Source organism: Schistocerca nitens, chromosome 7, assembly GCF_023898315.1.
Source record: "Schistocerca nitens isolate TAMUIC-IGC-003100 chromosome 7, iqSchNite1.1, whole genome shotgun sequence".
Taxonomy (NCBI): domain Eukaryota; kingdom Metazoa; phylum Arthropoda; class Insecta; order Orthoptera; family Acrididae; genus Schistocerca; species Schistocerca nitens.
The window spans coordinates 200,732,900-200,804,988 of record NC_064620.1 but is presented as its reverse complement, the minus strand read 5'-3'; positions in this window follow the sequence as shown (position 1 = coordinate 200,804,988).

Here is a 72,089-nt window from a genome sequence, read left to right as displayed (position 1 = left end):
GTATCACTTCTCCACACGAAATCTTCCTCTCTTTCCTTCACCTCTCGACACCAAGTGTTTCCACTCACTACCCCTCCCAAAAATCCCACCTTACTCCCAAGAGCCACTTCACGAGTGACCGACAGCCTCACCGCTCGCGACAATAAGAAACACTAGCCCGCTAACCAAATAGCATGGTTTACTAAAATCTGTAAAATAGACCACCATTTGCCTAATAACCGCAATCTGCATAATAATAAAGTTACAAATCAGACATATGAGTTACATTAAAGTACATTTTCTCCCGCCAGCGCGCAGACTAAATACGATATTGTACGTATAAAAGCATAGACATAATTAATTAAACATGATCTTGCTCATACGCGCTTATAACAAAGAATACACGTGTACGCATCGCTGTGCTACTTTATAATGTTTACGATTACTGAATCGCCCGCCGCGTGTCAGATACGGTCAGTGATACGATTTTTGACCGCGAGAAGCCTATCAGCTGCAGAAATTCATCGTCAGTTAACAGAAGTTTATGGCTTGAATGCAATGAGTGAAGGTAAAGTGCGTCAGTGGGTTAGAGAGTTTAAAAATGGCCGTCAAAACGTCCATGACGAAGAACGCTCAGGCCGGCCCTCTGCGATCACTGATGATTTGGTGGCTGCAGTCGAAACAAAGATTCGTGAGGACAGAAGATTCACAATTTCCACTCTTTCTTTGGAATTTCCACAAGTTTCAAGATCGGTTTTGTACAAAATTGTGTCCGAAAACCTAAACTTTAAGAAATTGTGTTCTCGGTGGGTACCCAGACTCCTCACAGAGGACCACAAAGGGAAGAGATTTGCCACTTCATTGGACTTTTTGATTCGTTACGAGGAAGAAGGGGATGACATGTTGACTCAAATTGTCACTGGAGATGAAACATGGGTAGCCCATATCACTCCCGAAAGCAAGCGACAATCGATGGAATGGCGACACACAACCTCACCCGTCAAGGTCAAAGCCAAACAGACGCTGTCAAAGCGCAAGATTATGGCAACTGTGTTCTGGGACCGGCGCGGTGTTTTGCTAGTGGACTTTATGCCACGAGGAACGACAATCAACTCAGATGCCTACTGTGCAACTCTAAAGAAGCTCCGCAGAGCAATTCAAAACAAAAGGCGCGGCATGCTGACAAAAGGAGTTTTGCTCCTGCACGATAACGCTAGGCCTCACACCTCTCAAAAGACTCGGGATTTGATTGATTCTTTTGGCTGGGAAGTTTTGGACCATGCACCATACAGCCCCAACCTTGCTCCTAGCGATTTTCACCTTTTCCGGTACCTGAAACACCATCTTGGGGGGCAGCGCTTCAATGACGTCGATGAAGTGAAAGCGGGCGTGAACTCTTGGCTGTCGGAGCAGGCGGCCGAATTCTTTGAAGAGGGAATTAAAAACTTAGTTGTACGGTATGACAAGTGCTTAAATAAACAAGGCAACTATGTAGAAAAATAGGTAAAAGTGTGTAGAATCAGAAAATAAAAGTTTTTTACAAAAGTATTTGTACCTTTTTTAAAAAATAAAAACGGCCCTTACTTAAAAAACAACCCTCGTATTTGAATTATCTGTTTCTATTTTCAGACGACCGGTTTCGGTCTCGTAAGAGATCATCTTCGGATCTTGGAATGTAAGGTTTGAACGTTATTTCTTAGAAGATCGCAACCGGTCATCTGCAAATAAAAACAACGACTGTGTGTACCGCAATAATTTGTAATATTGTAGCCGGCCGCTGTGGACGAGCAGTTCTAGGCGCTTAATCCGGAACCGCGCTGCTGCTACGGTCGTAGGTTCGAATCCTGCCACGGGCATCCATGTGTGTGATGTCCTTAGGTTAGTTAGGTTTAAGCAGAGCACTTTCCCGCGAAATGCAAAGGTCACGAGTTCGAGTCTCGGTCCGGCACACAGTTTTAATCTGCCAGGAAGTTTCATATCAGCGCACACTCCGCTGTAGAGTGAAAATTTCATTCTAGAGACATCCCCCAGGCTGTGGCTAAGCCATGTCTCCGCAATATCCTTTCTTTCTGGAGTGCTAGTTCTGCAAGGTTCGCAGGAAAGTTTCTGTAAAGTTTGGAAGGTAGGAGACGAGGTACTGGCAGAAGTAAAGCTGTGAGGACGGGGCGTGAGTCGTGCTTGGGTAGCTCAGTTGGTAGAGTACTTGCCCGCGAAAGGCAAAGGTCCCGAATTCGAGTCTCGGTCCGGCACACAGTTTTAATCTGCCAGGAAGTTTCATAGGTTTAAGTAGTTCTAATTCTAGGGGACTGATGACGTCAGATGTTATGTCCCATAGTGCTTTGAGCCATTTGAACCATTTTTTGTAATATTGTAAAGATCACTGTTTTTCCTACAACAATGTTCCAAAAAATATGAAATATTGGTTCGGACCTGCTCAACTGGTGCGTCTTTACATGCTATATCTACTTGTCGAATTAAATTTTGCTGATCATTTACCGTTTTTAAATCACAAAAAGTTTAATACTGGCCAACATAACTTTCAGTTAGCTTTCAGGAACAGTAAATGTAATATAGTCAGATATTCCCAGGCCTGAGAATTGCCACAGTGTTTAAAAAAAATGGTTAAAATGGCTCCGAGCACTATGGGACTTAAACTACTGAGGTCATCAGTCCCCGACAACTTAGAACTACGCAGACCTAACTAACTTAAGGACGTCACACACATCCATGCCCGAGGCAGTAGTCGAACCTGCGACCGTAGCGGTCGCGCGGTTCCAGACTGTAGCGCCTAGAGCCGCTCGGTCACCCCGGCCGGCCCACAGTATTTTCATTTGCTGTCTATTTGTGGAGTATAATATGGTCTGACACTTTTACAAAATCAAATTTATGTAAAACTCAATAATTCAATAAATAACATATGTATCAACGTGTGACTATCAGGGATGGCAGCTAGGGTCTTGAGCATCATCCGGTACTTCGTTTATAAAGATCGCACGAAGCGTTCGGCATTTATGAATGTGCACTGGCTATTGTAAGGGTTCACTAATAGCCGACATAATCGTCTTGAGAGATTCAGGAACTGTATATATGTTTAAGATAGTTCTCATTTATTGTTCTGTCTCAGTCGCATATTTTTAATTATATCACACGTTTCGATCATTCTGGATCATCTTCGGATCTAAGCAGTCGCGTCGGCAACCCGTTTTGTCTACTCAGAACCAAATATCAGAACTGACGCAACTGCTTGGATCTGAAGATGATCCAGAGTTATCAGAGCATGTAATCTAACTAAAAATGTGGAACTGAGACAGAACAATAAATGATAATTGTCTTAATTTTGTAAGTTCATTTGTTAAATGTGTTCAACTAACTTCTCCAGTACATTGTTCATAAAGACTGCATGACATTTTCAGCAGATATTAATGTGCAGTGACTATTGTAAGTATATTTGTTGAGTGCGTCCAAATATGCTTTCCAGTACTTATAAAGATCATGTGCAGTGTTCAGAAGTTAATATGCAGCGACTGTTATATTTCTTAACTGTCTGCAACTAACTTCCACAGTCCTTATGATATCTGTAATATGAAAGTCTTAATGAATGAGTCTCAAAGCTACAAGCACGCTGGTATTTTTGGATTGGCCTTACTATGAAACATGGAGTTATTGCAGAATTATGAAGTATTTCAATATGTTCATCTCTCGTAGCAAAAGCCGCCATTGTACCAGACAAGCACAAAAGCCAACGCTGGAGGCACACCGCTTTCTACCTACTAATGGGGAAAAAGTATACAATTGTCCGCTGCCGGTCGGTCTTTTGTCGACGCACGTGGGCCATCCGGAAAGTTGCCAGACTGCGCTCTCATGATACATTTTAAAGCCTCTCTCTGGCCGACGTCTCGAGCGTATGCGTTGTGTTACAATGTTCAGATTAGATATTACTGCAGGACAATGCAGTTTAACGAGAACTCTTGAAATCTCTTGAATCTCGTATTTTTCGGCTAGGAGATCCTCTACTGAATTATCTAAGAGAAGCAGCAACGTTTCCATTTCAAAACCTGAATTCAAATACCACATCGCCATTTATAGCCTTTGTAAATACGTACGGCTTGCTTAAACGATACAGTCGAATTGGTCAACAATTCACACTCACAGACCAAAAATTCAGTTACGTAACCTTAAATGTAATTTCGTAAATTGATATTCAAAACAAAAAGTGACAGTCGATAAATAAACCTGTGGCAACTGCAGTACCAACACATCAAATAAAACCATATCTCTGTAACCAACTGTATCTACGTAATCTATTCCTCCCGAAGCACCGTTTATACTCCGAAGTGTAACAGACATTTTAACAAATTATTCTACTCGCTTGATGAATTATTAATTTTAATTCAGTTATGTCGTTTCAAATTTCAATAATGAAACCCCCTTCATTCGGCGTCTTTAACAGACTCTTTATTTTGCCAGTACTGTATTTTCACCTGACCGCAAGGCTTCTCTTTTCGGTTCTCAGTCACCTGATGCGGCCTGCAGCGACTTACTTTTCTCTGCCGATCTCAACTCCTCAGAGTAACACTAAAACCCGACGTCTTCAATAATTTGTTGGAATTTTTCCCGTTTCTGCCTACCCTCTACAGCCCCCTCTGGTACTTTGGAAGTTGTTCGGTGATACCTTAACACATGTCCTATTATCGTGTCCCTTCTTCTTGATAGTATTCTCCACACATTTTATCCTTGCTTCTTATCAGTCAAATGGTTCACATGGCTCTGAGCACTATGGGACTTAACTTCTGAGGTCATCAGTCCCCTAGAACTTAGAACTTCTTAAACCTAACTAACCTACGGACATCACATACATCCATGCCCGAGGCAGGCTTCGAACCGGCGACCGTAGCGGTCGCGCGGTTCCAGACTGTAGCGCCTAGAACCGATCGGCCATCTTATCAGTCAGTCAGACTAGATAAGATATATTTTGTTGCAATTGATCCAGAGTGAGGAAGTCCTCCAGGATTTAGAACATGACAGAAAAACTAGAATACATCAGAAAGACAAGAATTTTCAGAACCCTTTGATAGCACCACATCTTGAACTCTTCGATCCTCTTCTTCTCAGCTTCCATAATTCCCTTCCATGCAGTTCTGTGTTCCAGACGTACAGTTTCAAAATTTTGTTTCTCAAAAGGAGACCAGTGGTTGATACTAGTAGATTTCTTTTGGCCAATAATGTCCTCTTTATCTGTACTAGTCGGCTATTTATTTCCTCCATGCTTCATCCGCTGCATGTTACTTGGCTTCAAAGGCAACAAAATTCCTTCACCTGGTGTACTTCCTTGTGTTCAGTTTTGATGTTAATTTTAAATGTAATCCCATTTTTGCTATTTCTCACTACTTCAGTCTTTCTTCCGTTTACTCCCAGTCCATATTCTGTGCGCACTGGTCTGTTCATTTCGTTCAGTATGTCCTGTAATTCTTTCTCTCTTCCACTGAGTGTAGAAATGTCATCAGCGAATTTTGTTGTTGATACTCTTTCACCCTGAATTTTTATTCCACCCTTGCAACCTTTATTCTCGTTTTTGCATCTTGGATGCATAGATTCAACAGTAGAGGAGAAAGATTACACCGTTGTTTTATGCCCGTTTTTAATCCGAGCACTCTATTCTTGGTCTTCCGTCCTTATTGCTCCTTCTTAGTTCTTATACAAATTGTATTTTACTCGTCTTTCTCCGGAACTTACTTTTCTTTATTTATTTATCTAACCTGATCTGATTAGGGCCATCAGACCCTCTCTCACAACTGACCAACATTTCACATACACACACACACACACACACAGACACACACACACACACACACATACACACACACACACACACACACACACACACACACACACACACACACACACAGTACCTTATTTTACGTCATAATTACCTAGAAATAACAACTATAATATGAGAAATAGTATTAAAATGAACTGACTGTCTGTAGAGACAATTCGAGTAAATAATACTGACTATGAACTAATAAAATTAATAATGACTGTACCTCTATTACTGCTGTTGCTGCTGTCACTAATAACGGTAATATAACAATAATAATAGTAATAATAATGACAATAATAAGAAATGATACTTGTATATATAAAAAGAGTTTATAGGTGAAAAAAAACCAGATATTTTCTGATACAGCGAGTTTTGGTGACAGGAAATTTAAGCAGACAGCACCAGCTAAGAATACTGGGAAATGAGGAAGATCTGTTTGGAAGGAAGGATGTACAGGGGAACGAGTGCATTCGGGAACAGTGGTAGTCATTATTATTGCTTCAGAAGATACGTCGTTAACTGTCTTAGAAGCTGGAGATGTTACTCAGTTCTCTAATATAACGCAGGAGGTTATTTCAGAGCTGGGTTCCTGTTACTGAGAAGCACATCAAACAAATGTCACATACAATTACAAACTATGTAGGAAAGTTAATCAAATGGCAATAGAGAGTTTTTTAAACGTCATCAAGGAACAAGAGTGGCAGGATGTTTATAGTGACGATAACATAGATGACAAATATAATGCTTTCCTTAACACGTTTATTATGCTGTTTGAGAGTTGCTGTCCATTAGAACTCAATCAAAGGCAGCCTGGGTGGCTGACTAGTGGGATAAAGATATCATCCTGAACAATGCGGGAACTGTATCAAAATTTTAGAAGTAGTCACAATCCAGCCCATGACAAACAATATTATAAGGTGCTTAAAACGTTACTAGGAAGGCAAAGAGTAGTGGGTGCGCAAACCATATAGTAAGTTGTAAAGGAAGTGTTTGGTAAGTAGCACAAGGTCGACGATATAAAGTCAGTTCGTAGTAAAAATATTCCTGTTACTGATAAATCAGATATATGTACAGTATTTAACAATCATTTTATGAGCATTGCTGGTGAATTAAATAAAGATTTAGTTTCTACAAGGAATCATATAACTCTCTTGGCAAATGCCTTTGCGAGTTTGATGTCTGATATACTCTTCTGCAATACAGACAAGGGGAGACTGAGTCAATAATTAAATCACTGAAGACTAAGGATTCTCATGGATATGATGGAGTGCCTATTAGAATACTGTGCTGCACATATTAGCCCTGTACTTAGCCATATTTGTAATTTATCCTGTAGGAATGGCCGGTTTCCTGAACGATTAAAGTACTCAGCAGTAAAGTCGCTTTATAAAAAGGGAAAAAGGGATAATGCAGATAATTTTAGACCTATTTCCATGCCATCAGTTTTCCATGAGTTATTGAAAAGGCTGTGTATGTAAGGATAATTGATCATTTTATATTACTTAATTTGCTGTCAAATGTACAGTTCGGCTTTAGAAGTCGTACAACAACTGAAATTGCTATAGTCTCTTTTCTCTGGATGGGTTAAACAAAAGTTTTCGAATGATAGGCATATTTTTTGATTTAACTAAGGCGTTTGATTCTGTTGATCACAAAATATTGCTGGAAAAGTTGGACTATTACGGAATATGGGAAATAGCTCACAATTGATTCATCTCTCACTTTAACAACACACAGCAAAAGGTCATTATACACAGTGTTGAGAATGGCTGTGTTGTGGGGTCTGAGTGGGGTGTGGTCAAATGGGGGGTGACCCAGGGATCAGTGTTGGGGCCACTCCTGTTCCTGATTTTTATAAGTGATATATTACAGGTAACTCTAAAATATTTGTGTTTACTGATGACAATAGCTTGGTGGTAAAGGATTTTGTGTGCAACATTGGCTCGGTTTCGAATAGTGCAGTTCATGACCTAAGTTTATGGCTTGTAGAAAACAAACTAATGCTAAATCACGGTAACTCACAGTTTTTACTTTTTCTAACACAGTTAAATAAAACCGACGTTTTAGTTTCACAGAATGGACATGTGATTAGTGAAACTGAACAGTTGAAATTTCTAGGTCTTCAGATAGATAGTAAACTGTCCTGGAAAGCCCACGTCCAGGATCTTCTTCAAAGACTTAATGCTGTCACTTTTACTATTCGAACGGTGTCTAAAGTAAGTGATCGTTCGACACGAAAATTAGTCTCCTTTCCTTATTTTCGTTCGTTTATGTCGTACGGTATTATATTTTTGGGTAACTTTTTCCATTGTCTTGTGACAGCCAGAGCGAGAGCACCAGCAGCAGCGAGTACTGTTTGTATAAAGCGTTTATTTTGCATTTTGTTTACGACCTTCCACTAAGGAAGGGATTCTATTAGTGTTTATCTGCTCTGCATAGTAACTAACAGTTCTTGATAAAACTTTACGTAGTTTTCGTGTTAGATTTCTTAGTGTTTTCTTGATCGTTTAGAACAGAAAGCGCCCTAAAACCGTCTTTTGTTTGTTTCGCGGCCGTTAGCCACTAGTCACTTGAATCAGCAGTTGTCTTGTGACAGCCAGAGCGAGAGCACCAGCAGCAGCGAGTACTGTTTGTATAAAGCGTTTATTTTGCATTTTGTTTACGACCTTCCACTAAGGAAGGGATTCTATTTGTGTTTATCTGCTCTGCATAGAAACTAACAGTTCTTGATCGTTAGGAGAGAAATTTATTTTGTACTTATTTGCTGCGCTTAGCTTTTAAATAGTTTTTCTGGGAAAACCTAGCGTAGTTTTCGCGTCTCGTATTTCAGTGAGTGTTTCTTGATTATCAGAGTAGCTCATCAGAAGATTATCTTGGGAATTTGTCACCGTATAGAGTAGGGTAAACATAGTCATGTGTAGGGACTGTGGTTGTTGTGAGCGGACGCAAGGAGAATTGGCCACTCTTCGGGGGCAGGTGGAGGCTTTGTCTGTTAGGCTCATCGAGCTCGAGGCGCAGGCGTCGGCTCGTAGTGGCGTTGGGGCAACTGTGGTGAGACCTATGCCTACTTCGGTGGCCTTGGAATCACATGGAACCCCTGATGTCGCTGCGTCTTCCGGCAGTGAGCATCTTACCGGTCAGCCATCACTCCAGGGTGAATGGCGGACAGTGGTGGGCTCGCGCGTGCCTGGCCGAAAGGCGAAGGTGGGATCTGGCCGCGTGGCAGCTGCCTTACCCCTTTCCAACAGGTACGGGGTGCTTCCTAGTGGTGATGACATCGTTTCCGAGCCACCACAGGATGCCTCGCCTGTTGGGCCAGTGGCCGATTCTCCGGCAAGGTCCCGACAGTCACAGAGGGCGGGCCTATTAGTTATAGGGAGCTCCAACGTTAGGCGGGTTATGGAGCCCCTCAGGAAAATAGCGGGTAGGTCGGGGAAGAATGCCAGTGTGCACTCGGTGTGCTTGCCGGGGGGTCTCGTCCGTAATGTGGAGGAGGCCCTTCCGGCAGCTATTGAACGCACTGGGTGTGACCGGCTGCAGATAGTAGCACATGTCGGAACGAATGACGCCTGCCGCTTGGGTTCTGAGGCCATCCTTGGTTCCTTCCGGCGGCTGGCTGATTTGGTGAAGACAACCAGCATCGCACGCGGAGTGCAAGCTGAGCTTAATATCTGCAGCATAGTGCCCAGAGCCGATCGCGGTCCTCTGGTTTGGAGCCGTGTGGAGGGTCTAAACCAGAGGCTCAGACGACTCTGCGACTATAATGGTTGCAAATTCATCGACCTCCGTTATTGGGTGGAGAACTGTAGGGCCCCCCTAGACAGGTCAGGCGTGCACTACACACCGGAAGCAGCTACTAGGGTAGCAGAGTACGTGTGGCGTGCACACGGGGGTTTTTTAGGTTAGAGGGATCCCCCCTTGGGCGAAACGATAAAATACCTGACGGCTTACCAGAGAGAACATCATCATCGTTGATAAAGAACGTCCGTCCTCAGAGACCAAAAACAGGAAAAGTTAACGTAATATTGGTAAACTGCAGGAGTATCCAGGGCAAGGTTCCTGAATTAGTATCGCTTATTGAAGGAAATAGTGCGCATATAGTATTAGGAACGGAAAGTTGGTTAAAACCGGAAGTGAACAGTAACGAAATCCTAGACACAGAATGGAATATATACCGCAAGGATAGGATAAACGCCAATGGTGGAGGAGTATTTATAGCAGTAAAGAATTCAATAATATCCAGTGAAGTTATTAGCGAATGCGAATGTGAAATAATCTGGGTTAAGTTAAGTATCAAAGGTGGGTCAGATATGATAGTCGGATGCTTCTATAGACCACCTGCATCAGCAACCGTAGTAGTTGAGCGCCTCAGAGAGAACCTGCAGAACGTCGTGAAGAAGTTTCGTGATCATACTATTGTAATAGGGGGAGACTTCAATCTATCAGGTATAGAATGGGATAGTCACACAATCAGAACTGGAGCCAGGGACAGAGACTCTTGTGACATTATCCTGACTGCCTTGTCCGAGAATTACTTCGAGCAGATAGTTAGAGAACCAACTCGTGAAGCTAACGTTTTAGACCTTATAGCAACAAATAGACCGGAACTTTTCGACTCCGTGAATGTAGAAGAGGGTATCAGTGATCATAAGTCAGTGGTTGCATCAATGACTACAAGTGTAATAAGAAATGCCAAGAAAGAAAGGAAAAATATATTTGCTTAACAAGAGTGATAGGGCACAAATCGCAGAATATCTGAGTGACCACCATCAAACGTTCATTTCTGAGGAAGAGGATGTGGAACAAAAATGGAAAAAATTCAGAAACATCGTCCAGTACGCCTTAGATAAGTTCGTACCGACTAAGGTCCAAAGCGAGGGGAAAGATCCACCGTGGTATAACAATCATGTACGAAAGGTACTACGGAAACAAAGAAAGCTTCATCATAGGTTTAAGAGTAGTCGAATCATAGCTGATAAGGAAAAGCTGAACGAAGCGAAAAAGAGCGTAAAGAGAGCAATGAGAGAAGCAATCAACGAATTCGAACATAAAACATTGGCAAACAATCTAAACAAGAACCCTAAAAAGTTTTGGTCATATGTAAAATCGGTAAGCGGATCTAAATCCCCTATTCAGTCACTCGTTGACTACGATGGCACCGAAACAGAGGACGACCGAAGAAAGGCAGAAATACTGAATTCAGTGTTCCGAAACTGTTTCACTGCGGAAAATCGTAACACGGTCCCTGACTTCAGCCGTCGCACGGACGCCAAAATGGAAAATATTGAAATAAACGATATCGGAATTGAAAAACAACTGCTATCACTTAGTAGCGGAAAAGCATCCGGACCAGACGAGATACCCGTAAGATTCTACAGTGATTATGCTAAAGAACTTGCCCCCTTTCTATCAGCAATTTATCGTAGATCTCTGGAAGAACGTAAAGTACCTAGCGACTGGAAGAAAGCGCAGGTCGTTCCCATTTTCAAGAAGGGTCATAAATCAGATGCGAATAATTATAGGCCTATTTCGCTTACGTCAATCTGTTGTAGAATAATGGAACATGTTTTATGTTCTCGTATTATGACGTTCTTAGATAATACAAATCTCCTTCATCATAACCAACATGGATTCCGCAAACAGAGATCATGTGAAACTCAGCTCGCCCTATTTGTCCAAGAAATTCACAGTGCCGTAGACACTGGCGAGCAGATTGATGCCGTATTCCTGGACTTCAGGAAGGCATTTGATACGGTTCCGCACTTACGTTTAGTGAAAAAAATACGAGCTTACGGAATATCGGACCAGGTTTGTGATTGGATTCAGGATTTCCTAGAAGAAAGAACACAACATGTCATTCTTAACGGTTCAAAATCTGCAGATGTAGAGGTAATTTCGGGAGTACCGCAAGGAAGCGTGATAGGACCTTTATTGTTTACAATATACATAAATGACTTAGTTGACAACATCGGTAGCTCCGTGAGGCTATTTGCAGATGACACGGTTGACTACAAGAAAGTAGCAACATCAGAAGACTCGTACGTACTCCAGGAAGACCTGCAGAGGATTAATGAATGGTGCGACAGCTGGCAGCTTTCCCTAAACGTAGATAAATGTAATATAATGCGCATACATAGGGGCAGAAATCCATTCCAGTACGATTATGCCATAGGTGGTAAATCATTGGAAGCGGTAACGACCGTAAAATACTTAGGAGTTACTATCCGGAGCGATCTGAAGTGGAATGATCACATAAAACAAATAGTGGGAAAAGCAGGCGCCAGGTTGAGATTCATAGGAAGAATTCTAAGAAAATGTGACTCATCGACGAAAGAAGTAGCTTACAAAACGCTTGTTCGTCCGATTCTTGAGTATTGCTCATCAGTATGGGACCCTTACCAGGTTGGATTAATAGAAGAGATAGACATGATCCAGCGAAAAGCAGCGCGATTCGTCATGGGGACATTTAGTCAGCGCGAGAGCGTTACGGAGATGCTGAACAAGCTCCAGTGGCGGACACTTCAAGAAAGGCGTTACGCAATACGGAGAGGTTTATTATCGAAATTACGAGAGAGCACATTCCGGGAAGAGATGGGCAACATATTACTACCGCCCACATATATCTCGCGTAATGATCACAACGAAAAGATCCGAGAAATTAGAGCAAATACGGAGACTTACAAGCAGTCGTTCTTCCCACGCACAATTCGTGAATGGAACAGGGAAGGGGGGATCAGATAGTGGTACAATAAGTACCCTCCGCCACACACCGTAAGGTGGCTCGCGGAGTATAGATGTAGATGTAGATGTAGATAAAAGGATATTTTTGTCTCAGAAACGGGTGGTTCGGGCAATAAGTGGTGTAAGTTCGTGAACCACTAGTCTGGGTATTTAAACATTTGCCTCTATATATCAGCTTATTCCCAAGAATAAACAGCTTTCACTCAGCTAATACTCGGCAGAAACCCAACCTGCATTTGGGTCGGACAGTGTGCAGAAAGATGTGCATCCATTTTCAATAAGCTACCACAAGAATTAAAAATAGTAGCAGTAATCGAAGCTCTTTCAAGTCGAAACTGAAGAGTTCCCTCATGGGTTATTCCTTCTATTCTGTTAAGGAGTTCCTTAAAAAGTTAAGCTGATTCTTATGTTACATTGTTGATTGCGTTTACTTAAATTTATGGCTTGACTTTTTTTGGGTTCATAAATATTTTATTTTTTTCTGTTATTACTTTTATGCTGTAATTTCATGTACTGACACGTTCCGTGACCTTGGAGATTTGCTCCACAATTTGGTCCTACAGGGCTTGAGGATAAAACTAGCTGAACGACGGAGTGGGAAAGAAACGTTTTTGCTGTGATGGGAACGGGTGTTTCTGCTGTGTTGTTCAGACAAGAGCGTTAAGGTCAAGGAGAGATATGAGGGAGAGTGTATGTTGATAAGACTGTAGAGAAGACCAGGGGTATGGGGATCTCTGCGCTTGTATGTACGTAGCCAGGATAGTTGTATATATGATGGTGAAATATGATCAAAAAGTTGAACGTCACAGATATAACCAACAATGAATGCAGTGATTTCCATTGTCTTCTGCAGCCTCATGCCGTTGATCATTTCTGATTCTTCCACCTTTCAGGGGCAGTTTCCCACTCTAAGTGCGAGAAAATGCTCTGAGCCGTCCTCTTTGGTAAGGCCATTGGCAAAAAGAGGGTGAATATTTGTATGGTAAGTCTTCGACCACCATTACGTACGATTTTTATTCAATACCAAACAGTGGCTAGGTTCTAACATGGGTCTCACGACGTTTCAATTAATAAACTGAGACGCTAGCCATAGACTGGTGGTTCTAAGACTTACGAGTCTACATGTACTGGTCTTTTACATCACACCAGCATTTTGCTGTGGCGTAGTCACTTTGTTGATAGGCTCATGCTGGGAACGTAACGTATTAACAATGAATTATTTACGTTATTTATCTTGAAAAACTACTATACGTTCACCATTAATAATACCAAATGCACAATAGTGTGGCACTTGCAGGTAGTGTGGAGTGTATCAGTTGAGTGTTATAGTTGTAGAAATGCAATCAAAGCCAAGCACAGTAGTTTTTTTTTTCTTTTTTTCTATTGAGAAAAACTGAACTGCTTTGGGCCACGCATAAATTGATTGTACTTATCTTTCACTAAATTGCAGGGTGATCATAAAGTAATGGATGCATTCACGTAATACGTAAGTATGTTTGCTGCCAGTCTAAGTATACATTTTCATTGCACTTCAGTATGGTCTCTGTCCATCTCATAGTATTGTGCCCATCATTGAAGAGCAGGCCCTGAATACAGTCAAAGGCATATTATGCGAAATACTGGTAGCATACACCGCTTCCTGGATTCGTGCTCTCGTGCTAGAGTCTTGCTGACCTTCTGCCAACTATCTGTTAGCTAGTCTTCGTTTAGATACTCCCTTAACATGAGAGCAAAATTAATGGGTGCTCCATCCTGTTGGGACACAACAAGGTCAACAACGCAATCTTGCAGAAGTTGTGGGTTCAGGACTGTTTCAGCGTATCAACGTAAATGTTCTCTGTAATTGTCCCTTCTGTGAAAACGAAGGGTCCATAAAACTGTACTCTTTGTGAATCCAAGCCACACATTCATTTTTGGCGTCTCTCTTTTCTATTCAGTAGTAGCATGAGGTTGCTCGTGACCCAACATGCAGCAGTTATAAATATGAAGATGGTTTCGGTTCTTTCAGTCATGTTCGAAAGAACAGATAGCATTGGTGACCTTGAAGCTCTCGAAGAATGAAATTACAATGAAATCCAGACCATTAGCTGCTTAAAGGCGTTGATAAATATCAACGGGGACCAGTTGAAACCGTGTGCCCCGACCGGGACTCGAACCCGGGATCTTCTGCTTACATGGCAGACGCTCTATCTGACTGAGTCATCAAGGACATATAGGATAGTGCGACTGCAGGGACGTATCTCTGGCACGCTCCCCGTGAGACCCACAGTTCTAACTGACTGTCCACACACTAGATTTGTGTCCTCTGTGGTTCAGTCGGATAGAGCGTCTGCCATGTAAGCAGGAGATCCCGGGTTCGAGTCCCGGTCGGGGCACACAGTTTCAACTGTCCCCGTTGATACTTATCAACGCCTGCAAGCAGTTAATGGACTGGATTTCATTGTAATTTCATTGCATCTCTTAAGGTTGTTACCTCTTCGTCAGACGTGAAATTTAGCCTCTTTAGTAAACAAAACGTGTTCCATGAGATGTTCGTTGTGTGCAGCTTCCATTAAATCGTAACATGCAGCTTTGGCGAGCTGTGTAATGTATGTGGTCTAATTTGTCAAGCACCTGAATGTTGTATGCTTTTTTCTTTAGCATGAAGTGTAAAACATTCAAAATGGTTGATTTTGGCACTTCTTTATTCGTTGCTTAAATGACGAGTTGATGCATTAAAACTTCTTTCGGTTGCTTCTCTGGTTCTCTGTACAGTCTCTTGTGCCTCAAGAGATCTCTCAGAGCGAAATTCATCGACAACATTCGCAGCGCTTTGGAAAAGTTGACAAAAAACCGAATGTTTGCTGGTTTTGTGAAATTTCCTACTGAACTCCTGTCGCTCCTTGAGATAAGGTAAACGGTGGAATCGCGCACGGACAACAGCCATACGTTCTTCTATCGTAAGCATTCTTCTTGATTACCTTGAAGAAAGAAAAAAAGAAAAGAGAAAACACTTTGCCCTCATTATCACGGCAATGTATTACATTTATCTATTATGTGAATGCATCCATTATTTCTTGGAAATGGATCGAGGCTTTACGACCACTCTGATGTAGAAATTTATTATGGAACGATTAGCATCTGCCCATCTCTCTCTTTGACTTTGTTAGCATTCATTCCGCACTATGGGTCCCATCGTTTTACTGTATCTTCACCATTCAGCACTGTTGTTGACTTATTCAGACTTTAAATCAATGTTGTAGATGTCGGACTTGGTGTTGCTGGTACCCCGCTTTGTTAGTTATCGATGTAGTAGTATGCCACCTGGGTCAAAGTAGTGAGCTGTTTCTTTCGCGAAAAAGGTGATCGTCCTTGTCATTACGCGTCTGTACCGGCGGAGACAAGCTCCCTCACTTTTTACACAATTGGAACGACACCAAACCTTTGTCGAACTCCCTCATGTATTATGTGGTGATACCGAGTCTGTAAGAAAGGGCATCATACCATTTTCATCTCCTTTGTATCAAGCCTACGCTCATAGTTTATCGCCATTGGACGGAATTCTGCACCATAAATGGCTGCTGGGATGCCATGGCCTTGTAAATTTTTTCCTTCAGCTATTATGTCATCTTCTTAGCGCAGAGGTCCTGTGCTTATTTGAGGCGACCTGCATATACCCTCGTTCACGTGTCAGAAGTGGCACCGGAATTTCAACTGACAGTGGATCTTACGTATTTAAAATACATGGTCTTATGCAAGTCTTGATCATTAACTCCGATAGTGCAATTGGTGTGGAGGCCTCGTTCTAAGTATTTAATCTTCTAGGTACTGAGGCACAGCCTTTTGTCATTCTGTCCATTTAGGTTGACACCTAATGTTGGACTTTTATGTAAGACTGGGATTACATCATCCACGTAAAGTTGATGTCAGGGGTGTAGTGCCCATATGTCAGTGTTTGGTGTATTCATGTACTTTTGGAATACGCACAAGCAACTCTGCACAGCATGGATGCGACAATTCCTTCCTTCTCGAAAGACCAGATACCATTGCTGGCCGTGCAGCTTCTCTGGAATTAATGATAAATAATTGAAACCGTCAGCTGCCGACAGGTGTTGTTATTATACCTCGATGAGGACAGCTGAAAATGTGTGCCCCGACCGGCATTCCTTGACAGGTTTGCAGAGTTATGTGGCACAGGTTACTCAGTTACCGTTAATCACGTGCCGGTGCTTTGTGGGTGCGGAGATGGCTCAGATCAGTCGAATTTGGTGCCCAAGATATCAAGGTGAGTTCGTTCTCAAGTTCGTCAAACCACTATAGTGCGATTCTGACTTTGTGATGTAGGCAGTTATCCTGTTGGAAGATGCCAACGCCGTCGAGGAAGATGGCACGGAGAGATGCATTTGGTTCATAGTAATGTCCAGATAGTCCACAATTGTCATGATGCCTTAGATTTCTACAACAGCTGGCATAGAAGTCCAGGTGAATGCAACCCATAGCATTAAACGGCCCTCACAGGGCTATGTCCGTGGCACAGTGCACGTTTCAAGCAGCTCTGTGCTGGGATGATCAAACTAATCGGACACGGCCATCGATCTGGTATAACAGAAAACGTGTTCATCCGTCCAGGTGACGTATTTCCATTGATCCTCAGTACAATGTCGATGATTCCATCCCCATTGAAATTGCAGTTGACGATGGCATGGTAATACCGCTGCGGAACCCCACGTTTCACTATGTGCGTTGCACGGTGTGCTCTGGAACGCGTTTGCAATAACACTGCTGTCTGTCGTCAGATCTGCAACAGATCGGCGTCTGTCCTGCTTGACATGGCGAGCAATCCTTGGATATCCATGTTCTGTGATGAGGCTTTCGTGGTTTCACCGTCCTTCAGTCACTTGTAGATACTCACAACCATAGCACGCCAGAACTAGACTACATTTCGTTCCTAGGCTCCAGATAATACGGTCTGCCCTTTGAGGTAGTCGCTTGTGTCACATGTGCGCAACATTACCAAGCCAATTCCATGGCGGTGGTCATAATGTATTGGTTAATCAGTATACTCGTTTCCAGCCATTCGGTCCGGTTCTCTAATAGTTAAGGGTCGTCTACTATTTTTATAATTTTGGTTCTAAAAATTTAGAACACGCTGTAGATGCTAAAAAATATGTATAATATTAGGCAAACGAAAGTTGAAGAATTTTCTATACTTCGTTTGCTATTGACGGACTGCTAAGTTAATGATCGGCCATAGGACTGTAAAAAAGACGATCTACGCAGTTCCCTCGTTTGAGTTATGGAAACCAAAAGTCTTATTAGTTGAAATTAGATGATTCGCATGTCAGGAACCTCTTACTTAAAATTCTCGAAAACAAGGACTATAGAATTCTACATCGTACAGACAGTTTGGTATGTAGAGGCGCTGCACTGCTTGAGATGGACTAAGCATAGGTGAAGAACCCACCGACTTCTTGCAAAAGGGACCATTCCTACGTTTCTTAGAGGCATTTTTGGGAACCACGGGGATTCTAAACTAAGTTAATGAGACGCGCCTTAATTACCGAGCTACATCGTTGTTACCATTGTTTTATTGCTGAAAAACTGATGGCTAAGGTAAATAAATGGTTTCGCTACAATATTCACCTTCACTTCCCACCTTATCATTTCAACAGCGGCTATGCCCAGAAGTTAAGCAATCGAAAACTACCTAGATACACTTCGTGCATGAATTAAAAATTCTTCCTTGTGAATTTGCGAATAATTAGGAATTGCAACAGTATGTTTATGTAGAAAAGGTGAAAACTCTTCCACGCAGTGGTGAAAGTCTGTGCCTGATAGATAACAATGCGCTTAAATTTAGTTATAGCCTGCTTGTAACCATTGACGGTATTTCACCTTGCAACTGAAAATGCAGAAGGCTCTGGGTTCTAAAAGCTTCCAGAAGTTTAGTACCTTCAGTTGGCGAAGTTTTTTCTCATTACCGTCAGTGTCAAAAGCTACTATAAACGTGAATACGGAGAGTACGCTCCTGTACCTGAGCATTACCAGCCTAATAACAAAATAATAACTGATTTTTCCGTTGTTGGTTGCTTGAACGTGACAATAACAAAAAGGCAACGCTTCTGTAATGTCCTACAACTATTATTTGTTTACACATGAGCCGATTTGCAGCTTCTTAGGCCATTTTAAGGTGAGAACCAAATAACGCAGCCACAGATAAAATGACATACTGCAAGCCGTCGCTTGCTTTAGTCATAAATATATGTCTGAGTGGTTCTAAACGCTATTATTTTTTATATAAAGAAAAGTATTATCATCTCAATAATCTTCAAATCGTGAACTACACATTTTATATTTTATAGATGAATTAGTGAATTTACTCATGGCACTTTTGTTGCCTACGCCTGCGGTCACATTTAAAACTCAAATGAGTAATCAAATGAATTGATTTATTAAATTTGAACCTTAAATTACTGATGTACCCATGTAACACCACAACTCTGCTCACAATAAGCAAGTTGACGTCGTCGTAAACGAAACTGTTGGTATTGCCACAGGATGCCTCAAACCAACTCCCGAAGACAAAATTTATCCCATCATAGGCATAGCACCACCCACTATCCGCAGACAAGTAGCCCCTGAGATCGAAAGATCAAAACAAAAGAATGACCCTCGACACCCGATGCATATGCACCGAAAACAACGTGTCCGGCTGAAATCCCGCAGGAGTTTCATTGAAACTACTGAAGAGCTCGTCACCAAGCCCGTCGCCAGGCGGCTATCTCTTTGGGAAGAAATGGTGCCACACCCACAATGGAACTACCTGAGGAGGGATCTGCAGGATTTCAACTACCTTTTACAACTTGGAGGTCATTAAACCGGCTGTGCACTGGAGTAACTGGGTGCAAATCAAACCTATTTAAATGGGGCTACAGTGATAGCGATAGGTGTGAATGCGGAGCAATACAAGACTTGGACCACCTATTGATTTGCCCAGATATGTCTATAACATGCACTAAAGTCGATATTTTGAAAGTCAATGACAAAGCAACCTACGTTGCTAATTACTGGGAAGGGAAGATATAATTGGTGCATCCGGATACGGAAGAAGAAGAACCACAATAAAATTAAAACAGTAAGTAGTTGAGCGAGTGCGAATGAGAACAGTGACGTATTAAAGTTTACAAAGTAGTGACAATTTTTATTCATTCTTTCGTAACTACAACTAGCTGATAAATCTTACAAAAAATGGCAAACACAGATAGGAAAAAAGGATGGTGTTTAATTGGTAAAGCATACATTGGGGTGGTAGCTACACAAATTCCCCTCTGAATTAATCCCTTTTACTATGCAATTTGACTTTGTTTCCATGAACCGACGGTGAGGCCCACTCCATTCAAATGGAATCAACTACGGCTAAGTATACCACAAACTATGGTTCACCTGAGAACAGGGAGCTGTGAATATCATTTAACAGCCTACTCCGGTGCAACAGTATTTTACCCTTCCACTTTGTTTCTGGCGGCCAGAAGCGGTGTACTGCGGCAGCTGTAATGTTCTGACGTGTCCAGTAAAATTTGCAAACTACGCAGTATGGCGTTCTGATTACCATAACGTGGAAAACTTCCCTATTAGAGCCCTGAAATCGCGGCAGATGTCAGTGTGAGGTGCACCCGTTCGTTGGTCTGGCCAACCAATTTGACTTACAGGCACGACGGTGCATGTTGGAACTGTCAAATGTCAGACAGCCGACGCAGGACGAATAAGTGCACCATCATGACACACGATATGTCCGAAATCATATGCAGCTCCAGTGTCAGTACAGTTGGATACTGCCACTGACTCTTAGTCCACCATAAGATAGAGACCACAAGTCCCACTCAGTAGGGAAAGAACTGTAGTTCTCCACCAGACGAGGAGCAGAAGACGAACAAGGCAAAGAAACACAACTACTGTCTACCAAGCCTCGCTACAGGAGGCGAATTAGCAAAAACAAAACTGCCCCCACGTTGTACAAAACAATCAAACTATCTTCTGCTCATTGAAGTCCTTGGCCTGGTAGCCAATCCAGACACAATACCAGGGTTCCCACGCGGGGGGAGGGGGTGGGAGGGGGGAAAGCCTCCACTTTGCATTTCCTGAGAGGAGGCAATCGGCAAATCCAAATCTCTCTTGTTTGAAAAATGATTTTGCCAAGGGAGGCGTAGTTCTCATGGTAAGCATGGTCATGTTTTGGCAAAAAACATCTAGCTAGATGTAATCTCCCTGAAATGTAGTCTCTTTTAAATGGCTTCCTCCACCCACTTCCCGCCAATTGGCTGACTTCGACTTCGCGACAGACTGCCCCCTGGTCCAGGTAAAATGTTCTGTGAACCGGCACCCTTTTCTCTGACCTTAGCGGAAGGATGAGAGGGCATCAGCCAGTAGTTCCTCAGCAGGTACGATCCACTGAGCGCCGCTTTCCAGAGTCACTCGCACAGCTAGGTCGCTGCACTTAGAAATTGTGGCCCCAGTTCATCTTGTAAGTAGGCTGTTTAGGTTTTCTTATTGGTAACGCCACGTAGCGCTCTCTATGAAAAATCACTGGCTGTGCTGTGTGCAGTCTGTGGCTAGTTTGCATTGTTGTCTGCCATTGTAGTGTTGGGCAGCGGCAGGTGGATGTGAACAGCGCGTAGCGTTGCGCAGTTGGAGGTGAGCCGCCAGCAGTGGTGGATGTGGGGAGAGAGATGGCGGAGTTTTGAAATTTGTCATGAACTGCTATATATATATATATATATATGATGATATTAAGGTAAATACATTGTTTGTTCTCTATTAATATCTTTCATTTGCTAACTATCCCTATCAGTAGTTAGTGCCTTCAGTAGTTTGAATCTTTTATTTAGCTGGCAGTAGTGGCGCTCGCTGTATTGCAGTAGCTTGAGTAGCGAAGATTTTTGTGAGGTAAGTGATTTGTGAAAGGTATAGTTTAATGTTAGTCAGGGCCATTCTTTGTAGGGATTTTTTTGAAAGTCAGATTGCGTTGCGCTAAAAATATTGTGTGTCAGTTTAAGCACAGTCTTGTATAATTGTTTAAAGGGGACATTTCATATGTCGACCCTTAGCCTAGGATACCTCACTGGAATCTTCTGATTTTTTCTTGTAGTTTGTGTAATTAGTGTAGCTTTTGTTTATTGCTAGTGCGTAATTGTAGAGAAAATCTCCTTTGTCGTTGCAGTCTTTCATTGTTGTACAGTAAAACAGTTGTGGCATGCATGTAGATTTGCACCAAGTATTTCGCAGCTGCAATTAACTAGATATTATTTTCAGTGTTATGTTAATGTGTTCTCTTATTTTTGGTCTTCAAATTGTGTTTTTCTGTGTTGTCGTGTGAAATACTGTGACAATAATGGCGTGTGAAAAACGTAACACTAGGCTCCAAAGTAAACTGAGAAATAATAGTGACGACGAGCGTAGCTTGCCAGCACCACTGTGTAATGAATTAACAGACATTCAAAGTAGTAATTTGGTAACTGTGCATAGGGAAATGGAGCGGGCGTCAAACAATGGCGTGGACAGTGAAACAATTAGTGCAGAGGGAAGCATTATCGATCGATCGGTCGGCAACAGCTCGCCTCAGGAATCGGGAATGACAGGACACAATTTTGCAAATATTGTAGATTCAGGTTTTGGGTCCTCACCGTTTTCTCAAATGAGTCAAGACACATTTTCCACTTGTCAAAATGTGAATGTTGCCGGTGCAAAGTCACTGCCGAAAAGCACTGAGGAACATGTTTCAGACACCAGTGCATTGTTATTACAATTAATGCAACAAATGGGACAAAAGCTTGAAAAGTTAGACACAATGGAACAAAATCAGAGACAAACACAGCAACAGTTAGACACAATGGAACAAAATCAGAGACAAACACAGCAAAAGTTAGACACAGTGGAACAAAATCTTAAAAAGTTAGACTCATTGGAACAAACTCTTGAACAAAAACGTGAAGATTTAACTACTGAGTTACATAACATTGAATCGAAATGTCAAAAAGTCTGTAATGACGTAAAAACTCAAATTTGTGAGCATTTCCAACCTATTTTTTCGCGGCATGAAAATACATTACAGAATCACGAAGCAGCCATAAAAGAACTGCAAACTATTGTTCATGAAAATCATGAGACCTTGCAAGCTAAATTTGACTCAGGTGCATCTACCGATTCGGTTACGCAACTTGCAAAAACTCAGGAAAACTTAAAGGACACAGTAGATACTCTGAAACTTGGTTCAAAAAAACACACTGAGGAAATAAGTACACTATCGGATAAAGTAGCCGAACTTTCAGATCAGTTCACTAACTTATCTACAAAGGTAGATGATGATCTGAATGACACAACACCTGTAGCCTTCACTGACACTGAAGAGTATGAAGAAATTAGAAAATTCAAACAAAATCAAAATCAAATCAATACACAGTACAAAAGTGAAATCCGGGAAGTGCAAGATCAGTTGGCACAAGTAGTACAAGAATTACATATTTCAGAGGACACTCGCGCCCCAATACGGGAAGAGGGACATAGAAATACGGAACTGCCGCAAAATAATAACACAGCGCATTTCGGAAATTATGAAAGAAATTGGCAATGTGCACCGAATTTTGAGATTGAACCGCCGACACGACGTAACAATGACCGACATGCGACTCGCCGACACGATGATTTTGACTATAAGCTGTTCATTACTACACGTAAATTCAAAACGTTTAAGAATTCTGGCAACGACATTCATCCACAAGCGTGGCTCCATCAATTCTCTCATTGTTTTCCTCCCAACTGGTCATTGCAGCACAGATTAGAATTTATGTGTGGCTACTTGGAGAATGAACCAGCTGTAAGAATGCGATCGGTCATTCACGATTGTCACAGTGAAGGAGAATTTTATCATGCCTTCCTCTCAGCATATTGGTCTCAAGCTACACAAGACCGAGTAAAACATAGCATCATAATGATGAATCATTTCGAACAATCTGAATTTTCCAGTCTTGTGAAATATTTTGAAGACATGTTGCATAAGAATCAGTACCTGTCAAACCCATACAGCCCCTCAGAACTCATCCGCATTTGCTTACTCAAATTACCTGAACATTTACGACACATTATTTTGGCAGGACGTTGCAAAGACGACATTGAAGCTTTTCAAGGACTCTTACAAGAACTGGAAATTGACACTGACAGTCGCGGAACGCGAAAACAGGAGCACAACAATTACAGATCACATCCGTCGCAATTCCGAGATGAAAGAAATAATAAATGGACGCGACAAGGCTATTCTCACAACATAAATCGTGACCAAAACAGACACCACCCGTATAACAACCGTTGGCAGAGTAGTAATAATTACAGGGAAAGATCGCATTTCCGTAGTAATGAATACGACAGAGATTACCATAGAAACAGACAATATGGGAACAAAAACAATTATTATCAAGGGAGACGGAATAACTTCAGACGCAACAGTTCAGCGCGCAGTTACGATTCCGGGAGAAATTCTCCACCACATGACCGACAAGAAAGAAACTGTGTAAACTACCGACATGACGACAGACGATATATTCGTAACGACAGACCTGAATTGCATAAAAAAAAAATGGTTCAAATGGCTCTGAGCACTATGGGACTCAACATCTTAGGTTATAAGTCCCCTAGAACTTAGAACTACTTAAACCTAACTAACCTAAGGACATCACACACACCCATGCCCGAGGCAGGATTCGAACCTGCGACTGTAGCAGTCCCGCGGTTCCGGACTGCAGCGCCAGAACCGCTAGACCACCGCGGCCGGCAATTGCATCAGAACTGGCGGGATTTAAACAGGGCAGGGCCTTCTCGTCAAAGTGAATTTGTAGAAGTTAGGTCTCCTAATCCCAATAACGGCGCGCGCCAACAAAGAGACAGACAATGACTCGCACAGCAGGCAGCCGCGTGCGCCCGCTGGCTCCAAGAAAAATAACATAAGACACTAGCCTTGAGAAAAAAATTTAGCATTCTTTACCGATGTATACAACATGATAATTGCTTTGAAGTTGAAACTCTGTGCACTAGGAAGAGTAAAGGTTTACAAAACATTTCACATGTAAAACCGTTTGTTGAAAGATAATCTGCTTTTTAACTTTGTCTCTGCCATAAAACTTTTCACTTCACATTTCTAGTATGCACTGTCATACTTAGAAACTGTTACCATGCAACAATGTTTGAAGTTAAATATCCAGTCAAGAACCAAGAGAACTTATTTAAACAGAAATTACGAATGCATTGTTATAGTGAACAGACGACACAGTGTTGTTATTTGTACATTCTTGCTTGTTAGTTATACAATTACGTAACGACTATCAGGCTTACATACTTCGAACATGTACTGGTACTGCTAATGAGATTTTAATGCAACATTTTGGTTTATTTGAAAATACATTATGGATTCAAAGTGCTTTCTGAGAGATACCAGATGACACAGTAACGACAGACCTGAATTGCATCAGCTACACAACTATATCACGACGCTACTAATGAGTGACAATTTACAATGTTGCTTTTGCAGTGTTTCTGTTTTATATCTGCACAGTTTTCTGAATTATTCTGGAAAGTAAAACATGTTTTAGTAGTAACTTTTGTGGTATAGCTACAATGAGACAGCCTTTTCTGTAGCACAACAATACGTTACATTATAGTACTTTCTTGATCACGGTCAGGTACGTAATAACTACGATATCTATACGCAAAGATTTTCACTTTCGTTTATGATGAGGTAAGTACATTGACTTCTGCAGAACTTAGCTTTCGGAGGACGATAACTACGACACTTCCACAGAGATTATCTTACAACAAGACGCACAGTTTAGCGCTACAGTACACGTATTTGAGTGATTAATTTTGTACTTAAAACATTTATTTTTTAAAGATATTTGAAGTACAATGATATAAAGGTTTTCCGTGATACATTTCATTCCGTTGCTGTAATCTGTAACACCTGAGGTTATAATTACATTAATCCTCAGGGGGGTACACACCTACTTTGTGTACCATGTGTTTGGCAAGCACAAGGAGCCCTAGCTAATATGGTATTTGCTTATACAACTTTACACATCGGTACCATATTTCTCTAACACATAATTACACAGCTATCTGATCATTTAACTGAGAGAGACAAACATTTTTTTTACTACGTCAGTGACAGATGTTTACGTAACTACACCGTTGGATAACTTCATGTTTACGCAATTTCACAGTTGGGTAACTTCACACTTATGAAATTGTATTTTGTCTGTACTTTGTGAACTGTTCATATTTTTTCGGAACCATTGTGATACTATGAGAGCTTTGAATAATGTATTTGGTAAGGGAGCATAATTTTAAAGTACGTTTGAGGTAGATGACATTATTGCAATGAGGAGAGAATTTTTAAGAGTTATGAAATGTGTGTAAATGCATGAATGTATCACAATGCCGACGAAAATTTTTTGGACACTGTTATATCAATAAGATTTCGTTTCTACAGATTTGTAACGCTAATTCTTGACCTGTGAAATTTTTTATATGAGACTGTCACTGTAGCGGAAACTGCTGTCGTAAATATTTCCGTACGAAAGTTAAGTGACCACCTGCACGTAATGCGTCACGGGCACCCAGCTGTGTCAGACGCCTGGAGAAAAAGCCATTATTGCGAGCCCTTTTCAGCGGCACAGGTAGAAAAAAAAAGGGAGGCCATTATCCTCACTATTGACGTTCCTTTGTAGAGAGCATCGCAAAAACGACACGGTCGAACTTGAAAACATATGATTACACTGTGGAGCTCTTAATTTATGATATTTACTGAGATGCCTAATGAAATGATGAGAAATATTTTTATGTCTATACACCTGATTATGACTACTGTCTCTCTAGTTGAGAGATTTTTCTACTAACTTATGAAATGCCTCATGACTACTGAATGATATTTTTATGCTTTACTTTGTACATAGTTGCTTATTTCATTTGATATCTAGTTTCTAGCTGCACTGCAGCATTGGTTCAAATAAAATTTTATAAATGTACTAATATAAATATTTTCTGTCTACAGATCCAGTAAATAATAGTTTTGTGATATATTTTAAAAAATGAGGGAGCACAAATAGACATTTCCCTTCACAGGAATTGCATAAATAATTTCTTTACGATTTGGTAACTTATCTGCTAGTGTAAGTTCTCGTGATGCATCACTCTAGTGTTAAGATGTGACATAGGTATTAGACATGGCCATTTTTAGTGTAATATTTTTTTTCTGCTTGAGCTATGTCATGTTTAGATATAATTTATTACCTTTGCTTCTGCTGATTGCCAGGCATAGTGTTACTGAATTTAACTTTGTATTACTCTGTTAAGCTAGTTTTACTACTGATTTATTTTTCTTGTTGCTGCACATTGGCTCATATTAGTTGTAATGTTGCATTGTTTGGTAATTTAGATTTACTGTAGCTTGCTTTGCAATTTTCCATTTTTTTGTCATTGCTGTTTGTGTTAATATGTTATGTGCTGCTGCATTGCCTCGTCCCTTAGTTTAGCATCTGAGCTCAGTAGATTTAAGTTAGCTTAAGAGGGTGTAGACTACATAAGAAACTGACTATGGACAATAGGGAAAGAATGCTTTGAAAGTTATATGAAAACGATTTGGGCCTAAATGAGTATTGTACAATGAGCCATATTTATTTTGAAAGAAATATGGTTAGAATACAGAAAAGAGGTACAGATAGGACTTTTGGGAATAATGATGAATGAAGGGAGATCTCTAAGAAGTAAAGAAAGTTTTGTTTGCAAAATACTGCAGTAAAACAAACCCTGTCCTTTCCTTTTGTATTATTATGCTACTTGTTTGTCTACCCTTGTGTATTTGTGTACTTCCTGTCTTTATGTGTTTAGCTGATGAGAGCTATGTTGTAGAATTTTTCTAATACTATGTTATTTACCTTGTAAATATGCTTAGACATTATTTATTCTGTTTTGTTTTAATGCTCATGTGTGAAGTTGATGTTTCAAAAGTTATTCTGATCTTTTATGTATGTACTCATGTCATAATTCCTGTAACACTGATGTATATGTTATTTTGATTATTTTGTAAAGCCTGTATTACAAATGTTCTCTGTATTGTTATGTTCTTTAATGATGTATTGCGTACCTTTGTAATTGTATTCTTATGTTATATAATTGTATAGACACCAGTTCTTCAAATTAAGTATAATTTCACTGCACACGTTTTTGTTGGTCATAGTATATGGACAATATGTGAGAAGTAGGGACTGTTAGTGTTTGCACGTGTGTTAATAATTCAGCAAGGGACTGGATAACAGCATTGCTGGTTCTAAGGACAATTCCAGAAACTTTGTGAGTGCACAAGTGGTGGTTATGGACTTGCTATATTGTCCGCAAGACTCTTCAATGGTGATTGTGCACCTGCACAGTCACAACAGATGGCTGCTGGCCATCTCTACGAGGACTACAGTGGGTCTGCATCTTTGATGGCCCACCAGTACCATTATTTCTACAAGGACTACAGTGGGTCTGCATCTTTGATGACCCACCAATACCATTATTTCTAGAAGGACTGCAGTGGGTCTGCACCTCTGGTGACTCACCAGTACCATTATTTCTACAAGGACTGCAGTGGGTCTGCACCTCTGGTGGCCCACCAATACCGTAATCTCTACCAGGACTACAGTGGGTCTGCTCTGTGATGACCTAACTACCAATATTCTTCAAAACTTCGACTGACTCTGACGTGGGTTTGCTCTGTTGTGGCCCATTACCTGTCTGCATGTCAAGAGTCAGCTTTGTCTTTCCGTTGGAAGGACAACACTACTTTTTCAAGACTGCATGGAAATCCACTACTTCCGTGTGCATTTTCTTTTACTGCTCAGACATTGAGAAAAAAAAACACTGCCATTTTACTGTGATGAATGATCAAGACTGTCTTTATGGACTGTGAGAAAATTTTAGCTTTTGACCAACATTGTATTAATAAGTGTGTGCATTTGATTTCTTTGTTATTGTAATTAAGAAAATTTTTAACAAATATGTATTGGCCAGTGCCCAAAACAATTTGTAAAATTTTTTGTGGGGAGCATGGGGGCTATGTAAGTAGGCTGTTTATGTTTTCTTATTGGTAACGCCACGTAGCGCTCTCTATGAAAAATCACTGGCTGTGCTGTGTGCAGTCTGTGGCTAGTTTGCATTGTTGTGTGCCATTGTAGTGTTGGGCAGCGGCAGCTGGATGTGAACAGCGCGTAGCGTTGCGCAGTTGGAGGTGAGCCGCCAGCAGTGGTGGATGTGGGGAGAGAGATGGCGGAGTTTTGAAATTTGTCATGAACTGCTATATATATATATATATATATATATATATATATATATATATATATATATATATATATATATATATATATATGATATTAAGGTAAATACATTGTTTGTTCTCTATTAATATCTTTCATTTGCTAACTATCCCTATCAGTAGTTAGTGCCTTCAGTAGTTTGAATCTTTTATTTAGCTGGCAGTAGTGGCGCTCGCTGTATTGCAGTAGCTTGAGTAGCGAAGATTTTTGTGAGGTAAGTGATTTGTGAAAGGTATAGTTTAATGTTAGTCAGGGCCATTCTTTGTAGGGATTTTTTTGAAAGTCAGATTGCGTTGCGCTAAAAATATTGTGTGTCAGTTTAAGCACAGTCTTGTATAATTGTTCAAAGGGGACGTTCCAATCTCTCTCTCTCTCCGTTTCTGTCGCCTCCACTACGGCCCCTCAGGTACAAGTTCTCTACAGGTTACATCTGAAGTTATAAGAACGTTCAGCCCACAATTTCCTCATTTAAAAAAATCATGAACCACACATATTAAGGGGGGTAGGACGTGAAACGGGCCGACTTGGAGCAGGAGAGGCACCACAGGAAAATTTAATTTGCACTGTCTATACTTTTACAAATAAATTCATAAAACTTTTGTCAGCATGACCAGGAAGGATTCAGGACTCACACTCATAGCAGTGGAAGTTCAAAAACATGAAAAAAATAATATTTTTTAAATGTGAAATTTCATGATTTTTTTTTCACTTACTGTTGGCTGCATTTGTTGCTATAGGTACACTTTCTTATATAAGTAAGAGAGATTCTTTGATGAATTTTGCACAGCTTACCAACCATACTTACAGGTGTATGAAACTCTAGAATTTATTTAATCTATCGAAAAATGAATGGGCTGTTACGTTTTAAACTTCGCGTTTAGAGAAAACTCGAATTTTATAGTTAATTATCTCAATTTTTGCCACAGTTTTTAACAGATTTGGGAAATTCTAGAGTTTCATACACCTGTAAGTATGGTTTGTATGCTGTGCAAAATTCATCGAAGAATCTCTCTTACTTATGACTAAAAGTGTACCTACAGCAACAAATGCAGCCAATACCAAGTGAAAAAATGATGAAATTTCACATGTAAAAAAAATTGTTTTGTTATGTTTTTGAACTTCCTCTGCTATGAGTGTGAATCCTGAATCCTTCCTGTTCATGCTGACAAAGTTTTATGAATTTATTTGTAAAAGTATAGACAGTGCAAATTAAATTTTCCTGTGGTGCCTCTCCTGCTCCAAGTCGGCCCGTTTCACGTCCTACCCCCCCCCCCCCCCCCCCCCCCCTTAAATATAGTACTGGGGAAAAGACAGAGGTCATAACCTATAATATGAATATTAATTAGACTGACAACTTGTTGAAGAGAAACAGTGGCGAGCAATATTTCAGTATGAAAATATAATAAGTATTTACACAGGAAACCTAATTTTTTACGTTAGGAAGGAAATCGTTAAATTTAGCAAAAAATGAGTAACAAAGTTGAATTTGGATTTTTAATATATCATTTATTTAACTGAATCTAAACTTACTAGAAGGGCAAAAAGAAAATGTGTTTGGTCATTTAAAACTAAGCTTGATCTCTGTGTCATATATATACTGATTTTAAGTGTTCTCGATACTTTTATCTTTCTACTTTTCTTAACAATACGTAAAACAGCACAGTGTGCATCGCTTAAGTGCTGTTGGGCTAGAGAACATTTCACAGACGTTTAATCTACCTTACCGTGTCTCCAGCTTTTCTTATGTTACGATGATATAATGGCCGCTGCTCTTCCTGACCGAAGAACGTAGTGCTTACATGTGACCCTATACACACCATGACGTGCCAAAGATTTAACACTGAATAGTACCTTAACTGTGGTGTTGTTACTGTGAAACGCATGTCTGTAGTAGCGAGACTTCAATTTTTTGCCGAGTTATCTGAAGATTTGCAACATAAGCTATAGTGTAACTACTACTTACTTCCCGTTGCTTAGAACTGGTGTAATTTTTGCGCATTTTTCGTAAAATGTTGTCGAGCAGGTCAGAGCTACAGCCATTGCTGAAAGCGGTGGATATGGTAGTATGAAAGATCCACATAACAGAATGGATATAAGGCGACGGGGTGAAAATCTGTGTATCTGTAACTTCATGGGAGTTGGGAGATTGTTGAGATTACAGTATTGGTATCTGTTGTTTCTCTGTAAATTAAAAAATTTTTTTTGAAATAAATGATTGTAGCTTCGTCATAAGTTGCATGGAGAGGTATCTTTTTCTATTTCTTGATGGTGACTAGTTTCGAACAGCTGTGTCTATTTTCAAACAATCCGTATCGTGTGACATAACAGGCGATAGTCTATGTACAAAAACTGCCCCAGGAATGACGATCAAAGAGGCACTAAGGCCAACTCATTAGAGAAGTAATCTCCGCACTATGTGGTGTATTAACTGTTGTTGAGTCGACCATGGTGCCACTTCGATCATCACTGCAGGGGAAATTCTTGTAAATAGGCTATCGCCTGTATTGTCACCCTTACAATATGGACAGTTTGAAAATGGCCGCGCGGGGTAGCCGTGCGGTCTTGGGCGCCTTGTCACGGTTCGCGCGGCTCACCCCGTTGGAGGTTCGAGTCCTTCCTTGGGCATGGGTGTGTGTGTTGTCCTCAGCGTAAGTTCGTTCAAGTTAGATGAAGTAGTGTGTAAGCCTAGGGACCGATGACCTAAGCAGTTTGGTCCCCTAGGAACTTACCACAAATTTCCAAAAATTGATAATGGACACAGGTATCCGAAACTAGTCACCCTCAGGAAAGAAAAAAAAATACTTCTTATTGCAATTTATGACGGAGATACAACCATTTATTTCAATTATAACACAAGTAAGAAATTATTTTTCAGGTGGAGCATGCTGCAGGTTTCTAGAAATGTTTCTCAAACTGATAGTAATTCTGTTTCGCAGTTTGAGTAAAGCGACGATTATGTCATGTGATTCTAAAGGATATACTTAAACATCTGTGCAAAACGTTTGTTAATACTTTTGCACACTCGTCAGTGGGAGCATCTGTAAAAGAGCTAGTAACAACAGACGATACCAATTTGGTTCTGCGTCAAACCAGTACACCTTTAATTTTATCCACGAGAACTGTCATGTTTTAACGATTGTTTTAGCCGTTCTTGTTTTGAAAGTTCTGAATGCATGCAAAGTGAAGAATTTTAATTGTTTTTAAAGCATCGTACTCGTTAATTTGAATTATTCCCCAGGAAAGAGATTCCGTATTTTCCGATGCCTGTAGGGTTTTCAAAAACCGAAGGGTAAATATTTTAAGCAGAAATTTGGTCATGTGTGAAAACAAGTAAACCGCTTTTGGGAAAAAATATTGAGAGCGGTAACGCTTCAAAGCCACTGGACCAAGGGAATTTCATTCGTAAACCTGAATGTTCCTTTCATGAGTTGTACTTCGGTAGCTGGCAAATGCGTAAGCTAAATCAAATGTGGAGACGGAACGGACGGCCCACAGCGCAAAATAAAGTGAGTGACGTCAATTAAGTCCAGTTCCCTTCAGGGATATCTCTCGAGTTGCCAGTACGCTTACGTGCTCTTCACGCTTGACGGCGTCGCGCTGAATTGGTCCAAAAATAGAGAGACGAGTAGAGAGTTAGTGGAGCTGTGGGCGAGGGACGGAGGGGCAGGGGGAGAGGACCAAGTCTGGCGCACTTTGCTCTGCGCCGCGCAGCGCCGCCTCCCGCTGTTTGCGGCTGCTGACGTCACGGAGTCTCCAGGGAGACGGCGCCGGGGTTCGTCGCCGGCACTACGCAGTTCTTGTGCCGCGAATCCAGCCTCATCCCCTGTGCGCAAGCTGTGATTCCGTGGGGTGCAGAACCGGAACGCTGTCACCGGTTATCCTCTCTATTTCACGCATAAGAACTAGAAGTCTCTTATCTCATAGACTGACGTAAACGTAATAAGAACAGGGTAAAGATTAGTTCACATTCATGAAAAAAAGATATATCACTAGTCTCTTAAAAGAAGACTGTTAATCACATACACTACTTCGCAAAGAAGTGAAGTATCCAGAAGACATGGTCGCATGTGTCAATGTATCTTCGTTCACTTGCACACCAGCAGCGAGTATGTAAATGATCAGAGTTGTATTTTACTGTGACAGGTAGAACAGTCACCAGAGTCGTTCTTTTTTCGTGTTTTTTGTCGCTGACAGGCCTGGTAGGGTACAGAAGGGACGTGAACAGCATCAGATGTTGAGTGACCACTGTGAAACACGCAGAGACGCCACGTACACGTGTGAGGCAGCGTTATAAGCACGTGAGAATGGTTCAAATGGCTCTGAGCACTATGGGACTTAACTACTGTGGTCAGTCCCCTAGAACTTAGAACTACTTAAACCTAACTAACCTAAGGACATCACACACATCCATGCCCGAGGCAGGATTCGAACCTGCGACCGTAGCGGTCGCTCGGTTCCAGACTGTAGCGCCTAGAACCGCTCGGCCACAGCGGCCGGCTATAAGCACGCGAGAGAGTTTGGAAAGGATCCCATTTTGGATCTCCATTTGGCCACCTGGTAGGGTGTGAGATATTCGCATGTGGGGTATTCGCATATGGCCATAGCCCGATGTTGGGCTGCTGGGAAACGTGAAGGCAGGCGTACTCGTAGTCGACCATATCTGCCACCACAAGGGACTGCAGTGCCGAGCGTCAAGCACTTCACAACTGTTTCACATTTGCGCCTGCCTTCCGGGAACAAGTAATGGACTCCATGCTGCACTCTGTGTCATTCTGCACTGTTCGTTGGCGACTAGCAGCAGCCAAACGAGAGATTTACTGCTCATGCATAGGCTGCCGTTGATACCACAGCACAAACGGCTCCGTTTAGACCCGTGGCCGGGAAGTGTGGACGTTATCTTAGGGTAGCAAGACATGGTATGCTGGAGTGGAAGGACCAAACCCAAGTCGAGGATAAAGAAAAAAATTGTATCTTTTATTTTCCAGTACACAAGTCATTGGATGCAAACATAGAACAATTAAGCAACTTACGGTTTTATAGACAAGCTGAGCATCTGATAGTGCAACCGAGACTCAGAACACGTTCTTAGATATACTTCAACCCTCTCGGTCATGGCATCCTCATACAAGGACATACTAAATAAATGCTTAGTATGTTAAAATTCGTTAAATTTTACCATTTGTGATTGTTGTCATCATACTGTCACAAGCTGAGATTTTCTTTGAGAACGGTGTCCACATCTCTTGTCAATCTGTAGTACCATAAAACAAAACAATGCGCACAGTCACATGGACGTTTCCCAGTAATCTCTGTACCTCCCATCAGCCGGTTAATGTCTTCTATGTTTAGGTAAAAAAATTGTTTTGTGCGTAGAAGTTCTTGAAGAAGGAAACTAAAGGTGTCTTTCAGAACGAAAGGTGACATATTTATAACTTTATACGTGTTTCCAAATGAGGACATTGTGACCGAAAGGTTGTAATAGCATAGAAATCTAGGAAATTATTTCGCTGTCTTTATAGTCATCTTTCGGTGATTTCACAATGCCCCGAGTCCAAGATAGGCGAAGGACACTTACAAAAGAAGAAGTTATAGAGCTTCTTAATTCATCTGAAATTGATAATCTATCCGATAATCCTGGCGATAATTTTGAACAACAGGACGATGATGGAGGTAATGTTAGGCGTTTTATGTCATACTGTACATTGTAAGTTGAGTAACCTAGTCGCAAAGCCCGCTAACTGCATGATAAGTGACACTGAGATAATCACGAAACACTCGTCCCATCCAAACGACAATGCATTGGTGGCGAGAATGTTATTGTTGCGTACGAATTTGTTACAGCCCAGTCAACCTAAAGCTGAACAAGAAAAATGTCCATTATAATCGTGACAGACTGACAGGAAGTTTCGCATGTCCAGATTGATAAGTCTGATGTCTGTGCACCTGCTTTGCGTCCGGACACGGCAGGGCGACAGCCACGCCTATTGGGCATTTAGCGGGCTTTGCACCCGAAGACAACATGCAGTTAGCTGCTCTTGAAACCGAACACGATTTTCGATAACCATTTTCGACGGTTTATAGCCGGTTGCGCAACCTCAAACATATTCCATCACGTAGGAGCTGAAGAAAATCTATACGGCCGTGTGCCCAACTCAAATTCGACATAAAATGAATTTAGCGGCTTTTTCATCTGGGCTACTCAGATATGTTTTTTTATGAGTTTTTTAATAGGATTTTTTATTATAAGTTTATGAGATCTACTTATCATCGGAGCGTCAAACAATGATGACAATGAACGAGACCATTCTGAAATAGATATTGTGCCTGAAACTGATGTGATGGACGTTATTGATCTAGAGTGGCATCATAATTTTGGACAATTAACATCTAAAAGAGAAATACGGTGGAGGAAACGAGGATTCACTTATATATCTCCTTTTATCGAATGGTACAAATGTTACTCTAACCTTGAGAGGCCCTACCAATTTTTTTTATAAATATTTCACTGATATTCTTGTACAGAAATATGTGGAATGCACAAATATTTATGCAGTTTCCAGAAGTGTAGGTAATTTTGCTCCTACGACAGAAAAAGAGATACTTTCACTTATATTAATTCACATTCTGAGGGGAAATTTTAAATACCACAGGATTAGATGTTACTGGGACCCGCAGCTACGTATTTCCCAAATAGCAGACACTATGTCAGTTAACTGTTTCCTAAAATTGAGACTGTCCACTAAGTTGACGTATCAAGTGATCCTGAAAAAAAAAAATCATCGATTCTGGAAAGTCAGACCAACATAAAATTCCATACGAAAACGGTTGCTGAGTTTACCAATAGAAGGACGTCTTAGTGTCGATGAACAAATGGTGCCTTTCAAGGGATCATTGAATGTAAACAGTATGTGAAGGGCAAACGGAACCCATGGGGAACGAAAATATTTTCACTCTGTGGAACAAGCGGACAAATGTTTGATTTTATAATATATTAAGACTCGACGACAGAACTTGATTCAGCAGTGTTAAAAATTTTTGGACTTGATTCATCAATAGTGGTGAAATTAGCAGAAAGAATCAATGAAACAAATGTGCTTCTCATTTTCGATAATTATTTCTCAAATTATAATCTGCTGCAGTATTTGAGAAATAAGAATATGAATGCAATATGTACTGTGCTCCAAAATCGCTTCAAGAACCCACCATTTTTGAGTGACAAAGACATGAAGAAACGTGGCGGAGGTTCTTCTGAGGAACTGATAAATGAAGATGGAAAAGTTATAGTAACAAAATGGTATGTCGTAGGATTTTGTGGGAGTTGGGAAAAAAAAGATGTGTGTAAAAGATGGGATAAAACTGAAAAGAAATATGTTGAAATCGACCAGCCAGGAGTCATTCAAGTTTACAGTCAACATACGGGAGGGGTCGACAAGATGGGTTTTCTGATCACAATTTATCGCACATTCATAAGACCACGAAAATGGACGCTTTGCATGTTTGCTCATGCATTTGATATTGTTTGTGTAAATTCATAGATTAAGTACATGAGAAACGCATCAGAATTAGGAGTTTCTAAAAATAAGACCCTTGATTTACTTAGGGGCTAGTATGGCCAAAGTACTGACAAAAATAGATATGCCAGCTGCCAGGAAAAGGGAGCGTCCCACTAGTGAGAGTCCAATGTCATATCCAAGTACTTCAAAACGAGCCAATACGGAAGTTCGTCGAGAACCTGATGTTCGTTTGGACAACGTCGGGTATCTTCCAGTGGTCAGTGACAAGAAAATCATTTGACAGGTGCAAGATGCCGTGTTTAAAAGGCAAAACAAAATTTCATTGTGTAAAATGTAACCTTCACTTATGCCTCGATAGAAAAGAAATTGTTTCTTTGATTATCGTTATTCACATGTGTAAAACCATAGTTTATGTATATAATCATTAAGTAATCTCTGTGTAATTTATGTATTTTGGTGAAACAAAATCAAATAAAATACTTTGATTTATGCTGCATCCACTTGAACACAATGTCATCATTTGGCGACGCGTTGTATCTCCCCTTGGGGGCCACCTCGGAATATTTTATACATCGGAAAAGTCATATTTTAATTCGAAGAACTGGATAGCAAAGCCATAATTTTTGTCACGAAAAAGATAATTCGTGATCGAAAGGGTTCATTAAGGCAAAGATTTAATTAGAAACAATTAAGCAAAATGAGACTTCACAGGCAGGCTCATCAATCTGACTAGTAAAACAGACTCAACACAAATGTTCAAATAAAACTTAGTTTGCGCAAAATTTGACAACAAATCTCAAAATACCAAAAGTTCTCCAATGCAATAAATCCGAGCAATCTCAGCTACCTGAAAGCAAACATGCACACTAATTTCATACCCGAGCCGTGGCGGCTTTCTCGCAGTGTGTCAATATCACTATTCGTAGGTAGCCGCTGGAGCGCAGCGCCTTCTGCAGTGATGGTTCCGGGCGCGGTAGCTGGTTTGGTTCAAATGGCTCTGAGCACTATGGGACTTAACATCTGAGGTCATCAGTCCCCTAGAACTTAGAACTAGTTAAACCTAACTAACCTAAGGACATCACACACATCCACACCCGAGGCAGGATTCGAACCTGCGACCGTAGCGGTCGCCACCGCGGCCGGCAGCTCGTTTGGTGGGCAGTATGAGCTGAGGAACAAAGCTGCAACGAGCTTTCCGTGGGGCCTCTTCGCAGTGTTGTTGGCTGTTGGCGCAGGACCAATATTGGGGTTATGTTACCCCGTATAAGTTATCGAGTACCGACGTAGAGTGTGCTGGGGTTTATCAGGAGGACGGCAAGCTTTCAGGGCAGTGTTCACTGTCATTTTGGTCCTTCTTCCTTTTGTTTGTTGGGAATGAATGCCAGTGTCTCTACGTTATTCAAAGGGCAATGTGCAAGATTTGGTAGACGTTTTAAACTGATTCATTGGCTGATATTTCGTAATATCTTTTATATGTTAACCTTAAGTATCAGTGGTGGTTGTGAACCTTTAGCCAGTGTAAAGCACTTTGCTCCAGAAGAAACCTTATATTGAATGTTGGCGGTGTGCATTAGTAAATGCCTTTCCTGCTCTTGTCTGCCTCTCCTTAATTCTTCTCATTTTTTTAAATAAATGATTGGTTATATAATTTTCAGTTGGAGGCGCAGTGAAATCTTTTGTATTACCAGCTACCACGGATGATTTATTGTTCTTGTCGGAATATTTGTCTGTTTTTCTGTTTTATTGGCCTATTTATAATTTGCTTTTGTTGTTCTGGTTTCATTGAAGATAATTCTAAAGACCTATTCTGTTTAAGAAATTGTATAGTGCGTTTGTTCTGTTTAACTGCCTCAGATAAATTTTAGTCTTTTCCAGGATGCATTTGTTTCCTCCGAACCGGTATGGACTGGTCTGTGTACAAGTCCTTGAGCCTACTTTAATGATTTACTAGAAAGGAAAATTTTTCTTATATTACTCTCTTATTGCAGAATTTTTTTTGAAAATACATATAGCTACTTTCTTAAATCTTTTGGTTAACTTGTAAAAAGGCAGTTAAGTTGGTTGGTTGGTTTGGGGAAGGAGACCAGACAGCAAGGTCATCGGTCTCATCGGATTGGGGAAGGATGGGGAAGGAAGTCGGCCGTGCCCTTTGAAAGGAACCATCCCGGCATTTGCCTGGAGCGATTTAGGGAAATCACGGAAAACCTAAATCAGGATGGCCGGACGCGGGAGGCAGTTAAGTCATCGTGGGTTTTGGTAAGAGCTCAGATTAATTATGCAGGAAACTGTCGTTAATAATCTCTTGTACTCCATTGCTGCTACGTGTTATCTAGGTTCGGGCCATTCTTACACACGCCTCGTCGGCTTGCTTAGCGGGCTGTTTACGTCATTTGGAGCGCATACGCTGGCAGCTCTCGCTGTCTTTCGCGCTTTTCCCTCTAACGGCGACCGCACTGCTTCATGTTGCTGTTTAAGTTAAGTTTATACTTGGAACAATTCTGAATTTGTTCCCTTAGTCTGTTGCCTTCACCCTAAGCAAATTTTGACGTGTGTTGGGACCGAAATGTATACCTTAATCAGTTGTAGCTTTATTATTCTTGTGCTATTGGAAAATGTGTTAAATCTTCAAGTGATGTGTTTTTCTGGGTTTAAAATTATCTTGCCTACATATTCATGTTAAATTGTTTTTCACTTTTTAAGTTTGGTTTAGGTTCTTTTAAACAGTCAGATTTAATTCATGTTTGTTCTCGCCATTTTATAATTAATAAAATAGATTTACGTGTGTGTTTATTACGCCTTTACCCTTGTGACATTCTGTGCCTTATACGTATAGGGAGTGTCTTGCCTTAAAAATTATTAAGTCATCTTGGTTTAAAGTTAACTGTAAATTTTATGTAAGTTATTTAAATTAGCATTGAGTTTTAAATGAGTTTCTCATTGCTTGGACTTTCAATGAATTTAAAAAATCAGTAAACGCTTAATTGGGTTCTATGTGATTGAAACTGTGTAAAATAAATTTGTGTTCTACAAGTGAATGAATTGTGTAAAATCACCAATAACCCAGCCCTTCCTGGTTTTTCTTCCTGGCTGAATTAACAGGCCGTTATTATCACCATTTCAACACTTTTACAAAGCCTGTCTATAAAAGGAAATTTTTCCAAATGCTAGGAAGAACTACAACATAGTTATTATACTGTGATCCTCTTAGCTGTGGAACCTGCCGCTATTGGCTAGTACAACGAAACACAAAATTCAAAAGATACACCGAATGGTGACAAGGCAGAGCCCCTTGTTGTCCAAAAAAAGGAGACAGAGACAGAATGATTCGATTTTTTTCGGTAGAGTATGGTAGGACACATGCCACTTGTTAACCAGTCAGGGGAAAGAGATGAGTTTTTGTAACAAGCAGTTTGTTCCACTGGCACCCAGAAGAGCCAGTCAAATACTATGCGAAACAGTAAATACGTTTGGAGTTCCGAGATCAAGATCGAATTATGGAGCTTCCGGAATCTGACGTCATGCTGAGGGCTGCTACAGAGCCTCCCAGTCGATTCACTGAGGACTCAGAAACATGACAGACAAATGTGCCCTTAGCTGCTGGGTGTGCTCGTTGGTTCCACCAATGACAGATTCTACATCCACTTGACTCCTAACCGACGACGACCTGACACTAGTGTGATACCTTGTCAATGACAGTTGGGTTCAACATAGTTAGCAATTCCCGCTGTCAGCCGATACAGGTCCATCTCAACTACAATTGAAAGAAAATCAGCCCTCGGTCACTATTTTTGACAAATTAACCTGGTTTCGACACTGCTAGGAGTGTCTTCCTCAGAATTTAAATCAAAGAATGGTCTATATTCTATAACATGGTCACAGAATTATGACTAAAAACGTATGATAGAGTATAAGTACGGAATCGTCGTGAAAGACTGGCAGTACTTATATGTCATTTATAAAATGATAAATATGCCAAAAGGCCATTAGTCACAAAGATATTTAAGATAAAGAAAAGAGGACCGTTTTACAACCTGCAGCACGCAATTAACGAGCAGCCCTTAGTGGCTCGCCATCACAGTTTTCTTTATCTTAAATACCTTTGTGACTAATGCCCTTCTGGCATATTTATTGTATTATAAATGACATAAGTACTGCCAGTCTTTCACGACGATACCGTACTTATACTCTATCATACGTTTTTAGTCATAATTCTGTGACCATGTTATAGAATATAGACCATTCTTTGATTTAAATTCTGAGGAAGACACTCCTAGCAGTGTCGAAACCAGGTTAATTTGTTAAAAATAGTGACAGAGGGCTGATTTACTTTCAGTTGTGACTATTCACGGTCTCTGAACGTGCAGCCATGCACAAGATTTTGCCATCTCAACTAGTTTTCAAGTGAACGTAATGATGGAAACTGAATGCAGTGATTCTCAAAAGACCATTGCTCACGATGGAACATAAAGTTCACTTCAGAGGGCCAAACAACGCAGAAAAAAATGGTTCAAATGGCTCTGAGCACTATGGGACTCAACTGCTGAGGTCATTAGTCCCCTAGAACTTAGAACTAGTTAAACCTAACTAACCTAAGGACATCACAAACGTCCATGCCCGAGGCAGGATTCTAACCTGCGACCGTAGCGGTCTTGCGGTTCCAGACTGCAGCGCCTTTAACCGCACGGCCACTTCGGCCGGCAAACAACGCAGAAATTGGGCAGTAGCTGACTGGAGGCGTGTAGTATGGTCCGAAGAGTCACAGTTTCGCCCCTTTCCAAATGATGCAAGGGGTAGAGTGCACCGACCATGCAATAAGGCATTTGTGAGGGTGCATTTCAGGCCTTTGATTTTTTTTTTCTTACCATGCCTTGGACTCATCCACCGAAGTTGGTGTGAACATGAACCAGGATGTTTATTTCAATATTCTCTACATTCCCTGATACCAAGTACTGCCCTTCTTTCTATATCTTAAGTAAACTGCCATCCTACCAGATATCGTTTTTCAAATGGCAGCACGAATGCGTTCTTGGTTTTAAGAATTTGCATCCTATCGTGCTTCGAATGGCCCGCTAAATCACCCGATCCGTATGTCGTAGAAAATGTACGGGACTGTTTGGAATTCACTAATAAATAAGTAGTTTTACCTAAGGTCCGATATAAAGTCGCGCAGGAGGTCTGCGACAACGGCGTACACACGAGAGGACGTATCTAAATGCTGAATAGGTTGCTAAAAATGAACTGGTAACTTGTTCAAAATTTTTTTATTCGACGCGTTTCAGGCGCAGCCCATCTTAAGAATGTCAAACACGAGGGCATACGAAAAAGTAATGCCTCTGAATTTTTAATGTGAAAACTCACAATTTTTTAAAAATAAAACACCTGTTGTTAATATTCTACATCTTTATGCTTCATGTGCATAGAATTTTTTCTCAACACATCATCCTGGAGACGAACACAGTTCCCCCTGCGAGAGACCGGCTTGTTGATATCGTTATTGCAAAATATTTGACTACGTTGACAGAACCACAGTCTCACCTATGTTTGCACCTGTTCATTACTATTAGAGTGAAGTCATCGATTTTGATTTATTTAACTTATTTTAAAAGATTTCACATAAAAAATTCTGAGACATTACTTCTCAGCACGCCCTCGTAGAATAGCTTCATGCGAAGTATGGAGTCACATGTGTCCGTCCTCATAGTCATCACTGACCGTGAGGACGGACGCGTGTCACTCCATACTTTGTGTGAAGCTATTTTATTTGACTTTCTGATGAATGGCTGGCTCGCAACGCGCTCAACACAATAATTTTTTTTAACAGGTTACCAGTTCACTTTTGGCGACCTATTCAGCATTACGTACATCCCCTCAAGTAAGTGGTTTCAGCCGGATATAGCACTCGTAAAAAAATTTGTGGATATTCTTACTCTCTGAACTGAGGTCATTATAAAGGCTAAGTGGAGTTATAAGCGGTGTGACTAATTTTATAATCAGTGTGTTTACGCAATCCACGTAAGAATGATTGTTAATTTGAAAGTTTTTGCGAGCGGTAGTTTTACTGTTAAACCATCAGATAAACGCTGATTATCGTCTGAAATCAAGGTATGCCTACAATTGACACGGCCCCTTATTAACTGACATCCGAAATGACAAATGATCTGTAAGTCTACCCATATATATGACCTCCTTATGATAAAAACATTTATATGATCGCAACCCATTCTTAACAAATGGAAATAAATATGTAACGTAACAAAACCAAGGAGCTGATCAGGTGATGGTAAGAACTGCACAAAGGAAGCCGCTACTCGGGTAGCAGAGTACTTGTGGCGTGCACATGGGTTTTTTTTAGGCTAGGCAGTAGTGCGATGTGTCCTGATTAACACTCACCAGTTGACGTGCAGGCAGGGAAATCAGGACGCGCTCAGTGTAAAGACACTTCAGCTATCAAGATATTAGCAGTAAATTTTCAGAGTGTTCGGAATAAAGTTCCTGAATTTACTGCCCTCCAGGAAGCGAGCGGCGCGCAAATTATTCTCGGGACTGAGACCTGGCTGAACCCTGAGACAGGAAGTTCTGAAATATTTAATGAGGGTTGGAACGTGTATCGGAAAGACAGATTAGACACCGTAGGAGGTGGTGTCTTCATTGCAGTTGACAAAAATATTGTGTCTACTGAGGTCGATGTAAAGTGTGATTGTGAAGTTATCTGGACACGTTTAACAGGGCTACGAGAAATAAAGTTAATTGTTGGATGTTATTACCGGCCACCAGGTTCCACCGTGACAGTTCAAGAATCATTGAAAGGGAGTCTACACTCTACATTGCAGAAGTACCCGGATCATGCTATAATAGTCGGAGGCGACTTCAACCTACCTAGTATAGACTGGGATGTCTATGGAGTCATTACAGGTGGTACAGACAATCCGTCGTGTGAATTAAGTTTGAACACATTATCCAAAAACTGTCTTGAGCAGCTAAATCGACAGTCGACGCGTAATGGAAATATTTTAGATCTGGTAGCCACGAACATACCAGACCTCATCGACGGTGTCAGTGTTGAGACGGGGATTAGTGATCATGATGTTGTCATTACGACTATGGTTACGAAAGTTAAAAAGCCGGTGAAGAAGGCTAGGAGAGTATTCTTACTAGAAAGAGCAGATAAGCAGTTGTTAGCATCCCACTTAGTAAATGAATCGACTTCATTTACTTCCGGTACGATGGACGTGGAGGAATCATGGGCAAATTTTAAACACATTGTAAATCACGCATTGGACAAGTATGTGCCGAAAAAGTGGGCTACGGACGGAAAAGGCCCACCGTGGTTTAACAGCGCAATTCGGAGAATGATCAGTAAGCAAAGACAGTTGCACTCGCGGTACAAGAAATGTCGGGAGAATGAGGACAGGCAAAAGTTATTAGTGATTCGTGCTGCTGTAAAAAGAGCGATGCGCGAAGCATACGACCACTACCACCGTCATACTTTAGCAAAAGATCTTGCTGAAAACCCAAGGAAATTCTGGTCTTACGTAAAAGCGGTAAGTGGGTCAAAGGCTTCCATCCAGTCACTCACTGATCAGTCTGGCCTGGTAACGGAAGATAGCAAAACGAAAGCTGAAATTTAAATTTAGCATTTGAGAAATTTTCACGTAGGAGGATCGTACAAACATTCCTCCGTTTGAGTCTCGTACAGATTCCCGTATGTAGGACATAGTGATAGACATCCCTGGGGTTGTGAAGCAGCTGAGTGGGTTGAAAATAAATAAATCGCTAGGTCCTGATGGGATTCCAATTTGGTTTTACAGAGAGTACTCTACTGCATTGGCTCCGTACTTAGCTTGCATTTATCGCGAATGTCTTTCCCAACGTAAAGTCCCGAGAGACTGGAAAAAAGCGCAGGTGACGCCTGTATAAAAGAAGGGTAGAAGGACGGATCCTCGAAATTACAGACCAATATCCTTAACATCGGTTTGTTGCAGGATTCTCGAACATATGCTCTGTTCGAATATAATGAATTTCCTTGAGACAGAGAAGTTGCTGTCCACGCATGAACACGGCTTTAGAAAGCATCGCTCCTGCGAAACGCAACTCGCCCTTTTTTCACATGATATCTTCCGAACCATGGATGAAGGGTATCAGACGGATGCCATTTTACTCGACTTTCGGAAAGCGTTTGACTCGGTGCCCCACTGCAGACTCCTATCTAAGTTACGAGCATATGGGATTGGTTCCCAAATATGTGAGTGGCTCTAAGACTTCTTAAGTAATAGTATGTTGTCCTCGATGGTGAGTGTTCATCGAAGATGAGGGTATCATCTGGAGTGCCCCATGTAAGTGTGGTAGGTCCGCTGTTGTTTTCTATCTACATAAATGATCTTTTGGATAGGGTGGATAGCAATGTGCGGCTGTTTGCTGATGATGCTGTGGTGTACGGGAAGGTGTCGTCGTTGAGTGACTGTAGGAGGATACAAGATGACTTGGACAGGATTTGTGATTGGCGTAAAGAATGGCAGCTAACTCTACATATAGATAAATGTAAATTAATACAGATGAATAGGAAAATGAATCCCGTAATGTTTGAATACTCCATTAGTAGAGTAGCGCTTGACACAGTCACGTCGATTAAATATTTGGGCGTAACATTGCAGAGCGATATGAAGTGGGCCAAGCATGTAATGGTAGTTGTGGGGAAGGCGGATAGTCGACTTCGGTTCATTGGTAGAATCTTGTGAAGATGTGGTTAATCTGTAAAGGAGACCGCTTATAAAACACTAATACGACCTATTCTTGAGTACTGCTCGAGCGTTTTGGATCCCTATCAGGTCGGATTGAGGGAGGACGTAGAAGAAATTCAGAGGCCGGCTGCTAGATTTGTTACTGGTAGGTTTGATCATCACGCGTTACGGAAATACTTCGGGAACTCGGGTGGGAGTCTCTGGAGGAAAGGAGGCGTTCTTTTCGTGAATCGCTACTGAGGAAACTTAGAGAAACAGCACTTGAGGCTGACTGCAGTACAATTTTACTGCCGCCAACTTCGCGGAAAGATCACAAAGATAAGATAAGAGAGATTAGGGCTCGTACAGGGGCATATAGGCAGTAATTTTTCCGTCGTTCTGTTTGGGAGTGGAACAGGGAGAGAAGATGCTAGTTGTGGTACGAGGTACCCTCCGCCACGCACCATATGGTGGATTGCGGAGTATGAATGTAGATCTAGATGTAGAACTCTCAGCTACCATAAACGGCGATCAAGAAGTTTCGATTTTAGGGCGTTGCTGCAGCGTGTATGCAATCCAGCGTGACACAGATTCGGGTGTATGAGCAGCCATAAGGCGAATTATTCGAGAAAACTACGAGAAGGGGTGCCGGTGATTTACGGTAACGCACTTCCCCATATCGCAAAATTCGTAACGCAAAACTTACGCCAACTCAAGTGGGAGACACTTGAGCACTCGCCATTTGGTTCTTAACACGCCTTCTGTCCCTTAAAAACGGCCTTGAAGGTCCAATGATTCGTGTCGGACGAGGATGTGCAGCAACCAGTTACGGACTTCATCACGCAGCAGGTATCTCCAACTTGGTGCGTAGGTGGGATGATTAAGTGATGCAGTTCTTGTAAATTACGTACCAATGGTTTGCAGGCATGAAGATAGTGCCCGGTAGCAGTCGTGTGAAGTTAGCACCCCTTTTTCGAGAAATATACAGTTTTGTCAGAGTTCTTGATAGATATGGCATAGTTCTAGAGTTCTTTGTACAAAATTTCAATAGTTCTGCAGAATTTAGCGAAGAAAACAGCAATATTCGAAAAAATTTTCGTATCGAAAACGTTCTTTGGCAATTTCCGCAAAATGTAAATAAGTACAAGAGTTCTGAGCACAGTTCTGAACAGAGCTCCAAGAGTTCTTTCGAAAATCCAAGTAACGTTTTTTTGTGCAGCTAATAGTTAACGAGATAATTGCATTTTAATGAGAAAATCTTTTCACTTACTGTGAAGTTGGCACCCTTTTTTTCAGAAATATATATTTTTTTCAGAGTTCTTGATAGATATGGCATAGTTCTAGAGTTCTTTGTACAAAATTTAAATAGTTCTGCAGAATTTAGCGACGAAAACAACAATACTCGAAAAAATTTTCGTATCGAAAACATTTTTTTGTCAATTTTCGCAAAAATTAAACTTGTACAACAGTTCTGAGGACAGTTCTGAACAGAATCCCAAGAGCTCTATCGAAAATCCCAAACAACATTTTTCTATGGCGATAATGGTTTGAGATAAATTGATTTAATATGGGACACACTTTCTTTACGGAAAATATAAATATATTCGTACAACAGTTCTGATGACAGTTCTGGACACAACGTGAAGAGTTCTATCGAAAATCCTAGTGAAATTTTTTTGTGCAGGTAATAGTTTAAGAGGTAATTGCAGCTTAATTAAGAATTCCATAAGAGCTCCTACTGTGAAGCTGGCACCCTTTTTTTCAGAAATATATATTTTTTCAGAGTTCTTGATAGATATGGCATAGTTCTAGAGTTCTTTGTACAAAATTTCAATAGTTCTGCAGAATTTAGCGAAGAAAACAACAATATTCGAAAAAATTTTCGTATCGAAAACATTCTTCGTCAATTTTCGCAAATTGTAAGTAGCTACAACAGTTCTGAGCACAGTTCTGAACATAACTCCAAGAGTTCTATCGAAAACCCAAGTAACATTTTTTTGTGCAGCTAATAGCTTACGAGATAATTGCAATTTAAGAAGAAAATCTTTTCACTTACTGTGAAGTTGGCACCCTTTTTTTCAGAAATGTATATTTTTTTCAGAGTTCTTGACAGGTATGCCATAGTTCTAGAGTTCTTTGTACAAAATTTCAATAGTTCTGCAGAAGTAAGCGAAGAAAACAATATTCGAAAAATTTTCGTATCGAAAACATTTTTTGTCAATTTTCGCAAAAATTAAACTTGTACAACAGTTCTGAGGACAGTTCTGAACAGAACCCAAGAGCTCTATCAAAAATCCCAAACAACATTTTTCTATGGCGATAATGGTTTGAGATAAATTGATTTAATATGGGACACACTTTCTTTACGGAAAATATAAATATATTCGTACAACAGTTCTGATGACAGTTCTGGACACCACGTGAAGAGTTCTATCGAAAATCCTAGTGAAATTTTTTTGTGCAGGTAATAGTTTAAGTGGTAATTGCAACTTAATTAAGAATCCCATAAGAGCTCCTACTGTGAAGCTGGCACCCTTTTTTTCAGAAATATTTTTTTTTCTGAGCTCTTGATAGATAAGTCATAGTTATAGAGTTCTCTGTACAAAATTTCAATAGTTCTGCAGAATTTAGCGAAGAAAACAACAATACTCAAAAAGTTTTCGTATTGAAAACATTCTTTGGCAATTTCCGCAAAATGTAAATAAGTACAAGAGTTCTGAGCACAGTTCTGAACAGAGCTTCAAGAGTTCTTTCGAAAATCCAAGTAACATTTTTTACTGCAGCTAATATTTTACGAGATAATTTCTTTTTAATGAGAAAATCTTTTCACTTACTGTGAAGTTGGCACCCTTTTTTTCAGAAATGTTTTTTTTCAGAGTTCTTGATAGATATGGCATAGTTCTAGAGTTCTTTGTACAAAATTTCAATAGTTCTGCAGAATTTAACGAAGAAAACAACAATACTCAAAAAAATTCGAATAGCAAACATTCGTTATTAATTATCGCAAAAAGTAAATTCGGACAACAGTTCTGAGGGCAGTTCTGAACAGACCCCCAATAGTTCTATCGAATATCCTAATTACAATTTTTTGTGCAGCTAACACGTTACGAGATAATTGCAATTTAAGGAGGGAACCTCTTCACTTACTGTGAAGTTGGAATCCTTTTCTTCAGAAATATATATTTTTTCAGAGTTCTTGATAGAAATGTCATAGTTCTAGAGTTATTTGTACAAAATTGGAATAGTCCTGCAGAATTTAGCGAGAAAAACAACAATACTCGAAAACTTTTTCTTATCGAATACATTCTTTGTCAATTTTCGCAAAAAGTAAATTCGTACAACAGTTCTGAACAGAACACCAAGAGCTCTATCGAAAATCCTAATAATATCTTTTTGTGGCGATGATAGTTTATACGGTAACTGCTTTGATGTTAGACCCACTTTCTCCACAGAAAAAGTAAATTCGTTCAACAGTTTTGATGAACAATTCTGGTTAACACCTCAAGACTTCTATCGATAATCATAATAACATTTTTTGTGGTTATAATAGTTTGTATGGTAATTGATTAATTGTGGGGAACTCTTACTAAAAAAAAAATTATGTCTGTTCGTATGCTCTGATGCCAGCTCTGGATAGCATTGTAAGAGTTCTGTCGAAAATACTAGTAACATATTCTGTGCAGGTAATTGTTTACGTAGTAACTGCCTTTATTAAGGAATGCTTATGAGCATTTCCCGTGAAGTTTGAACCCCTTTTACGATAAATATAAATTTTTTTCACAGTTCTTGATTTATATGCAATAGTTCTAGATTTCCCTGCTCAAAACACGAATAGTTCTACAGAATATCGGGAAGAAAACATTAACTCGGCAAAATTTTGGTATGGTAAAAAATTATTTGTCAGTTTGGAAAAAATAAATTTGTATAACAGTTCTGTTGGCAGTTCTGGATAGCACCGGAAGAGTTGCATTGAAAATGATAAGAACATTTTTGTGGCGATAATAGTTTATACAATAATTGTTTTAATCTGATACTCACTTTATCTAATATAGCAAAATTCGTAGAATAGTTCTGATGCCAGTTCTGAATATCACCCACAGAGTTCTACCACAAACTATAATAACATTATTTGTGACGATGACATTATATGAGACAATTAATGTGGGACTCACTTTTGTCATGTAAAAGTAATAAATTCGTACAAAAGATCTGATGGCATTTCTTAATACGACCCTAAGAGTTCTACCGACAACTGTAATAACATTTTTTGTGGGGATAACAGTTAATGAGATAATAGCATTTTCGAGAGACCCACTTGGTCTACATTACAATAAATTGGCACAACCCTTTTGCTGACAGTTCTGGATAGCACCGAAAGAGTTCTTTTAAAAACCCTCATAACGTTTTTATGGTGCCAGTAGATTATTGAATAGATTGTGTGTTCACTCTGCAGTGGGTGTGCGCCGATGTGAAAAGTTACTGGCAGATAAAAACTGTGTGCCGGACCGGGTCTCTAACCCCAGGCTGTGACGAAAGAATATCGTCACAATATCCTTTCGTCCAGGAGTGCTTCTTCTGCAATTTTCGTAGGACAACTTCTACGAAATTGGGAACGCAGGAGATAAAGTACTGCTGGAAGTACAGCTATGAGTACGATCGTAATTTCTCACTTTTATTTTGGAAAACCGAAAATCGAAAACCCGGATGTATATTCTACTAAATACAAAAAGTCTAAATGTTCAGCACTATACAAATGCCAGTACACCTTCTTAAGACTGACTGTAGTAACTGTAGGTGGAAGCGTGGGATGTGCACGCTTAGATGATTCAAGGAGAGAAGGCTCGTCAGTGCAAAACAAACAGATGGCTGAGAGAGCAGATACATTCACACGCGCCACTAACCAGATGGTGTCACACCTGTCGAGAATCGCACTAGAGGTACAATGAGCTGTGGTGGAGTGCTGTTGGCGTGGTTACTATGCAACTTACTTGATGGGCATCAATACACCGTTATATTAATGTACAATACTTGAGAAACAATGTCATTCACACACTCCGAGTTCCTTATCACTCAGTACTAGACTAAATTACCGGCCTAGTGATAAGCAGCCTATGTACCTCACCGACTACACATCTTCGTGTTACAAGAAAAAAAGAGAAAAATACCAAGGGACACAAAATATGAATCCGGATAAACCGGAAATCCGGATTACTGAGGACCAAATAAACGAGGTTCTTATTTATAAATTTCGAACTTCTTATTAACTTTAATACTGTATCCCCTCAACATTATAACACCTCTATCAGTCATGTATTGAATTAGGATTTAAACATACTACTTAGTTCGTTTGTACGATATATTCAGTGAATATACTTACATTTCTATACATTGTAAAGACTTTTAACTCTCGCTGTAGTGTAACTCATCAAACTTCCACACTTCCTTTCTAACTAGAACAAATGTTTGCAACAATATTAACGACAGCAATTTCAAATTTATTCGTTACACACAGCACATGTTTTTATGTATCCTAGCGGCTGGTGATGTTGCCACATAACTGTCATCCATGAGGGTCCTGGGCATATTTTTAGCTGTTAGTGGGTCCTGGATGTCATGAGAGCTCAAAACAATTACTGTTTTACGTAATAAAATTCATCTGGTTCTTCCTGATTCGAAAAGTATACACTTCATGTGTGCCTTTCATTGTTGTATGATTTAGTATCGACGCTAATGCTCTCTTGATGAGATATGAGCCGATTGCTCGTTTTTATCCACTGTGCCCTTTCGTATTTCATTTGAGCGATTAATTTATTTGTTTATCAACGTAGTAAGTAGTACAAAGCAAATCCAGAATGTAAACTGCACTTAAATTCTGTTTGAACTGTTTAATAGTCAGTGTCCGCTGTCTGAACGTCAAATTTCAGATTAATACACTGCGCGTGGTTGCGTTATTTTATAGGAATTTTATTATTGTAAGTGGGAAGTACTAGATAGTGTTGAAGAAATCCAAAGTATATTGTTCGAAGAGCATAATATTATTCGAAATTTACCTGTACCAATAGGTGCAGCCAAAGCAGCATTTGTGATGCTGTAATTACCTCATAGATAACGATATTTGTCTATTGTAGTTTTGTATTCCAATCAGAATTTTGAGAGCATCAAAGCCTCATTTCAGCGTAAGAGAGGGGTAAAATCAATAGATGAAATTGAACTGAAAGCCTTCATGAGTCTCTTGTTTTTAATTGTTGTTAACAAAAGTAACAGATAAAGCCTGGAAGATCTGTGTGGAACTGATGGTGATGGCATTGAAAAATTTCACCTCGCAAATGAACATAAAACGTTTCAAATTTATTCTGGAGAGCCTTAGATTTTACAGTCGCGCTATTCGTGATGAAAGGAGACAATTAGACAAGCTAACAGCTATTCGGGAAATATTTACTGTGTTTGTACGCAACTACCACAAATCTTACACCCTTGGAGAAAATGTTACAGTAGACAAAAAGCTGGAAGGATTCTGTGGAAGGTACAGTTTTCGCCAATATGTATCAATCAAAACAAACGAGTATGGATTCTTAAGTGTGGATTCTTAAGTATTTTACCTGTAAAATTTGGAAATATACGCTGTGTTGCAACCAGAAGGATTTACCAACTGAGCAATAAACATTTTGATGTTGTTCTGTGACTGTGTAAACCTATATATCAGTCAGGTCGAAATGTGAAAGCGGACAACTGGTTTACTAGTACTGGAATGATAATAGAGCTATGAAGGGAGAATTTTTCTTTTGTTGGCATGATGAAGAAAAACAAGCGTGGAGATTTCTCTAGAGTTTGCTATCAGTAAAAGAAGGGATGCCCACATTTCCTTTTTTGGCTCCCACAAGACTGAACTCTAGTTTCCTCCGTACCTAAAAAGGGGACGTGTGTGATCCAGGCATCACGTTTGCATGAAGATAATTCGATAGATGCTAACATTGTAGATAAACGGAAGCCATCCACCGTAAATTTTAAAATAGCGTTAAGTGTGGTATTTTCACAGCGGATAAGCCGAATGCTTTGTACAACGCTGCAAGAAATGTTCGCAGCTGGTCAATGGTTGTATTTTTGTAATGATCCGTACCGTTGGAATCTATGCACAAGTGATTTATTGTGGCAACAGTAAGAATTGTATCAGAAGGAAAGGGTTCCTGAATCAGCTATGTTATACAATGTTGTTTTCTTCGCTAAATTCTGCATAACTATTGAAATTTTGTACAGAGAACTCTATAACTATGACTTATCTATCAAGAACTCTGAAAAAAATATATATTTCTGAAAAAAATGGTGCCAGCTTCACAGTAGGAGCTCTTATGGGGTTCTTAATTAAGTTGCAATTACCTCTTGAACTATTACCTGCACTAAAAAATTCTACTAGGAATTTCGATAGAACTCTTCACGTGGTGTCCAGAACTGTCATCAGAACTGTTGTACGAATATATTTATATTTTCTGTAGAGAAAGTGTGTCCCACATTAAATCAATTTTTCACAAACTACTATCGCCATAGAAAAATGTTATTAGGATTTTCGATAGAGCTCTTGGGGTTCTGTTCAGAACTGTCCTCAGAACTGTTGTACAAATTTAATTTTTGCGAAAATTGACAAAAAATGTTTTCGATACGAAACATTTTTTCGAGTATTGTTGTTTTCTTCGCTAAATTCTGCAGAACTATTGAAATTTTGTACAAAGAACTCTAGAACTATGGCATACCTGTCAAGAACTGTGAAAGAAATATACATTTCTGAAAAAAAGGGTGCCAACTTCACAGTAAGTGAAAAGATTTTCTCTTTAAATTGCAATTATCTCGTAAACTATTAGCTGCACAAAAAAATGTTACTTGGGTTTTCGATAGAACTCTTGGAGTTCTGTTCAGAACTGTGTTCAGAACTGTTGTACTTATTTACATTTTGCGGAAATCGTCAGAGAATGTTTTCGATACGAAAATTTTTTCGAATATTGTTTTCGTCGCTAAATTCTGCAGAACTATTCAAATTTTGTACAAAGAACTCTAGAACTATGGCATATCTATCAAGAACTCTGAAAATAATATACATTTGTGAAAAAAAGGGTGCCAACTTCACAGTAAGTGAAAAGATTTTCTCCTTAAATTGCAATTATCTCGTAAACTATTAGCTGCACAAAAAAATGTTACTTGGATTTTCGATAGAACTCTGGGAGTTCTGTTCAGAACTGTGCTCAGAACTGTTGTACTTATTTACAATTTGCGAAAATTGATGAAGAATGTTTTCGATACGAAAATTTTTTCGAATATTGTTTTCGTCGCTAAATTCTGCAGAACTATTCAAATTTTGCACAAAGAACTCTAGAACTATGGCATGTCTATCAAGAACTCCGAAAATAATATACATTTCTGAAAAAAAGGGTGCCAACTTCACAGTAAGTGAAAAGATTTTCTCCTTAAATTGCAATTATCTCGTAAACTATTAGCTGCACAAAAAAATGTTACTTGGGTTTTCGATAGAACTCTTGGAGCTCTGTTCAGAACTGTGCTCAGAACTCTTGTACTTATTTACATTTTGCGGAAATCGTCAGAGAATGTTTTCGATACGAAAATTTTTTCGAGTATTGTTGTTTTCTTCGATACATTTTGCAGAACTATTGAAATTTTGTACAAAGAACTCTAGAACTATGGCACATCTAACAAGAACTGTGAAAAAAATGTATATTTCTCGAAAAAGGGGTGCTAACTTCACACGACTCCCGGTAGCATCCCAGATGAGTTGCATCGGGTTTATATCAGGCGAATTTGGTGGCGTAAGTTCACTATCATGCTACTAAAGCCGCTGTAACGTAATTCTGGCCTTATGAAAGGGACAGTAGCCCTGTTTAAAAATGCCCTTACCTTAGAGAAAGTGATGCAGGAGGTCCGTGATATTATTGAGGTAGTCCACAGCAACCTGCCGTCTTAGATTACCACCAAAATGACTGTCTCCCCATGGCATATAATATTGCTCTCACCCGCCTGCGGCCGGCCGTTGTGGCCGAGCGGTCCTAGGCACTTCAGTTTGGAACCGCGCTGCTGCTACGGTCGCAGGTTCGAATCCTGCCTCGGGCATGGATGAGGGTGATGTCCTTAGGTTAGTGAGGTTTAAGTAGTTCTAAGTCTTGGGGACTGATGACCTCAGATGTTAGTCCCATAGTGCTCAGAGCCGTTTGAACCATTTTGAACCCGCCTGCGTCCGTGGATCGGTGCACTTTTCCAGCAGACGTTCGCCTGGACAACCCCCTACTTTGTTTAACAAGTAACATGATTCATACAACCAGGCGACACATTTCCTTTATCCACTGCCCAATCTCCACGATCTCGTGCTCACTCGAATCATAATTGGCCACGTCTATGGGTCAGCCATGAGACGTGTAGGTGTCTTCTGCTGCATAGCCCTATGTTCAATAACATGCGCTGAACATAATGCTCCAAAACTCTTGTGTTTACTCCAGAACTTTACTTTGTCGTCATATCTGCGGCAGACTGCCGCCTATCCTGTTTTACAGAGCGGTCAAGCCTGCTATATCCTCTTTCTGTGACGAGGCGTGAACGTACAATACCTTGTTACCTACTCGTGAAACCATCGCCCTTCAATCAGTTGTCAGAGATGCTCAGGACAGAGGTACGTGAACAGCGGAGCAGCTTCGCCATAACGGAGATGTTCGTTCCCCTTTGCAAAGCAGCTTATCCATGTTTTCTGCCCTCATTGTTGATAGAATGATTTACCATTTGTTTCCGCTTATATACTTTTCTTACGAGCGTCACTCCAAAAGAAATGCACACTATTTTTTTGAATCCATCTTTTATTCTATGTGTTTGAAAGTTTTACAGTGTGTAGATACATCCATTAGGAACAATATGTTCATTTCTCCACATAATTTCCATCCCTCTCAACTGCCTTACGTCATCTTGGAACCAGCGCCTGTATACCCGCACGGTAAAATTCTGGACCAACTTGTTGGAGCCACTGTTTGGCAGCGTGCGCAAGGGAGTCATCATCTTCAAACCTTGTTCCACGAAGAGAGTCTTTCAGTTTCCCAAAGAGATGATAGTCACATGGAGCCATGTCAGGACTGTAAGGCGGGTGTTCCAGTGTTGTCCATCCGAGTTTTGTGATCGCTTCCATGGTTTTTTGACTGATATGTGGCCGTGCATTGTGGTGCAACAGCAAAACATCCTGCTTTTGCCGATGTGGTCGAACACGACTCAGTCGAGCTTGAAGTTTCTTCAGTGTCGTCACATATGCATCAGAATTTATGGTGGTTCCACTTGGCATGATGCCCACAAGCAAGAGTCCTTCGGAATCGAAAAACACCGTAGCCATAACTTTTCCAGCAGAAGGTGTGGTTTTGAATTTTTTTCTTGGGTGAATTTGCATGATGCCACTCCATTGATTACCTCTTCGTGTCTGGTGAAAAATGATGGAGCCATGTTTCATAACCTGTCACAATTCTTCCAAGAAATTCATCTCCACCATTCTTGTATTGTTCCAAAAGTTCACTGCATACCGTTTTTCGTGTTTCTTTTTGAGCCACTGTCAACATCCTGGGAACCCACCTGGCACAAACCTTTTTTAACGCCAACACTTTCAGTATTCTGCAAACACTTCCTTCCCCTATCCCAACGAAGCGTGACAATTCGTTCACTGTGACGTTTCTGTCAGCAGTCACCAATTCGTTAACTCTCTGCACATTGTCTGAAGTGTGTGCAGTATAAGGCTTGCCGCTGCGAGGGCAATCCTCAGTATTGCTGTACCCTCTTTCATCACGTAACCTGATTGCCCACCGACTACCTGTACTGCGATCGACAGCAGCATCTCCATACACCTTTTTCAACCTCTTGTGGATGTTTCCCACTGTCTCGTTTTTGCAGCGCAGGAATTCTATGACAGCACGTTGCTTCTGACGAACGTCAAGTGTAGGAGCCATCTTGAAGACATGCTGTGATGGTGCCACTCACGGGAGCAGGTTGAGCTAAGTTTGAAAACAAGCGGGATGGATGTATCTACACACTATAAAACTTCCATATATGCAGAATGAAAACTGTATTTTTACAAAAATAGTGTGTATTTCTTTTGGAGTGACCCTCGTACGTCTCCAAATGCGCACAACATCACCAGACGGCATTTAGCCGCACGATGGGCAGCAAATTTTTTGGCTCGTCAGTTTACAAGTATACGAAATATAATTAAATTCACACGAATATGTTTACTTCTATACTTGTCAAAATCGGTCACTTCGTTTGTTTGCTGGAAGCTTAATCACAGGAATGAATATTTTTGTTCGAATGTTTTGTAGACTCTGCATGAGGTACAGGAGTTAGACGGAAATTTGTAAACACAGCGAGAAATATGCTCCAACGTAAATTCAGATGGTAGCCATTCCTGCAGGTTGCGCTGCTGTATTCGAGCACGAACGCTGCTTGTGCAGTGCTCTCTGTACACTTCAAACGGCCACCGTGGTTAGAGCAGTGTTATTTGTAGTTGTGTATGTCGGAGCGAAGCGAATTCTAACGTAGGTAAATTGTTAATGCTCTTGTGGCGGGTACTTCTGTAACCAAGGAAACCGATGTGTCTGGTGTTTTGAGAGGCACCGCATCGAAGATTTATATCGCAAACGAAGAAAGCGGAAAAACGTTATACACTAAGTCACAATTACGACGGAAGTGTGTGTTGAGTGATCGAGACCGACGGTCACTGAAGATGGTTATCACGAAAAATAAGAGGACGGCAGCTGTAGAAGTCACTGCACATTAGAGAACTGAGTGACGCACTCGCAGTCGCGAGCCCTGTTAGCATCAAAACAACACGAAGGGAGCTCCATAAGCAGAGAGTTGCAGGGCGAGATGGAACTCCAAAATCCCTCATCAGTGGTGCAAATGCTCGTAACAGGAAAACGTGGTGCCGAAGCGATAAAACCAGAGCTGTGGAGTAATAGAAGAAAGTCTGTTCGTCGGATGAGTCTTGTTTCTCACTGTTTCCAACTTTGGGCAGAGTTTACGTCCAAATATTTAAAAATGGCGAGGGTTCGGTGATGATTGGGGCAGCTACGCCACGGTATCCCAAGTACTCCATTGTTCTCCTGCAAGGTCACATTGTTGTATGTTAACCTGGGACCTGGAAAAGACGGAGAGGCTCCGTCCCCTCCGCAGCCGCAGTGGTCCACAACCCCACGACCACTGTTGCAGTCCACTTCACCCCTCCGTCGCCCCAAACCGAACCCAGGGTTATTGTGCGGTTCGGTCCCCGGTTGCCCCCCCCCCCCCCCCCCCCCCCCCCCCCAGGGAACGTCTCACGCCAGACGAGTGTAACCCCTATGTTTGCGTGGTAGAGTAATGGCGGCGTACGAGTACGTGGAGAGCTTGTTTGCGCAGCAATCGCCGACATAGTGTAGCTGAGACGGAATAAGGGGAACGAGCCCGCATTCGCAGAGGCAGATGGAAAACCGCCTAAAAACCATCCACAGGCTGGCCGGCTCACCCAACCTCGACACAAGTCCGCCGGTCGGATTCGTGTCGGAGACCAGGCGCTCCTTCCCGCTCCGGAAAGCCGTGCGTTAGACCGCTCGTTTAACCGGGCGGGCCAGGTCACATTACTGTCAAGGATTATGGCTGATTATCAGTTCCGTCCTATGGTAGAGTGTTTTGAAAGGTGGCTACACTGAGCCACGGCGCCAGAGATCGCTAGAGAGCATTGTTCCGCCGCCTCCACTGGCACAGTGATTATTGAGATGTCGTAGTAGTCAGTGCTTGTCCAGGACTCGTAGTAGTCAGTTCGTGTTCAGATGTGCTAGTAGAGAGTGCTTGCTGAGATGTGATACTGAAAAGTTCTTGTTGAGATGTGGTAATAGCGAGTCGGTGTGGAGATATATTGTAATTATGAGAGTGATTTTGGTCAATATATGAAGGTAACGAAACTTGATTTATTTTTCATTATTTCCATGTTTTAAATAATGCGTCATTACAGGTTCAGTCAACAAAGCATCTGGCATGTGTTCTTGTATTAGAGTGTAATTCTGGTTTTCTTGAGTAATTATGGTATTTTTATTTTCTTTAATTAATTCAGTATAAATGATATTTAAAATTTCTTGTGTTATTGAAGAAGAACCATGCCAGATGCGTACGTTGAGTCATACTTCCACACACAGAACAGTTACACTTGTGCTTTGGTTTCGTAGGTTTTATAGTTGCTGGGGACTTAATTAATTAATTGTGTTAATGAAAATTTCCATTTCATTCTTTGTTATTGTTCTAAGCAGTCAGATTGCGTAATAATACTAGTCAGGGCCAACCGGTACGAGACTTCGTAATCGGACAGACAGCTACTAAAGCAGAAATTAAAATTATTTGCATTTAATTTTTAATAAAGCCCCCATGCAGTTTGTTCCCCAGTCGTGACAAGATTTTCAAATACGACAGGGCCCTTGTTCAAACAGGGCCCCTGTTCACACATGTTCCATCGTGCGGGACTAGTTTTGTGAGCACAAGGACGAACTGTCGCATTTCCCCTGGCTATCACAGTAAGAGGGAGAAACATCTACTAGGGTGTGTCAGAATTCGACAGTGGAGGTTCGCGGCCTATCCAGATGGCGGTTTATCGTTCCGTGAATTGTTGCTCGCCTTATTCTAGTTTCCATGACTGAAATGTTACTGTGGGATGGATGGGTTCAGGGAGGCCACACTCAACGCGATGTAGGACCTCACGTGACTAGCACCTGAGTCACTTCACGTACCTCGAGTCACGAAACGCCCTTGTTAACGGCAATGGATAGTACAACGACTTCTGGAGCATTACAGGCTGTCAAAAAGGTGACCAGTTGCAGCTTGCCTTGACATAGTAGCAGCGAGAGGCTAGCCAACAGTGGTGCGGCCAAAAAAACCACTGCATGCAGGAGGGCTACCACGTCGTCTTTTCAGAATAATCCCGTTTCCGCATGCAGCATCACGATGGGCTCAGCCGTTTGTGAAGGCTCAAGGGAGAACTAAAATTAACAGAATGCATTCGTCATCGTCACAGAACAGCATCTGGCTTTATGTTATGAGGTGCCATTGGGCGCACAACATTATCACCTCTGGTTCGCATAGCCGCTAATTTGAACAACATTCGTTACATTTCCAACGTGTTACAGACGGCGCCTTCATGAATTGTGTTCCAGCGAGGTAACGCAGAACGTTGTGCTGTCTTTCCCTCCACCGATGTGACTGTTACCCTTGTCAGAGTGTACTCCACTCCTTTCAACCACTGGACATATCTCATCATGGGTTGTCAAGATACTTGTATTCCGCCACTCGCCAGCCGTACGATCTACGAACTCTAGCACATAGTTAAAGCAGCATGGAAAGATATACACTCCTGGAAATGGAAAAAAGAACACATTGACACCGGTGTGTCAGACCCACCATACTTGCTCCGGACATTGCGAGAGGGCTGTACAAGCAATGATCACACGCACGGCACAGCGGACACACCAGGAACCGAGGTGTTGGCCGTCGAATGGCGCTAGCTGCGCAGCATTTGTGCACCGCCGCAGTCAGTGTCAGCCAGTTTGCCGTGGCATACGGAGCTCCATCGCAGTCTTTAACACTGGTAGCATGCCGCGACAGCGTGGACGTGAACCGTATGTGCAGTTGACGGACTTTGAGCGAGGGCGTATAGTGGGCATGCGGGAGGCCGGGTGGACGTACCGCCGAATTGCTCAACACGTGGGGCGTGAGGTCTCCACAGTACATCGATGTTGTCGCCAGTGGTCGGCGGAAGGTGCACGTGCCCGTCGACCTGGGACCGGACCGCAGCGACGCACGGATGCACGCCAAGACCGTAGGATCCTACGCAGTGCCGTAGGGGACCGCACCGCCACTTCCCAGCAAATTAGTGACACTGTTGCTCCTGGGGTATCGGCGAGGACCATTCGCAACCGTCTCCATGAAGCTGGGCTACGGTCCCGCACACCGTTAGGCCTTCTTCCGCTCACGCCCCAACATCGTGCAGCCCGCCTCCAGTGGTGTCGCGACAGGCGTGAATGGAGGGACGAATGGAGACGTGTCGTCTTCAGCGATGAGAGTCGCTTCTGCCTTGGTGCCAATGATGGTCGTATGCGTGTTTGGCGCCGTGCAGGTGAGCGCCACAATCAGGACTGCATACGACCGAGGCACACAGGGCCAATACCCGGCATCATGGTGTGGGGAGCGATCTCCTACACTGGCCGTACACCACTGGTGATCGTCGAGGGGACACTGAATAGTGCACGGTACATCCAAACCGTCATCGAACCCATCGTTCTACCATTCCTAGACCGGCAAGGGAACTTGCTGTTCCAACAGGACAATGCACGTCCGCATGTATCCCGTGCCACCCAACGTGCTCTAGAAGGTGTAAGTCAACTACCCTGGCCAGCAAGATCTCCGGATCTGTCCCACATTGAGCATGTTTGGGACTGGATGAAGCGTCGTCTCACGCGGCCTGCACGTCCAGCACGAACGCTGGTCCAACTGAGGCGCCAGGTGGAAATGGCATGGCAAGCCGTTCCACAGGACTACATCCAGCATCTCTACGATCGTCTCCATGGGAGAATAGCAGCCTGCATTGCTGCGAAAGATGGATATACACTGTACTAGTGCCGACATTGTGCATGCTCTGTTGCCTGTGTCTATGTGCCTGTGGTTCTGTCAGTGTGATCATGTGATGTATCTGACCCCAGGAATGTGTCAATAAAGTTTCCCCTTCCTGGGACAATGAATTCACGGTGTTCTTATTTCAATTTCCAGGAGTGTACATCCAAGCACAGCTGAAATCCATGCCTAGTTGGGTTAGAGCCAGTGTTGTTGCCATAGGTGCCAGCTCGGTGCTAACTTTCGTATCCGGTATATCCCGAATTCAGTCCGAATTCTTCCTGCTGCACTATGTAAGCTCAATTAGTAATTATTCTTCAGTTCTTTCGACTGTTCCAATTTTAATGTCCAATAGTATATAACTTCGTGAAAACTTGTCTCATAATACCTCGCATGGTAGTTCGTAGCGTTATCGAGGTTGCTCATGAGTGATGCCGATACCGGAAGGGCACTAAAATAAATTGTTATGGATAGCAGCCTCGGCGATAATTTGCAGGGAACTTGCTTCTCTCTCGGCACTGGCTGATTATTCCAATCTCTTGGTTGGTTGGTTTGAGCAGTGGTTCTATTGGAGGATTTTTACCCTTGCCTTCCTGCTATCCTTGAACTAGTTTCACCAGATAGTTACACGTGATCTACAGCTTAACAATGACGCTGAAGCACAATGCATCTTGACATTGTTTCACACATACAAATCATTGATAGAGGTCAAAGAAGCGACAATTATCAGAATAAGTGTTGAAGTCGACTAATGATTGAACCCGGATCGCTGACTTATAGTCTAGGACGCAGTTACTGAAGGTGAAGAACAGTGTTCTACAGTCTAGAAGTAGGCTTACATGGAAGATGTTTGGCCGGCCGCTGTGGCCTAGTGGTTCTAGGCGCTTCAGTCCAGAACTGCGCTGCTGCTACGGTCGCATGTTCGAATCCTGCCTCGGGAATGGATGTGTCTGATGTCTTTAGGTTAGTTAGGTTTAAGTAGTTCTAAGTCTAGGGAACTGCTGACCTCACATGTTAAGTCCCATAGTGCTTAGAGCCATTTGAACCATTTTTTGGAAGATGTTGACTTCAGTTTTAAATGCTTCAAGCTGAGATACCGTGGTTCGGGTATTAAACTATTCCGTGACGTTCCGTCTCCATTTGCGAGAGCAGTCGTCTGAGATATAGTGCCAACTGTGATTTATATCTGAAGATGTTTCTTAAGTAGGGGCGAAACGTCAGTTTACCGTTTTATATGCCGACCGCGGCCTCTCAACTTGAACGATTTTGATGGAAAGTGTTTGCATATGCAAATCATGAAAAAAGTACCCGATAGCAAAATGACGCTGGCCATCTTACACATGTCACATATTATTAATAGTTTGGGTTAAAATTAAGAAGTGATGTAAAATGGGACGATCACGTAAAATCAATATCGTTGGAACGACTGTGGGAAAGAACATTGCATATGTGAAGAAAACTGTGTACAAGGAACATCCAGTTATATTGTTCCAGCGACTGGAGTTCTTATCATGTATATACAATTACATTGTGCTAATGTACTTCTAAGAAAAAGCACTGGAACACTTCACTTTCACTTAAAACCTGAAGGACCTGCAGTGGGTGAAAAATATTGTGGGAGGAGAGAGTATGTTCAATAGGCTTGGATGAGGAGTGTGTGGGTGTAGGGACGGAGCGATGTATTTGTGAAGACGCAGCAGCGGACCAGAGTTGGTAATCTGGTAGCACTAGGACGCAAGCAATACTTCACGGAACGATAAACCGAAATCCGGATAGGCCACGAAATCCCACTACCGAATTCTGACACAAGCTAGTAGATGTTTATCCCTCTTATACAAGACTTTACACGATCTACAGACAAACAGCCAATAATGAAATGCGATTTCTCAGTGAGCAGCCCACTGCATAATTTTTCCTTATGTATAGACTGTAGATATCATTACCCCTACTTTGTGCAGTTATGCTGAAATGGTTATCATTTGCACAGCCAAGCATTACACTTCATACACATACCTCGTTTGCTATTTTTCTGCAGAGTGAGTTCATGAATTCCAATAGCCAGCGATATACATATTAGTGACTAGAACTCATGTAAAGGATTGAGGGCTGTGGGTGAAAAGTAGGAATCTGTTAGGTGGGAAAACTGTAGGGAATAGAGGTAAGAGTTGAGGTGGGTAGAGGATACAGACTGCCTGTATAGTGCTTGCACAATAAGCAGTTAGATGCAGATGTTAGAAAATAAATTAATCGACAGTGTAATTAAGAGGTCTGCAGCCATATTCTGTAAAGGTGGCAGTACAATAACATTTTTTGACGACCAAGGAAAATGAGTTATTTAATGCTTTAAGGTCGTTTTATTAGCATATATAGCCTTTATAGACTGACTCTATATATACTGCTTGGAGCTGCTGGTTATAGCCTCCACCTTCTCCCGACCTCTCCAACCTTCATATATATATATAAGTAAGGGGCGCAACTGAATATTAGTGGCCTTTATGCCTGGCTACCCCGACAGCTTTTTATGCGACACTAATATCGGTCGTTAACCCCCTTATCATCCCCTTGCCACATCCCTCTCACTCACTGGATATCCATCCCCACTACAATATTTCCATTTAATAAGGCGCGTATGTATGTAGACAAGTTTGGTTGAAGTTGTCCAAGGCGTTCTGGAGCTTTTTACTCATAACACTCTTCCCACTCTACCTACATCACTACGAGTGCCAGTCCCATCCTATAACAATCTGTTCCAAACAATATGTTGGTTGAAACTGCTTCCAGCTTTCGAAAGCTGCGCTGAAACAAATCCACATGTGCAGACACAAAATCGATACTAGACGTTTTATTTCGTGAACTATTCGAGGTGTTACAATGAGGCTTTCAGTAAATGCTAGTACGCAGAGAGGAACTTGCATCAACTGAGATGCTGAGGTTGGTTGGTTAAAATTGGTTTTGTACATTTAACGGCATTTAAAGTCTTGAAAAGACGAGTAGAGTGATAAACCGCTTGTTAATGTTGACGATGAAACTTTTCGCAAAGGTATCTGACAAATGTACTGAAACTGAACGTTTAGCCCAGTGTTCAAAGTGGACTTCGTCAGAGACGTGTAGTAAATACTTGGCGAGTGCTGTGTTGGGATCTTACTCAGGACAAACTAGAATTACACCGACAAAATTTCGAAGGTGGTTCACGGATATTTTGTGTATTTTGGTATATGGAACACGTGGTTACGGAATAATCGATTACATTCAATATCTTACCACAATTTGTATTTGTGTCTGAAATGCATTGAAAATATCTACACAACAGTGCAAATGACGACAGAATGCGCTGCGTGTCTTGTTTGGAAATAAACTAATTTCATTCACTTATCACTCACTCGCTGTTGAGAGCGGTAAATGTCTACTTTATTCTTTGCCCTCTAGCTTGCATTCAGTGCTGCTTGGTTCTGTCATGTTTATCCCAGTCAGTGTTATCTGTACTTTAACAGTGATACTCAGTAGTATGGATAGGTTTACTGTTGAAGAGCTGATATGATCGACATCTTGGATATGGTTTCACGGAGTACAATGGAAGAGTTCCACAAATGACTCTGTGCTCAGCTATTTCCCATGACACACACAAAACGCCCTTTCAATATGTTCTACCACAGTTAACAGAAGATACGGCACTGACATTCCTTCAGCTTACGTGGTTTCATCTGACAGATAGCTGGCAAACTGTAGGGCAGCGTCTGTGTTGTTGTCCGAAGCAATGTTTCTTCAGATAAGCGTGGATGTCCAAAGGAAGAGACACTGCGTTAATGATCAACAGATGCAAATTGCGATTACAATCTGGAATCACCATCACCATCTGGGTTCGATGCCAGACTAGCACAAATTTTCATTTGTTCTGAAATATTCTACGCTGATGATGAGCAATTATTGCAGTTCACGAGTTCGTTCTTGATTTACGCTCAGTGCTGTTTGTGGTAGCCGGCCATTCGCCTGCAACGCGGCTACCGGCGCTACATCCTCGGCAAGGGAGTCGCGCGCTCTGGTACTGAAAGCGTCGACGGAAATCTGCAGGGTAATCATAATTAAAGTCCCAACTTCAAAATGATCTAAAAAAAAACGATCCACTGCTCTGAATCACTTAGTTTGAGCGGAATGTTATCGAAGAGGGGAAAAACATTACGGAAAAAATAATGGAAATTTTAGATTTAGATGGTGCCGTAAGTAAAAATCACCATTGCTGTGGAATCAGTGGGTGGCTAGAAAATTTTACTACGAAAAGGGCTTCAAAGGTGCCGTAAGCAGCAGAATACGCAGAATGGAAAACGAGGGGTACACGTATGTTCCTCTTCACGTCTGAGACACTCGGCATGACTGTCTCAGTGCAGGATCGCGAGCTGCTGATAAGGCTGCTTTACAAGAACTGTGACAGTGCACCAGTAGCTCTGCAGATCCTGTGCAGTCAATGGTAAAAAAGAGACGCTGATCTGACTTGTGCCAAGGGTTGGAGAAAACGATTACGAAATTCCAAGAGACAGGTCTTTTTGAAGTGCATTGCAGCAAAGGGAGGAGAACAATGGATACGACGTCGGTAGATGTGACCAAAGCATTGCAGGAGGAGTCGAGCGTTGGTGTGCAAACGTACAGTGCACAGGAAATTGCGTGTCAGCACCGTCTAACATTCTGCGTGGTGTCTGTTTGTTCTAAGTCGTGTCTCCCTACCACTTCCGCGCAACGACGCTCTGAGCGTGTTTTTTAGGGAATTGACTAGTTTGAACCTGGGACCTGTTGCTGGTAAGGAGACGCCAGACCACACATGACATGTAGAGTTCAGAAGAGTTCAGTGAGACTAGCGATGACATAATCAAATACTTCATGATTTCAGCGTCAGCTCCACTGCACTCCCTGTAAAAGAATCTTAATACTAACTACATTTAGTGGAAGGAGTTCAAGGCTTTCCTAGTTTTAGTTAGCTGGTAAAATAACGTCGAAAAAGCAGTTAAGTTTACCATTGGAAACTTTATTCAACTCACAAAACATTGTTTATAAATTGCACTATTGATAAAAGGAAATATTTTAATACAGGATGATAAAAACCAACTGCGTTCAACAAAAATGTGAACGAATATTCCCTGAATGGGTTTCCAAGTTCTACAATGGATCGAAGGATGACCTATGCCATATCACATCTATAATCTAGATTTAAATTATGTTTCATAAAAGAGAAAAATATCAAAATGGTCTACAGTGACCCTCAATTATCTTTAATTACTTATCTAACTTGTCGTAAATTACAGTGGCTTATGTGGCTTCTCAATAATTATATAACAGAAAAATCATCGCGTTTCAGATTTTTACTTCAAGTAGCAAATGAGAATACCATGAGCTTTAATTGACGAATGACACTAGTATTACATAAAAAGGGGATGTAACAGACGAGACTTCTGCGGTTCTGAGCGAAGCCTTATGCGCTCAAAAATGCGGCATCGTGTGCGTTCATTACCTTGTCGGTGTTTAGGCAGCGTCAGGGGGTGGCGGGCGCCACAGCTCCACGCACCTCGCCATCTTGGAAGCTACTCTCTCTAACCTCTCCTTACTACAATTTACTGAAGTTGGTTTTCGAAAAGCTGTCTGGCTGTGTTTTCAACTGAGCAGTCAGGGTCTCAATGTTAACCTTAAGCTCCGCCTACAAAAATTCTGTCTATCCAATGAGAAACGTTATGCTTTTCGTGGTGGGGCAATGTTTTTAATGTTTGCTACGTCACAGGGACGTGAAAAAGTCTCACGCTAAAACTTGCAGCTGGTGTGGCCCTTTTGGTGTTATCATAAGATCTGTACTGTTCTTCTGGAGGGCTCTATCTTTTAACATGGGCTGGGGGGTGGTTTCGGCGGTCGGCTGGCAACGTGGGTGTCCGTCCCTTATCGTAGGGCCTCCTAGCCGACACGATTGTGCTCTCGGCTTCTGTTTTCGTTTCTCCCCTCAGAACTGCGTCTGTTTTACGGTGGGAAGGTATGACATGCATTTAAGCATTCTTGTGTTAGTCTGTGGTATTCCATTTGCTCACTCGTTGATCGTATTACTTTGGTTAATTTAATGTCAGGATTTATTCGGAACTATGTGACATACTATCGGATTTGCTATTATGTCAGGGTTTTCATGGAAGGTGTTGGATTTGCCTGACACCTTACAACCGTACATAAAATTCTACGAAACATCCTGCATTGGTATCCATACAAAATTACTCATGTTAGGGGTTGCTTGATGCTGATCTGCCAGTAATACAAACGTTTGCTCCAGAATTTCTTGTTCGCATGGAAGTGGACCATGAATGGCCATGGAACCCGCTGTGGACAGGGGAAGCCCGTTTCAGGCTCCAAAGACGTGTCATTACACATAATTTCGGAATAAGGGTAACTGAACACCCGCGCGCACATCAGTCGGTACCGCTTCATTCTGCAAAGGTTACTATGTGGGTGGGTTGACAGCAACTGTGGGTCCTATTATCTGTACTGTCACCGAGAGTCTTTTGCGCTCTGTCATTCCAACCTCTTAGCAGCGTGGATTGTGATTTATATGATTTTTATGCAAGCTGATGCTCCTCTGCATATTGCACTGCCAGTGAATCGGCTACTGCAGAGACACTTCGGAAATACTTGAATTATTAGCCGTCATTTCCCTACACCTGATCTTAATCCGTGTGACTTTTGGCTGTGGGGTTATCTAAAAGGTGCTGTGTTCAGTGCTTGGATTACAAAGATAGCTGAACTGAAGGCACGGGCTGCACTCTGAACGTGAACACTGAGACACTATACCTGTTATGGAACATGTTGTTCCTCGATTTCAACGCGTGGAAGAAAACAGTGGACAGTGTATTGAACATGTGTCGCGCCACTCTCAAGACAGTTAAAAATCGATTTCATTTCTGCTTTTATGCGGTTTTTGACCTCGGAACAGTTAAAAACCGACATCCAGTGTGATACGACTGTGTTGGATAGACTTACCTAACATTGCCAAAATTATGTTAATGCCATGCGCATATCACAGTGCGCTTGGTTTAATGTGCAACTCACATCATAGCCGTCTTATTGCTTTTTTTCCTTTATTGGATTTCGATTGTCCCTGAAGGGGGCGGGCTGGCAGCAACTTAGTACGCCCCTCTTCACCCTACAGAATTTTTAAAACATAAAAAGATAAACAATAAAAACAGGCGATAAAACGGTGACGTAAAATGTAAAACGGCGGAAAATTGTGGATAGTTAAAACATAAAACAAATGGTGGGCGATGATAATACACAGGAAGCAGACAGGAAAAATAGTAGACAGACAATTCAAAAACACGGTGACAGTCTGGATTCTGTTCGCAAGACATATAAAAATCACACCCTGCGACAGTATGATGTCCCCAGAATGAGATTTTGACTCTGCAGCGGAGTGTGCGCTGATATGAATCTTCCTGGCAGATTAAAACTGTGTGCCGCGCCGAGACTCGAACACGGGCCCTTTGCCTTTCGCGGCCAACTGCTCTACCAACTGAGCTACCCAAGCACGACTCACGCCCCGTCCTCACAGTTTTACTTCTGCCAGTACCTCCTCTCCTACCTTCCAAACTTTACAGAAGCTCTCCTGCGAACCTTGCAGAATTAGCACTCCTGGAAGAAGGGATATTGCGGAGACATGGTTAGCCACAGCCTGGGGGATGTTTCCAGAGTGAGGTTTTCACTCTGCAGCGGAGTGTGCGTTGATATGAAAGTTCCTGGCAGATTAAAACTGTGTGCACACAGCTTTAATCTGCCAGGAAGTTTCAGTATGATGTCCGTTTGCAACACTTCGGAAAAGGCGCATGGCACTTAACTATCACTGGAAACACTGCACTAAAAAGTCGGCATGAAGATGACACACCACAGGCAAGCGCAGATGTTGGGGGGAGGGGGGGACCTGGACAGATGAGGGAAAAAAGGGGGAAAAACGAAAGGTGTGAGGGGGGGGGGAAACTACGAAGGGAGAGGACTCAGAGGGGGGGGAGCAGGGCAGACGCGAGAGGGAATGGGGAAAGGCAGAGGAAGGAAAACGCGAAAGGACTTGGGGACTTGGGGGAGAGAGGGGAGGCAGAGAGAGGGTAGACGGGGAAAAAACAGGATGGAAGGGGGAGAGGGGGTAGGGGAAACCCATCTTATTGCGATTCATTGGTCATTTATAAGTGAACCGTTTACGGTAAGACGCTTGCAGCGCCATCTAGTGGGATGATTTTCCTTCAATTATTTTTGTTCCATGATGTTTCCCCGTTCTTCGATGATATTCCGTTCTAATTCGGCATCATTATAAGCAGCGGTTGTTTTTCTACAGCGTTTTGAAACTGAACCTTTAATTATAATCAGCCTATACATGCACCGAGTCATCCAATACACTGCCGTGCATATACCTCGTGCTTGTCAACATCAGGGCCGTCATCGCAAGTGCGCTTGTTGACAATCTGTTCCTCAGGAAACACCACCAGAGGTTCCTGCCTCAAATTGACAACGGTCCTGCAGTCACAGGATATATCACCGTCTGCAAGCCACATGCTCGCCCAGCACCTCGCAGATATCCTTCCGTCTGCTATACACTAGACGCAGCTTTACTACTACCAAATTACCAGCTCTGGTATCCTACTGCGTATTCACAAACACATGCCTCCGTCTCTACACTACACGCACTCCATATCGTATCCCAGCGCAACTTCAAACAACTCTTTCCCAGACAATAGGTTCGCCCTGATATTTCTCTCTCCTACCAATTTTAAATCTTCCCCTCTCCTTTCCCCTCTAAATCCATCGCCATCCCTTTTCTCTTGTAACCACTATCATACCAACACTTCGTGCTACTACTCACACTTTGTCTTTCTGACTGTTTGTAATCCCTCTATCCACCTCAATTCCAAACGGAACTCTACTTTTGATCCACAGCCATTAACCCTGTAGAAGATGTTATCTCCTCCTACAGTACTTTTCATCCATCGCAGGTGCTTCAAATTTTAAGTGAAAGTGAAGTGATCCAGTGCTTTTTCATAGAATAACAACAGCACGTTCCAACTGAGTTTTTTAAATTGCTTCCCGTCTTTTAGCTGTCCGCCCTACAGAGCTCAAGCATCTGGAGATGCAAACCGTGCAGATGTCGCTCCAACGGCCACCGTGGAAGATACACCGAGATGCCATCCTCAGTCCTCGGAGGCCGCACGTCCATCAGCTTCCGTTGGTCGAGCCTGCGCCCCCCACCAGCCCCAAGTGCAACCTTAGATGCTGGCTCTCTAAACACTAGGTGTCCAAGAAACTGGTATTCTTGTGGAACTCACGCTATGAACCTGTGCCTAATACTATAGGACTAATATACAAAAAGGACATGGAGCCTATTACACAAAACAACACATAAGTGACACAGAAGAGACTATGCACATATGTCGATAGAAGTCACGCACACTATTTCAAAGTTCCTAGAAGAAAATAAAAAAAAAAAAAAAACAGTTCCTACTGCTTCACTCTTGCTCAATCAAAAATCGATAAGATTGACACGTTCGATGTGTGCAAACATCCCAAATTCCTCAAGAACATCCAATAATCGCCCATTAGGGACTGATAAAGTAGGGTGTAGGGCATAAGGCTGCTGAAGTGGAATGCTGAGAGATTCATTTGACAAAAGCGAGATGCAAACACTGGTAACAACACAGTTACGCAATAAAACTATCATAAGATACCGGTGGAATACTCATGGTTACAGAATTAATTAAAACACCTTTTAAAAAAAATTACCACCTATTTAAGCAAACAATTCTTGAAGGTGTGCAAGATAAACAACCTTATGGTCCAAAACTTTAATAAAAACAGTATTACTGTTACATACATTTAACTTTACAAGTAAACAACAAGAAACTGAACCACTGATGTAAGTTGAATTTGACACAGGCAGATGATAGTCCCTTACGAATGTCAATACGGTCACACAGTTTATAGCAAGCAAGGTTCCAAACTATTCAAATGTAAATAGCAAAAGTCTATCACAATTGAGCGACGTGATTAATAATCAGCAAATCTACAGATACAGAGAAAAGCGTAACAACAAATGTCGGATGATAATTACACAACCCAGTAGCCTGAAAAGAGTAAACACAAATTAGCTCACTATTGACGGTCGAAGTTCAACATCGGGCACGCGTCAGCATTTCGTGTGCCAGACGGACAGAAAACAACAACCAGCACTGTTCGTCCAGTGACAACAGCTTCTGAAACACACACAAAACGAACGTTAATATACAATTTGTAGCACTAACGTGCCGTGAAACGCGCTAATGTTACCCTCTGAGAGGATTTCAAAGTTCGACCGTGCGTGTGTCTAGTGGTAAAAATAAAAGAATAAAAAAAATAATGTACGGCCGCCAGCCTAATTAGGCACATTGATTTGGAAATATATATTTGAGAAAATTGAATTTAGTTATTGAAGTTACTTTTGTTGAGATTTCCCTTTGAATAGCGAACAGGATACAAACTGACACAGTGCACTCCCTACTGTTGCCAATAACACACACACCAATAAATTATGGGGAGCAAAATTGCACCGAGCTCATACTAATTACGGCCACAAGCAGTAGTATTACTTAATCAAAATACCGAAACATCACTGCATGAAGTGCAGAACTAATTTTGAACATGAGAGGCTTCTATCTTGACTGACATGACTAACACAAATAAAGATGAATAACGTCTTAAATACACTGCTTAAGAAAAAAATGTGTGTGAAAACTTATCGGACTTAACTGCTAAGGTCATCAGTCCCTAAACTTACACACTACTTAACCTAAATTATTCTAAGGACAAACACACACATCCATGCCCGAGGGAGGACTCGAACCTCCGCCGGGGCCAGCCGCCCAGTCCATGACTGCAGCGCCTGAGACCGCTCGGCTAATCCCGCGCGGCACACTGCTTCAGATCCTCTGCATGTAGCTGTTTTACTTAGTAACAGCAATAGTTCATTTTTTCTTAATAGGAGGACAATACGATGGTGACCCATAAACTGGTATAGTTTCTCTACTCAAGGTCCTTTGATTACTGCAAAAGTAAAAACTATCTCTAAAAGCTAACCATTCACTTCAATTATTTAGCAAGTAATAAAATGCAACACTGGGCTTAATTAACTGCAAAAGGAACCATTCATGATAGGTACCATAACTACAATATCTTTGAAAATGTGTATGACTTCACTTCTAATAGTAATGCTGCAAATCAGTTCATTAAAGATTTATATGTACTTTTACTTTAATCACCTGTGAAG